This window comes from Capra hircus, chromosome 16 (assembly GCF_001704415.2).
Source record: "Capra hircus breed San Clemente chromosome 16, ASM170441v1, whole genome shotgun sequence".
NCBI classification, from domain to species: domain Eukaryota; kingdom Metazoa; phylum Chordata; class Mammalia; order Artiodactyla; family Bovidae; genus Capra; species Capra hircus.
In genome coordinates, this window is record NC_030823.1 from 72191954 (window position 1) to 72264042 (window position 72089).

At 42.3% G+C, this 72089-nt stretch overlaps 1 protein-coding gene across 2 annotated transcripts; it reads right to left on the reverse strand.

Annotated features, from left to right (window-relative positions):
* HSD11B1 (hydroxysteroid 11-beta dehydrogenase 1) lies at nt 222–40710 on the reverse strand. Of its 2 annotated transcripts, XM_005691043.3 has the most exons (6): nt 40455–40691; nt 39572–39702; nt 38764–38875; nt 38449–38634; nt 2865–3008; nt 222–834 (listed from the first exon to the last, which is right to left on the reverse strand). In XM_005691043.3, the coding sequence occupies exons 1-6, from the start codon at nt 40540–40542 to the stop codon at nt 617–619; spliced, it is 879 nt and encodes a 292-aa protein (XP_005691100.1). In that variant the 5' UTR covers nt 40543–40691; the 3' UTR covers nt 222–616. The 2 variants fall into 2 exon arrangements, with proteins under 2 accessions (XP_005691100.1, XP_017916266.1); XM_018060777.1 differs by lacking the exon at nt 2865–3008 and having other exon boundaries at nt 40455–40710.

Consider the following 72089-nt stretch of genomic DNA (forward strand, 5'->3'; position numbering starts at 1 on the left):
TTCACGGAACCACAGGAACCTCCACTTCTCTGCGTTTGCTCTGTTTATTCACGCTCAGATGGTCTCCTTTCCAGAAGAACAGTATGAAGGAATATAAAGAGCATCTGAAATATACAAAATGGTAAAGATGCTGTGTTCACTAGATGAAGTAGGATGATTTCTTCAACTCAAAAGCAGAGAAGAGGTTCATATCACAAAATAAGAAATGTACACTAAAAGTCTCACATGTATAGGTCATAGCTTTTAATGGAATCATGCTGAATGAACTGAAGTTAAAGCCAATGAGGTGTGAATTTACAAGGTTTATGTGACCTTTAGAATTAATATTGATTAAATATAGCCTGATTACCTTTGAGGTAAACTTGATGTGACTATCTTGTGATTATATCTATGGTTACTGTCAATTTCGCAGTGGCCGGTTCGTGGCATTCGTTATGATCACCTTTCCACAAGTGTTAGAGGGATTCCTTTAAATTGTGGGATGTGCTGTGCGGCTTGCAGTCCCCTGGGGGCACTCACTTATCTCTCTGGGGAGATACCTTCATGATGGAGCTCGGATAAATACCAGGCTGGATTGTTCCAAGCTCCCTTTTGTGGCCCAGCCCTCAGGAAGTGCCTAGTTGTTTATAAATCTTTCCATATTATATTTCTTCAAGGAGAGAAATTCCATGATCTTCCTTCCTGGATTTTTCAGCAGGAGAGAAGTCAAGATTGAATTGTCATAATAAACTTCATCTTGGCGCAGAGCTCCCCCTTTGATAATCTCCAGGGCACATTCTTCCTTTGGAGATGCTTCTGCATTGTATATCCCAGCAACTGCCTTCATGGCTGTGTCTGTAGAGTGAGAAGAGAAGAGTGTGGTTATCCAAGACGAGTAGAGTCTATGTGATGGAAGGCCTGCAGACACCAGCAGCTTAGCTTTTAGGGGCTGCTGGCCAGTGCTTGCTCGGGCCCTGTCGGGAATACATGGAGAAGGCTGGGTGTGTTGAGGGCCTATTGGGCAAAGAGAATCTTAGTGTTCATATGGACCTTGTCTTCCTGGATGGAAATTTGTGGGGGCAACTGGAGGTTACTAGTTGAGTGATTTGAATGACTCAGACTCCTCTCTTGGGTGTTTTGGTTGGAGTGAAGGAGTGATATCGGGGAGTAGAATGAGTATAGAAGTCATTTGATGGGAAGAGTCAATGAGCAAAACCAGAGTGAGGTGTGATAACGAGGACTGACTTGTAAAAGGAAGAGACAGACAGGAATCCAGGTCTTTGCTCCCTTGGCAACACCAACCACTTTCACTTGGAGGGAAACTATTGTTACCTGCTCTCTCCCCCTAGGATTTGTGTCTTTCTTGCCCAGCTTCTCTCTGTTTCTCCACTCCTTCTTGTTTCACTGTGTGTCTTTGTCTTTCTCTCTCTTTTGTTCTGTGACTACTACTCAGTGTATTCAAAGTTTAAAAAAAAAATTTATTTGGCTGTGCAGAGTGCAGGATCTTAGTTCCCTGATCAGGGATCGAACCCATGCCCCCTGCAGTGAAAGTGTGGAGTCTTAACCACCGGACTGCCAGGGAAGTCCCTTCAATAAAGTTTTTTAAATCAGACCTATCACATATTTTAGATAAACTTGCATTTGGACTTACAGAAAAGTTTTAAAAATTGTGCAAAGTCTTCCCTTACATCTTTCAATCAAAACATCTTACATAACCATTATACAGCTATCAACGATAGATATGATAGAATTGGAACAATATTACTAACTAAACTGCACTTTTTTTTCACTGATGTCCTTTATATGTTCCAGGATCTTATCCAGGAGTACACTTAGTAGTAATTTTTTCTTGTTTTCTCTCTGATCTCTGACAGTTCTTTACTCTTTCCTTGTCTCTCACAGCCTTGACACTTTTGAAGAGTTCTGTTCAGTGGATCTGTATGAAAGAAAGTGAAGTCGCTCAGTCATGTCCGACTCTTTGCCACCCTGTGGACTGTAGCCCCCCAGGTTCCTCTGTCCTTGGAATTTTCCAGGCAAGAATACTTGAGTGGGTTGCCATTTCCTTCTCCAGGGGATCTTCCTGACCCAGGGATAGAAGCTGGGTCTCCCGCATTGCAGGCAGACACTTTACTGTCTGAGCCACCAGGGAAGCCACCAGGATCTGTATAAACCCCTTCAATTTGTTTTTTTTCCTCTGTTGTTCTCATAATTAGAATGAGATTATGTGTTTTCAACAAGAATACCCCCCCAAATGATGCTGTGTCCGTCTCAGCATGATGCATCAAAGGATTTGTGATATCTGTGACTTATTACTGATATGTTATTAAGGAAAAGTGAAGTCACTCAGTCGTGTCTGACTCTTTGCGACCCCATGGACTGTAGCCTACCAGGCTCCTCTGCCCATGGGATTTTCCAGGCAAGAGTACTGGAGCGGGGTGCCACTGCCTTCTCCGGGATTAAGGAAAACAAACTCATATTTAATAATCTCACATAGGAAAGTAATGGCTGTTGAGTTTTCATGAGAGACATAAGGTGTTCAGAATAGGGTCAGGTGAGGAATGTGGTGTTACTCAGCACAGTTGGCAGTCAGAATGGAGAGAAGGGTCAAAGAGCAGTCAGAGGCTCAACAGGTGATAGAACACTTCATTAAAGGGGGACTAATGTTCTTGCCTGGAGAATCCAGGGACAGAGGAGCCTGGTGGGCTGCCATCTATGGGGTCACACAGAGTCGGACACGACTGAGGCAACTCAGCAGCAGCAGTAGCAGTCATTGGTTTTCAGTGCTTGACACACGATGACATCAGGGAGTTCAGCACCCTCTTTACCCACCATAGTAAGACAGAAAGTCCATCTGTAGGCCATTTATTCCAATTTCTTGACCTTACCTGTGTCGATGAGGCCAAGAATACAGAGGGTGATGGACACATTGACCTTGGTCGCCTCATATTCCGTCCTGAGAGAGGAGAAGAACCCATCCAGAGCAAACTTGCTTGCAGAATAGGCAGCAGCAAGTGGACAAGCTATTTTCCCTGAATGATACGAGAGTGGGTTAACATGGTCATCCACTGCAGCTCTGACAAAGCCGAACTGTGCTTTATCTGTAGCAGGCTTTGTAACCTCCATGAAGTGCTACTACCCTTAGTTTCTATCTCCTCCCCAAAGAGATTATCCTGCTGTGCTGAATCTCAGAAAGAACGAAACATGATGGTATCAAAGAAACTCCCCTTGACGGACTGGGATATGGTGTAGAGTGGGCTGCAGGAAAACTTTCAGTGAAGAGGGATTAGTTAGATTTTTAGTAAAGGTGGTAAATAAGGAGGATTACAAAAGAGCCATGCAATTTCACACCTGGTAACTCTTCAACATTTGACCCAAGAGCACTGGAAAGCAAGTGTTTGGCAAGAGCTGTCTATCAGCACAGAGACCTGTCACTGGTCTTGCTACGCAAGGGGAATGAAAACTCCTGTCTTTATTTTATACTCCAAATCACTTTTCTTACTTTCATCAGCCTGGTTAATTCTTAGTTAGTTCTCAGTATTTTGTAGGATATGTGGGGATATGCCCTATCAGTTCAGTTCAGTTGTACAGCCATGTCTAACTCTTTGCGACCCCATAGACTGCAGCGTGCCAGGCCTCCCTGTCCATCCCCAACTCTCGGAGTCCACCCAATCCCATATCCATTGAGTTGGTGATGCCATCCAACCATCTCATCCTCTGTCATCCCCTCTCCTCCTGCCTTCAGTCTTTCCCAGCATCAGGGTCTTTTCCAAGGAGTCAGTTCTTCACATCAGGTGGCCAAAGCACTGGAGTTTCAGCTTCAGCATCAGTTCTTCCAATAAATATTCAGGGCTGATTTCCTTTAGGATGGACTGGTTGGATCTCCTTTCAGTCCAGAGGACTCTCAGGAGTCTTCTCCAACACCACAGTTCAAAAGCACCAATTCTTTGGCACTCAGCTTTCTTTATAGTCCAACTCTCACATCCATACATGACTACTGGGAAAACCATAGCTTTGACTAGACGGACCTTTGTTGACAAAGTAATGTCTCTGCTTTTTAATATGCTGTCTAGGTTGGTCATAACTTTCCTTCCAAGGAGTAAGTGTCTTTTAATTTCATGGTTACAGTCACCATCTGCAGTGATTTTGGAGCCCCCCAAAATAAAGTCTTTTAATTTCATGGTTACAGTCACCATCTGCAGTGATTTTGGAGCCCCCCAAAATAAAGTTGGTCACTGTTTCCATTGTTTCTCCATCTATTTGCCATGAAGTGGTGGGACTGGATGCCATGATCTTAGTTTTCTGAATGTTGAACTTTAAGCCAACTTTTTCACTCTCCTCTTTCACTTTCATCAAGAGGCTCTTTAGTTCTTCTTTGATTTCTGTCTTAATTGTGGTATCATCTGCATATCTGAGGTTATTGCTATTTCTCCCAGCAGTCTTGATTCCAGTTTGTGCTTTATCCAGTCCAGCATTTCTCATGATGTACTCTGCATATAAGTTAAATAAGCAGAGTGACAATATACAGCCTTGACTCACTCCTTTTTCTATTTGGAACCAGTCTGTTGTTCCATGTCCAGTTCTAACTGCTGCTTCTTGACCTGCATACAGATTTCTCAGGAGAAAGGTCAGATGGTCTGGTATTCCCATCTCTTTAAGAATTTTTCACAGTTTGTTGTGATCCACACAGTCAAAGGCTTTGGCATGGTCAATAAAGGAGAAATAGATGTTTTCCTGGAACTGTCTTGCTTTTTCAATGATCCAACGAATGTTGGCAGTTTGATCTCTGGTTCCTCTGACTTTTCTAAAACCAGCTTGAACATCTGGAATTTCCTGGTTCACGTACTGTTGAAGACTGGCTTGGAGAATTTTGAGCATTACTTTACTAGCGTGTGAGATGAGTGCAATTGTGCGGTACTTTGAGCATTCTTTGGCATTTCCTTTCTTTGGGATTGGAATGAAAACTGACCTTTTCTAGTCCTGTGGCCACTGCTGAGTTTTCCAAATTTGCTGGCATACAGAGTGCAGCACTTTCACAGTATCATCTTTTAGGATTTGAAATAGCTCAACTGGAATTCCACCACCTCCACCAGCTTTGTTTGTAGTGATGCTTCCTAAGGCCCACTTAACTTCACATTCCAGGATGTCTGGCTCTAGGTGAGTGATCACACCATCGTGATTATCTTGGTCATGAAGATCTTTTTTGTATACTTCTTCTGTGTATTCTTGCCACTTCCTCTTAATATCTTCTGCTTCTGTTAGGTTCATAGCATTTCTGTCCTTTATCGAGCCCATATTTGCATGAAATGTTCCCTTGGTAGCTCTAATTTTCTTGAAGAGATCTCTAGTCTTTCCCATTCTGTTGTTTTCCTCTATTTCTTTGCATTGATCACTGAGGATGCTTTCTTAACTCTCCTTGCTATTCTTTGGAACTCTGCATTCAGATGGGTGTATCTTGCCTTTTCTCTTTTGCTTTTCATTTCTCTTCTTTTCACAGCTATTTGTAAGGCCTCCTCAGACAGCCATTTTGCTTTTTTGCATTTTTTTTCCATGGGGATGGTTTTGATCCCTGTCTCCTGTACAATGTCACGAACCTCCTTCCATAGCTCTTCAGGCACTCTGTCTATCAGATATAGTCCCTTAAATCTATTTGCGACTTCCACTGTATAATAGTAAGGGATTTGAATTAGGTCATACCTGAATGGTCTAGTGGTTTTCTAATTGGTTTTCTTCAATTTAAGTCTGAATTTGGCAATAAAGAGTTTATGATCTGAGCCACAGTCAGCTCCCGGTCTTGTTTTTGCTAACTGTATAGAGCTTCTCCACCTTTGGCTGCAAAGAATATAATCAATCTGATTTCGGTGTTGACCATCTGGTGATGTCCATGTGTAGAGTCTTCTCTTGTATTGTTGGAACAGGGTGTTTCCTTTGAACACACCCCCCCTTGGCAAAACTCTATTAGCCTTTGTCCTGCTTCATTCTGTACTCCAAGGCCAAATTTGCCTGTTACTCCACATGTTTCTTGACTTCCTACTTTTGCATTCCAGTCCCCTATAAGAAAAAGGACATCTTTTTGGGGTGTTAATTCTAGAAGGTCTTGTAGGTCTTCATAGAACTGTTCAACTTCAGCTTCTTCAGCATTGCTGGTCAGGGCATAGACTTGGCTTACTGTGATATTGAATGGTTTGCCTTGGAAATGAACAGAGATTATGCTGTCGTTTTTGAGATTGCATCCAAGTACTGCATTTTGGACTCTTTTGTTGACCACGATGGCTACTCCATTTCTTCTGAGGGATTCCTGCCCACAGTAGTAGATATAATGGTCATCTGAGTTAAATTCACCCATTCCAGTCCATTTTAGTTTGCTGATTCCTAGAATGTCGACGTTCACTCTTGCCATCTCCTGTTTGACCACTTCCAATTTGCCTTGATTCATGGACCTGACATTCCAGGTTCCTATGCAATATTTCTCTTTACAACATCGGACCTTGCTTCCATCACCAGTCCCATCCACGACTGGGTGTTGTTTTTGCTTTGGTTCCATCTCCTCATTCTTTCTGGAGTTATTTCTCCACTGATCTCCAGTAGCATATTGGGCACCTGCTGACCTGGGGAGTCCATCTTTCAGTGTCCTATCTTTTTGCCTTTTCATACTGTTCATGGGGTTCTCAAGGCAAGAATACTGAAGTGGTATGCCATTCCCTTCTCCAGTGGACCACATTCTGTCAGACCTCTCCACCATGACCTGTCTATCTTGGGTGGCCCTACAGGGCATGGCTCATAGTTTCATTGAGTTAGACAAGGCTGTGGCCCATGTGATCAGATTGGTTAGTTTCCTGTGATTGTGGTTTTTAGTCTGTATGCCCGATAGCATAACTAACTCATTATACCCTTTCTAAGAGGAGAGAGTAGAGGTGTCCTGAGACCCTTGAGCATTGTTATAATGAAAAGTGAAAGTGAAAGTTGTTCAGTCATGTCTGACTCTCTGCGACCCCATGGACTATGCAATCCATGTAATGTCTAGGCCAGAATACTGGAGTGTGTAGCCTTTCCCTTCTCCAGGGGATCTTCCCAACCCAGAGATCGAACCCAGGTCTCCTGCATTGCAGGCGGATTCTTTACCAGCTGAACTACAAGGGAAGCCCAAGAATACTGGAGTGGGTAGCCTACCCCTCTCCAGGGGATCTTCCCGACCCAGGAATCAACCCAGGGTCTCCTGTATTACAGATGGATTCTTTAGCAACTGAGCCATCAGGGAAGCCCATTGTTATAATAGCTACTTTAAAATCCTTGTCTGCTAATTCTAAAATCTGGGTCATTTTAGTACTGATCTCCATTGATTGCCTTTCCTCTTGAATATGGGTCACATATTGTATTCTTGTATGTGCAGTGACTTTTCATTGTATCCTTGATATTGTTAGAACCTTGGGATTCTGTCATATTCTTCCAAGGAGTATGATTTTTATTTTTTTGGTGGGCAGTTCAATTTGGCTTCCCTGGTGGCACAGATGGTGAAGAATCTGTCTGCAATGTGGGCTTGATCCCTGGGTTGGGAAGAGTCCCTGGAGAAGGGAATGGCTACCCAGTTCAATATTCTTGTCTGGAGAATTCCATGGACAGAGGAACCTGGTGGGCTACAGTCCATGGGGTCGCAAAGAGTTGGATATGACTGAGTCACTAACACTCACTTGGCTGACACTCTGGTCTCTTGCAGTAGGTGCCAAGTGAAATCCCTGTTTAATTATTTGAATCTTAACTGAGCTTCTTGATGTCTACACTGCCCTGTGAGTATTTCAGGGGATGAGCAGAGATTTGAGAAAAGTTTATATACAGGACTTGGCTCTTCTACTGTGGCTCTTTTCTTTCTGGGATGTCTTCCTTTACTTTCCACCTGCTACAGAAACCCCAAACTGTTCCTTTTGCTTCTACAAGGTAGTAAGATGGCAGATTTCTGGCCTAAAAATGGCACCAATTGGGACCTTCTCTTGAGCGTAAGCTACAAAATTGGGAACATCACCCAGTGTCATTTCACTCTTTCAAGTACCAACAGCTCTCCAGTTTCTGTCTTTTTCTCCTTCTCTTCAGTGCTCTCAATGGTTGTTTTCTATATTTTTTACAAGTTTGCTATCGGGGGAAGGTTGGTCTATTAGGTATGGCCCTGCTATTATAGTTAGAGAATTTCCCTGCAGTGCAGGAGACCTGGGTTCGATTCCTGGGTCAGGAAGATGCCTTGGAGAAGGAAATGGCAACCCACTCCAGTATTCTTGCTGGAGAAGGAAATGGCAACCCACTTCAGGATCTGCCCGGAAAATCCTATGGACAGAGGAACCTGGCAGTCTACAGATCACGGGGTTGCAAGAGTCACACACGACTTAGAGACTAAACTACCACCACTGTTATTATTGGAATTGGAACCTCTGTGTGGTTTTAAAAATAATAAAGTTGCATTCCAAATCAATAAAGATGTTGAGAAAGTTCGTTAACTAACTGGAAAAAAGATTGTCAACTCCTTGTTTCTTATCATATATCAAAAAATGATACCTGGAAAATTATGGCAAATGAGGTTGCCATGTCCATTTCCCTTTCTTTAATAAAAGAATCTAATTTTATTCAGGATAGCAATGTGTTGAGATAAAAATATTTACTTCCTCAAGATTCCCTTGCTCTTTTGGGTAGTCATGTGATCTAGACCTGGCCGGTGAGAAATCTAGCAGATGGGTCTCCAGGAAAGGTATTGATTACCTGATAAAATAGATAGATTCAAGTGGCATGTAGCTTTTATGTTTTGCCCTTTCTCCTTCTTTCTAAGTAGACTACAGATTTGATGCCTAGTTTATGAACTCGAGGAAATGCTGTATATTAATTATGTAATTAAGGATTATAGTACAAAAATGTGGAATGAGCTTAGATTTTTGAAGATCTAGTATATCCAGAAAAACAGTTCTGGACTACTTATTGCCCAAGAAAAAGGAAACCTTCAGTTCAGTTTAGTTCAGTCGCTCAGTTGTGTCCGACTCTTTGCGACCCCATGAATAGCAGCACGCCAGGCCTCCCTGTCCATCACCAACTCCTGGAGTTCACTCAGACTCACATTTAGTGTTAAGTCATTGTAAATTGAGTTGTGTTACATGTACAGCAGAATGCATATCCTGACTGATTAAAAATTTAATCATAGAAAGAGGATAAATACTTATCAGATTCTTATTTATGAAAAATCATTCTAGCATAAAAGTTAAAAAGTGTTAAGGCCAAGAATATTTGATTATAGAAAATATAAAATTTCTGTATGTCAAAATGGTAACTATAATAATTTCACTATAAAGGTAAAGGGTAAAATGATAAACTAGAAAATCATTTTCAACATATTAGGCAGACAAAAGCTTAATATCCTCAACCTTTAATGTATAACAAACTCTTAAAAATGCAAAAATACAAACAAATCTCTGTAGGGAACCACTCCATCCTCAGTCCTCAGTCATGAGCTTTGGGCTGAGATAACTGTGCAGTCAAGTTCTAGGAATGGGTGTGTGATACAGGATGTGCAAACAGTTTCTGATACCACTGGGTTACTGACTAGTCTAAGGCTGAACCAAAGCAAGACCCAAGCAGAGATTCAAGATAGGTTGTTGCCAAACCAGAGTTTAGTTTCCTTTTCTTCCTCTGTGTCAGAACCCCAGATGAATTTATGTTTCTACCTGTTGCAGAAACTGTAGTATTGTCTCCATATATCTTCTGCCCCTCTTCCTTAGTGGTGGAATCCAAGATTTATAGCTGGGCTCACAGTTATCTGGAACCAAGTCCACATTTCTCAGCTTCTCTTGGCCAGCTATTGCCAAATGACTCAGTGCTGTCCAATAATTTGTACACAGAAGCATGTCATGTGATTTCTGGGATACATCCTTAAAGGAAGAAATCAGTCTCTCCCTTCTCAATCCTTCCTCCTTCTTGATTCCTCAAGAAGGAGGTTGTGACTGTTGGCTGTGACTCCAGAACTATCATGGATCATGAAGTAGAAGCCTCATGTTGAAAATGGCAGAGCATTTAGAGAAAAGGAAGGAACCTGGTTGACCATGAGCTGCCATCCTAGCCCTATATTGCTTACCTCCAGACTTGATCTACCTTTTAAACTTGTTACATCCACTATTATTTTAGGTTTTCTGTGTCAGAGAGCTGCACTTCTCTGTTGAGAGTCCCTGTCGCTTTTATGTAGCCCATGTGCCAAAGGGAAGCCGATACTATCTCTAAATCTAGGGGTGGCTCATATGATTTATTTAATACCATCCTCCCTGCCCACAGTTGATACAGGAGTGGGCATAGGCCCCATTTTGGGCCAGTGAGGCTTGAGGGGAATTTTGTTGGAGTGTCTGGGAAAGTTCTTTGTCCTTTTAGGAGAGTTTCTTAAAGCAGAAATCCTGTTTCTCTTCTGCTGGATGTTTTTGTGTATGGCTGAAATTGCTTCAGCTATCTCATGATCAGCCTGAGGATGAAGCTGCACGTGGAAGAGAACAGAGCCAAGAGAGTCACAGGGACACTGAACTTGAGCCAAGTCAACTGTGAAGCCTGCCCTGCATCTGGACTTCCAGTCACGTCAATAATTTTCCTTATTGTTTAAGCCAAAAATAGATCCCAATTGCTTACAAGAATAGCATAATGGCTAAAAGTATGAGCTCTAGAGTGAGATGACTGGGGTGTGAAATCCCAAGCATACCATTTCTTAGCTATAATATGTGGATGATAACATTACTAAGCTGAAGTAATCCATGTATTAGATTTAGCACAAGCTGACACATAGAGAACACTTAGAAATGCCATTATTAGTAGTATTTTAAATCAGTGAGAAAAGTGTAAGCTGTTCAAAAAACCATGTGAGAATGAATAGCTAGCTACTTAAAGAAAAGAAAAATGCCATTCTAATAAACAGATTCAAATTATATTATGCAGTACTTTGTGGAAACTAAAAGAATACAGTATGGGTGAAGATATAATCTCAAGATAAGAGATACTTTTAAAGCATGAACTCAAAGGCATATACTCTAAAGGAAGAGATAAAGAGATCTGAATATATGAGATTTAAACAGTGGCAGTATACTAGAAATGCTCACCACTGCTTTCCTACACGGATCCCCTTCAAAAAGGATTTGCATTTCCATCCACAGAAGATCAGGCCGGTGGTGGTTAATGTGCACAACGGCTTGAACACACATCATGTCTCTCTCAAGGAACTGAAATAAGCAACTCTAGGATTCTAATTAGCTGCTGTGGACTTTGAACTAAAACTTTATATAAGACTGGGACTTGAGTAAACATTTACAGTCATGGAAAGGGCTAAGTAAACAGACAAAATAGGCAGCCACAGGGAGGAGACAAAGCAAATGAGCATTAAAATTGGAGCTAAATAAGAGCTAAAGTTTATCTAGCTCTTACATATAATTTAAAGTCTCAAGGCTAAGTCATTGCCTACAGTTGCAGAGTTGGAGAACTAGAATTCAAGTCAGAATTCAAATTTGATTCTAGTGGCTCACACACATATGGCATGTTTGCTCTATAGAAGTCATTGTTCTTTATATGAGTGTTTCTTAGGAGCCATGTGTCAAATCCAGCCTTTCCTGGAGTGGGTGAAGATTCTCTCTACTTGACAGTTAAGCCCACAAATAGGCAAAATTTATGAAAAGCAGAAGTATTTGCACTTTGAAGCTGACAGCTGCTGTGAAAGTGCTGCACTTAATATGCCAGCAAATTTGGAAAACTAAGCAGTGGCCACTGGACTGGAAAAGGTCAGTTTTCATTCCAGTCCCAAAGAAAGACAGTGCCAAAGAATGTTCAGATTACCACACAACTGCACTCATTTCACATGCTAGCAAAGTAATGCTCAAAATTCTCCAAGCTAGGCTTCAACAGTACATGAACAGAGAACTCCCAGATGTTCAAGCTGGCTTTAGAAAAGGCAGAGGAACCAGAGATCAAATTGCCAACATCCACTGGGTCATAGAAAAAGCAAGAGAATTCCAGAAAAACATCTACTTCTGCTTCATTGACTACGCTAAAGCCTTTGACTGTGTGGATCACAACAAACTGTGGAAAATTCTTAAAGAGAAATACCAGACCACCTTACCTGCCTCCTGAGAAACCTGTATGCAGGTCAAGAAGCAACAGTTCAAACTGGACATGGAACAACAGACTGGTTCCAAATTGGGGAAGGAGTACGTCAGGGCTGGCTGTATATCATCACCCTGCTTATTTAACTTCTATGCAGAGTACATCATGCGTATTGCCAGGCTGGATGAAGCACAAACTGGAATTAAGACTGCCAGGAGAAATAGCAATAACTTCAGATATGCAGATGACACCACCCTTCTGGCAGAAAGTGAAGAGGAATTAAAGATCCTCTTGATGAAGGTGAAAGAGGAGAGTGAAAAAGCTGGCTTGAAACTCAACATTCAAAAAATGATGAGCATGGCATCTGGTCCCATCATTTGATGCAAATAGATGGAGAAACAATGGAAACAGTGACAGACGTTATTTTCTTGGGCTCCAAAATCACTGCAGATGGTGATTGCAGCCATGAAATTAAAAGACGCTTGCTTCTTGGAAGAAAAGCTATGACAAACCTAGACAGCCTATTAAAAAGCAGAGGCATTACTTTTCTGACAAAGGTCCATATTGTCAAAGCTTTGGTTTTTCCATTAGTCATGTATGGATGTGAGAGTTGGACCATAAAGAAGGCTGAGCGCTGAAAAATTGATGCTTTTGAACTGTGGTGTTGAAGACTTTTGAGAGTCCCTTGGACTGAAAGGAGATCCAGCCTGTCATTCCTAAAGGAAATCAGCTCTGAATATTCACTGGAAGGACTGATGCTGAAATTGAAGCTCCAATACTTTGGCCACCTGATGGGAAGAACTGACTCTTTGGAAAAGACCCTGATGCTGGGAAAGATTGAAGGCAGGAGGAGAAGCGGATGACAGAGGATGAGATGGTTGGATGGCATCACTGACTTGATGGACATGAGTTTGAGCAAGCTCTGGGAGGTGGCGAAGGACAGGGAAGCCTGTTGTGCTGCAGTCAGGGGGTTGCAAAGAGTCGAACAGGACTGAGTGACCAAACAATAACAGCAAAGCTGACAGGTGAGGGCGCCCGTAAACAGACAGGGCTAGTTACTCCCGGGCTTTTTGTATTAGTTTCCCAGTACTGCCATAACAAATTTACAGAAACTTGGAGGCTGAGACAACAGTTTATTCTCTCATAGCTCTGGAGGTCAGCTGTTTAAAACCAAGGTATCAGCAGGGCCACATTGCCTCTGAAGGCTTCTGTGAAGAACCCTTTCTTGTCTCATCACGGTTCTAGGGTCTGCTCCTCACCTTTGCTGTTCCTTGGCTTGTAGGTACACACTCCAGTCTCTGCCTCCATCTTCACAAATTTGGGTATGTCTTTTGCTCATTTTATTAAGCCACTTTTCACTGGATTTAGACTCATCCGGATAATCTGGGATGACCTCATCTGAGATCCTTAATCACATCTGCAAAGATCTGTTTTTCATATAAGCTCACATTCACAGGTTCCACGTGGATAATGTTTGCGGGTGGGGGGTGGGCTTTACCTTTTGGCCCTTATACTCTTCTAGATGATAATGAAGATATTGACTGTGGCATTTCTTAATGTATCTGTCCAGGTAGCAACAGAAATGCAGAAGGAAGGGACCATGTGAACATATAGTCTGCATTCTTGTAGCAGAGATATTTGTCCCACTAATGGAGCTCAGTGTATCCCCTTTTCTAGTCTTTTTCTACAAAATTAGTTAATTAATTAGTTTTTGGCTGTGTTAGATGTTCATTGCTCTGCATGGGTTTTCTTTAGGTGGCAGCCAGTGGGGGCTACTCTTGCAGTGCCTGTCAGCAGAGCATGGGCCGGAGAGTTTAGCTCAGTAGTTGGGATGCAGAGGCTTAGTTGCTCCGCAGCGTGTGGGACCTTCCCGGACCAAGGATCAAACCTGTGTCTCCTGCATTGGCAGGGGGATTCTTAACCACTCGACCACCAGGGAAGTCCCCACTTCCTATTCTCGATTATGACTTAGGTAATGCTCAAAGTACAAAAAATGATTCTAAATTGTTTTGAAGGAGAAAGGGAGACAGATTTTATTATTATTATTATTGTTGTTGTTCCTAAAGGGAAAGAAGAAAAAAGGAGAGGGATAGGGAAGGAGCCAGATGTGGCAGAAGAGTTTTGAAAAATTCATCAAAAAGATGTATAGTTTCAAAAAACAGTTTAAGAGGTGAAGGAAAATACTGAATTGACATACAGATGACCAACAGGCATGTGAAAAATGCTCAACATTGCTAATTTTTAGAGACATGTATATCAAAAGTACAATGAGGTATCATTGCACACTGGTCAGAATGGCCATCACCAAAAAATTTAGAAACAATAAATTCTGGAGAGGGTGTGGAGAAAAGGGAGCCCTTCTACACTCCTGGTGGGAATGTAAGTTGGTCCAACCATTATGGAGAACTGTATGAAGTTCCCTTAAAAACTGAGAACAGAGTTACCATATGATCCTACAATCCTTCTTCTGAGCATATATCGAGAGAAAGCGCTAATTCGAAAAGATACACATATCCAGTGTTCTTTGCAGCACTGTTTACAATAGCCAAGACATGGAAACACCCTACATGTCCATAGACATGAATGGATAAAGAAGATATAGTATACACATACATTGGAACATTCCTCAGTCATAAAAAGAATGAAATAATACAACCTGCAGAGACATGGATAGACCTAGAGGTCATCATATTAAGTGAAGTAAGCTAGGCGAAGATAAATTTCATACAATATCGCTCATATGTGGAATCTAACAAAATATAAAAGTGAACTAATTTACAAAGCAGAAATAGACCCACAGACAGAGAAAACAAACTTATGGTTACCAAAAGGGAAAGAAAGGGAGGGATAAATTAGGAATTGGGATTAACAGATACACTACTATATATAAAATAGATAACCAACAAGGTGTTAGCACCAGGAACTAAACTGGATATTTTGTAGTAACCTATAATGGAAGAAAAGTTATGACCAACCTAGATAGTATATTCAAAAGCAGAGACATTACTTTGCCGACTAAGGTCCGTCTAGTCAAGGCTATGGTTTTTCCAGTGGTCATGTATGGATGTGAGAGTTGGACCGTGAAGAAGGCTGAGCGCCAAAGAATTGATGCTTTAGAACTGTGGTGTTGGAGAAGACTCTTGAGAGTCCCTTGGACTGCAAGAAGATCCAACCAGTCCATTCTGAAGGAGATCAGCCCTGGGATTTCTTTGGAAGGATCAATGCTAAAGCTGAAACTCCAGTACTTTGGCCACCTCATGCGAAGAGTTGACTCATTGGAAAAGACTCATGCTGTAAGGGATTGGGGGCAGGAGGAGAAGGGGACGACAGAGGATGAGATGGCTGGATGGCATCACTGACTTGATGGATGTGAGTCTGAGTGAACTCTGGGAGTTGGTGATGGACAGGGAGGCCTGGCGAGCTGTAATTCATGGAGTCGCAAAGAGTTGGACACGACTGAGTGACTGAACTGAACTGAACTGATAATGGAAAAGAATCTGAAAAAGAATAGATATGTATATATAACTGAATCACTTTGCTGTACTCCTGAAACGAACCCACACACATACATGAAGAATACTGAATTATTAGATAAGAGTCAAGATTGAACTGACTACCGAAAGATATTCATCTATATTATGAAAAATTATGCAAGAAGTACACTGTAACCTAATTACCTGTGGGAACTGTCAGTTTTTCAGAAGGCTGCAGCTGTCACTAACATTCATTACAGCCATATTTCATCTCTCAGATTTTCTGGCCTGCCATTGATCTGCCAGCCTTTAACCCAGTAGTTCTCAGATTTAATTCCCACAAGTTCTATATGGGGAGAATCTGCATATCGGAGCCCACCTCCTCCTCAGATTCTTCTAGTTGGTGTTCTGGCTTGGAGGGCTGTGCTGAAGGGGTCAGTGGGAAAGAGGGTCTCTATCCACTAACCATATCTAGGATGTTTTTAAGGGTGGTTATGGCAGAAGGAAAGCCGTGGTGACATAAGCTTACTGAACCTGATCTAAGACCTTGCAGGAGAAATGGAAGGGCAAGGTCTTTGGAAGGAGGAGCAGTCTCTCACAGTAACAGTTGGACAGGCTGTCCATAAACCATGAGTTGTTGTATCTCTTTAAGGCTCAAACTAGTACGATCAGGGAAAACACATGTCCAAAATCTACAGTGAATATTCAGGTGAAGAAAGATGTTGAGCTAGTTAGGAAACTTCAGCTGCAGGTGGTAAATTCTGAACTCTGATTTGATGAAAGAAAATTCAGGAAGAGCCAGGGTGGTGGGGGAATGGCTTGTACAAAAACTAGAGATGAGAATTGGGTTAGTTACAATGAAAAGCCAATAGAGCAGGAAAAATAATAACAAAGTTTGTTATATTTTCTCCTCTGTAAAAGTATAGGCTTCTAAGCACTTATCCAAAACCCTTGGGGCCTGATGTGTTATAGAATTATTTTTGAAATTTAGAAGATGGTGCGAAGCTTATACTGTATATGGTGGTGGTGGCAGTGATGGCAGTTTAGCCACTAAGTTGTGTCTGACTCTTTTGAAACCCCATGGACTCAGCCCGCCAGGTTCCTCTGTCCATGGCATTTCCCAGGCAAGAATACTGGAGTCGGTTGCCATTTTTTCTCCAATAATGTTTATTGGTGTATACAATATGAAAGTGAAAGTCATTCAATCGTGTCTGACTCTTTGCAACCCCATGGACTATACAGTCCATGGAATTCTCCAGGCCAGAATACTGGAGTGGGTAGCCGTTCCCTTCACCAGAGGACCTTCCCAGCCCAGGAATCGAACCCAGGTCTTCCATATTGCTAGCAGATTCTTTACCATCTGAGCCACAAGGGAAGCCCAAGAATACTGGAGTGGGTAGCCTATCCATTCTTATCCCTTCAGGATAAGCCTATCCCTTATCCCGAATTGAACCAGGGTCTCCTGCATTGTAGGCAGATTCTTTACCAGCTGAGTTACCAGGGAATCCCATATACAATATACAGTATTGTATACACTGTGTATAACACTTCTAGTAGGACCTGGGGATGCATCCTGTAAGGAAACACATAATTTCTGCACTGAGATATTTGAAAGTTCACACTGAAATAAAGGCTTTAAGTAGCCTCACTTCAGTTCAAGTTAAATTAATTTTATATAATTAATTATTTTTAAAAAGTTCTTGCTTTTCAGAGCCTTTTTCTTTGCCCCTCCCCAGGGATGGCGGAGCCTGGTGGGCTGCCGTCTATGGGGTCGCACAGAGTCAGACACGACTGAAGTGTCTTAGCAGCAGCAGCAGCAGCAGCAGCAGCAGCCCTGCCGCCAGTTTTTGCATTTTGAAACTGCAGATAAAGGGTTGTAAAACAGTGGAGGCTCACTAAAGGAAAGCAGAGATGTATCAAAAATAGAATAAAGAGGAAAAAGCCTCCTAGGTTCTCACTGTTCTAAAAGAATCTGGGATGCAAAAATCCTCAACAAAATTCTAGCAATCAGAATCCAACAACACATTAAAAAGATCATACACCATGACCAAGTGGGCTTTATCCCAGGGATGCAAGGATTCTTCAATATCTGCAAATCAATCAATGTAATTCACCACATTAACAAATTGAAAAATAAAAACCATATGATTATCTCAATAGATGCAGAGAAGGCCTTTGACAAAATTCAACATCCATTTATGATAAAAACTCTCCAGAAAGCAGGAATAGAAGGAACATACCTCAACATAATAAAAGCTATCTATGACAAACCCACAGCAAACATTATCCTCAATGGTGAAAAATTGAAAGCATTTCCCCTAAAGTCAGGAACAAGACAAGGGTGTCCACTTTCACCGCTACTATTCAACATAGTTCTGGAAGTTTTGGCCACAGCAATTAGAGCAGAAAAAGAAATAAAAGGAATCCAAATTGGAAAAGAAGAAGTAAAACTCTCACTGTTTGCAGATGACATGATCCTCTACATGGAAAACCCTAAAGACTCCACCAGAAAATTACTAGAGCTAATCAATGAATATAGTAAAGTTGCAGGATATAAAATCAACACACAGAAATCCCTTGCATTCCTATACACGAATAATGAGAAAGTAGAAAAAGAAATTAAGGAAACAATTCCATTCACCATTGCAACGAAAAGAATAAAATACTTAGGAATATATCTACCTAAAGAAACTAAAGACCTATATATAGAAAACTATAAAACACTGATGAAAGAAATCAAAGAGGACACTAATAGGTGGAGAAATATACCATGTTCATGGATTGGAAGAATCAATATAGTGAAAATGAGTATACTACCCAAAGCAATTTACAAATTCAATGCAATCCCTATCAAGCTACCAGCCACATTTTTCACAGAACTAGAACAAATAATTTCAAGATTTGTATGGAAATACAAAAAACCTCGAATAGCCAAAGCAATCTTGAGAAAGAAGAATGGAACTGGAGGAATCAACTTGCCTGACTTCAGGCTCTACTACAAAGCCACAGTCATCAAGACAGTATGGTACTGGCACAAAGACAGACATATAGATCAATGGAACAAAATAGAAAGCCCAGAGATAAATCCACACACATATGGACACCTTATCTTTGACAAAGGAGGCAAGAATATACAATGGAGTAAAGACAATCTCTTTAACAAGTGGTGCTGGGAAAACTGGTCAACCACTTGTAAAAGAATGAAACTAGATCACTTTCTAACACCCCACACAAAAATAAACTCAAAATGGATTAAAGATCTAAATGTAAGACCAGAAACTATAAAACTCCTAGAGGAGAACATAGGCAAAACACTCTCAGACATAAATCACAGCAGGATCCTCTATGATCCACCTCCCAGAATTCTGGAAATAAAAGCAAAAATAAACAAATGGGATCTAATTAAAATTAAAAGCTTCTGCACAACAAAGGAAAATATAAGCAAGGTGAAAAGACAGCCTTCTGAATGGGAGAAAATAATAGCAAATGAAGCAACTGACAAACAACTAATCTCAAAAATATACAAACAATTTCTGCAGCTCAATTCCAGAAAAATAAACGACCCAATCAAAAAATGGGCCAAAGAACTAAATAGACGTTTCTCCAAAGAAGACATACGGATGGCTAACAAACACATGAAAAGATGCTCAACATCACTCATTATTAGAGAAATGCAAATCAAAACCACAATGAGGTACCACTTCACACCAGTCAGAATGGCTGCGATCCAAAAATCTGCAAGCAATAAATGCTGGAGAGGGTGTGGAGAAAAGGGAACCCTCCTACACTGTTGGTGGGAATGCAAACTAGTACAGCCACTATGGAGAACAGTGTGGAGATTCCTTAAAAAATTGCAAATAGAACTACCTTATGACCCAGCAATCCCACTTCTGGGCATACACACCAAGGAAACCAGAATTGAAAGAGACACATGTACCCCAATGTTCATCGCAGCACTGTTTATAATAGCTAGGACATGGAAACAACCTAGATGTCCATCAGCAGATGAATGGATAAGAAAGCTGTGGTACATATACACAATGGAGTATTACTCAGCCATAAAAAAGAATTCATTTGAATCAGTTCTGATGAGATGGATGAAACTGGAGCCGATTATACAGAGTGAAGTAAGCCAGAAAGAAAAACACCAATACAGTATACTAACACATATATATGGAATTTAGGAAGATGGCAATGACGACCCTGTATGCAAGACAGGGAAAGAGACACAGATGTGTATAATGGACTTTTGGACTCAGAGGGAGAGGGAGAGGGTGGGATGATTTGGGAGAATGGCATTCTAACATGTATACTATCATGTAAGAATTGAATCGCCAGTCTATGTCTGATGCAGGATACAGCATGCTTGGAGCTGGTGCATGGGGATGACCCAGAGAGTTGTTATGGGGAGGGAGGTGGGAGGGGGGTTCATGTTTGGGAACGCATGTAAGAATTAAAGATTTTAAAATTTAAAAAATAAAAAAGAAAATAAAATTAAAAAAGAAAAAAAAGAATCTGGGTGCATTTCACTAAAGTCTGTTTTCTCCTCAAAGCACTCTTCTCACTCACTTCCCCACACAATGCCACTTAGCTGTGTGAGGAGACCTTTGCATTCGAAGTTTCAGAGAGCTGAAAAGGGCAGAGTCCCTTTTAAAATACACAGACTTCTGTTTTTCAGAAAGGATCTTTGAGCTAAGGGGAACTGGTTAAAGTAGAATAAATAATAACGTAAGAGGATGTTAAAATTTGACTTTTCCTGCTTTAGTTTCAGCTGAGGTTCAAAGATTGAGAATGTAGTAAACTTCAAAGGACTCCTCTTCTGAAGGAAAGTTCCAGGCTACCTGTGCAACTTATTTAGGATGTGGCAATATGAACAACACCCCCCCTCCCCCCCACCCCACAAACCCTAACATACAAAATCAAGTTTGCAACACGTAGACCCTTAACCATCCCGAGGGAATAAGAAGGGCCGAAGGTGAAGAGGTCAGAGAGGACAGGTATTAGGGTGAAGAAATGAACAGTGTCTCGCTAAGCTTCCTAGAAGAAGGGGTTGATCCTTATGAGAGAGCTTCAAGGGCATCTCATGGAGACCTTGTCCACAGAAGTTTGGGGGGCACTCAGGGCTGGAGTCTGACCCAGCCTGGGAGGCACTGGTTACGGGCAAGGCCCCTGCAGAGCTAGTACAAACTGTCATACAAAAGGGCACTCTCCCTATGGGGGCCTGAAATCCTGCCCACACTCTGCTCACCTCCCTGTGGGCCTTGACCCAGGCCTCATCCCTTTTCCCCTGGAGTCATTTCCAGTTCCTGCCCAAAAGGACAGCAGTATGTGGAGAGTGTGTCTGCCTGCGCTCCCACTGTGTTCTCAGAGTCTGAGGGGAATGGCACAAGCAACTGCTGTCCAGCTCACTGGAAGAATTCAATATCCCAGCAGGGACCTCCAGAGAACATGCACGAACCTCCAAAAACCCACAAAAGCACCCAGTGCCCGAGGCAGGTGTGGTCACCCTCCAGTCCAGAGAACACGAGATTTCGACATGGACCAAAGTGTCCAGAGGACACCGGGGCTGTAAGCTGGGCGCCAGCCAAGGAACTCTGTACCCTGCATCCTCCCTTTGCTTTTCCAGGAGCGGCCAGAGGGAGCCTGGTGCATAGGAGGAGGCTGGGAGCAGGAGGACAGGCTGAACACATCTCTCTTCTATCCCGGATTTCCTAAGACAACAGGTTCAAGCTTAATGAGGAGGGAAGCTTTTTTTCCCCCTTTAGAATAAAACATTATTCATTTATTTCGTCTGTGCTGGGTCTTAGTTGAAGCACTCGAGATTTTTAGCTGCAGCTTGCACACTCTTAGTTGCAGCATGTGGGGTCTAGTTCCATAACCGGAGGCCCCCTGCATTGGGAATGCAGAGTCTTAACCCCTGGACCACCGGGGAAGTCCTGGGAGACGCTTTGCTTAGAGTTAAATTACAAACAGGTGGATGTTTTAATTAATTACCGAAGTGAGGCCTTTCCTAAAACTGGAAGCAGCCGAAAGATCCTTTATTATTCTAGAGTGTTGCCATCTACCCTTCATCGTGTCCAGGTTCAGAGAAGAACTCACCCATAGAACAGGTCTGAAGGAAAAAATAAATTTGTTTTCTGATTGCACCCTACAAGATCCACTTGGTCAACTGTTGTTCATGAAAAATAGACTGGAATATGAAACTAGTTACATCAAATGGATAAATAAATAAATTACTGTCCTAATATGGGCTTCCCAGGTGGTTCAGTGGTAAAGAACCTGCCTGCCAAGCTGGAGATATGGGTTTGACCCCTGGGTGGGGAAGATCCCCTGGAGAAGGAAATGGCAACCCACTCTAGTATTCTTGCCTGGAGAATCCCACGGACAGAGGAGCCTGGTGGGCTGCAGTCCATGTTGCAAAGGAGTCAGACATGGTTTAGTGCCTAATGACTCAGCTGGTAAAGAATCCGCTTGCAATGCTGGAGACCTGGGTTCAATCCCTGGATTGGGAAGATACCTTGGAGAAGGCGAAAGGCTACCCACTCCAGTGTTCTGGCCTGGAAAATTCCATGGACGATATAGTCCATGGGGTCACAAAGAGTCAGACATGACTGAGCAACTGTCACTTCTTTCAATAGAATATGAAATGATGAAAGACATCCAAGACGAAAAAACCACCACCACCACTGTTCTAATATGCACTAAGCAGTCAGAAAGTGAAGGGATTAGAAGTCTAAGTGCTTCTGCTCAGGGTTAAGTTTCGGTTTATGTAGGGAGAATGGAGCCAGCAGTTAGATTTATCTTCTGGGAAGTTTTAGACCACAAAGAAACAGAACTATGGTGACCATATTTTCTAAAGCAAAATATAGGACATGGAGTCTGACAAGTAAGGGTGCAGACTTGGTGATAAATGGGCCAGACTGTTTGCAATTAGCTCTGTCCCAGAAACGCAGGGACTCAGCCACTGTAGAAACAGCAAGAGCCAGGGAACTGGCGGCCTAGCTGTGTGCTGGAGCTTGTTAGCTGAGCAGAAGAGGTCAAAAGCAGGCCTCTGTGCTTGATTTCAGACTCTTGGTCTTCAGAACTGTGAGAAAATACATTTCTGTTGACCTCAGATCCAGCTTATGTATTACAGCAGGTGTAAGGAACCAATAAACTGCATTCCTCACTTGTATGGTTATGTAGGAGAATGTCCTTACTTGTAGGAAATGCATGCTGACATATTCAGGAATGATGGGATATCAGGTCAGCAACTACCTCAATTAAAATAGCAATTACTTTCAAATAATTCAGTTACAGGGTGATGGGGAAGTCATTTGTCCTATTCTTGCAACTCCTCCATAGGTCTGAAATTATTTCAAGAGACCAAAAAAAAAAAAAAAAAAAAAATCCCTATCTTAGGGTTCTAGTGACCTGGAGGAAGTGATAGTGGATTTTGTGGGGCTTTTTATGGGTTCCTCAGAGGTCCGCAGAGACTCCCTTGGCATGAGCAATGGTTCCTCTAGCTCACTTCACTCAGTGCCCTCCTCATTCCAGGGCTCTAGTCAGTCCAGCCTTCCTGACCCAGTCCATCCACCATCTCTGAGCAGGTGACCCCAGGCCAGTTCCCCTTCACCCCTCCCAGGCCTCTGGGAAGCCTGCTATGTGTAGATATATTTGATCCAATGATGCACGCAGCTTCACTCTCAAGTGAAAACAGTTTCAGCCCTGCCTCTTGCCTTTAGACTTGCAAGTATGAGTCAAATACCAATCCCCAAACTCCAGGGACACTTGTAAAGGTCTCCAAATAATCCTCTTGAAGCCCCTCTCATGTGACATAAAGTGAAGGCGATGCAAATGCCTCCCCTGAAACCTTCGTGGATGAACCTGACCCCTGGTGGATGAACACATGTGTGTACTTAGTCGCTCAGTCATGTCTGACTCTTCCTGACCCCATGGACTGTAGCCTACCAGGCTCCTCTGTCGATGGGGATTCTCCAGGCCGGAATACTGAAGTGGGTAGCCATTCCCTTCTGCAGCAGATCTTTCTGACCCAGGGCTCAAACCTGGGTCTCCCGCATCACAGGGAGACTCTTTATGGTTTGAGCCAACGGGGAAGTCCACGAATACTGCAGTGGGTAGCCTATCCCTTTTACCGGGGGATCTTCCCGACCCAGGAACCAAACTGGGTCTCCTGCATTGCAAGCGGATTCTTTACCAGCTGAGTTACTAGGGAAGCCCTGGATGAACACACAGGACACTGACGAGTCTCTCTAGGCACAACTATTTAGGCTGCATGTGGGAGATTTGGTGATGTTGGTGGAATTGGTTTGGGTCTACCCTTCAACTGTGGAGATTCTTAAAATCTCTTTTTTTATTCTTGTTGTGGGAGAAGTGCTGAGGCTCTAAGGCAATCAGAGAAGCTACATTTCCCAGGCCCTCCTGTACTTGCACAGAAATGCTCTTGCCAAAGTCACCTCGTGAAATTAAGCAACAGGCTTTATCTTATCGTCAAAGGATTTAGGGCTGATTCCACACCATACACTGCCTGTCTTCAGCCAAAACCCTTCCCTGGGTTTCCTCCAGCTACTCTGACTGCCGGTTTCAGTTCTCTCTTACTGGTTTCAGCCAGTCCTTCCAATGAATATTCAGGACTAATTTCCTTTAAGATGGACTGGTTGGATCTCCTTGCAGTCCAAGGGACTCTCACGAGTCTTCTCCAACACCACAGTTCAAAAGCATCAGTTCTTTGGTGCTCAGCTTTCTTTATAGTCCAACTCTCACATCCATACATGACTACTGGAAAAACCACAGCTTTGACTAGATGGACCTTTGTTGACAAAGTAATGTCTCTGCTTTTTAATATGCTGTCTAGGTTGGTCATAGCTTTTCTTCCAAGGACCAAGCATCTTTTAATTTCATGACTACTCCATTTCATCTAAGGGATTCTTGTCCAGAATAGTAGATATAATGGTCATCTGAGTTAAATTCACCCATTCTAGTCCACTTTAGTTCGCTGATTCCTAAAATGTTGATGTTCACTCTTGCCAGCTCCTTGGAAGAAAAATTATGACCAATCTAGACAGCATATTAAAAAGCAGAGACATTACTTTGTCAACAAAGATCTGTCTAGTCAAGGCTATGGTTTTTCCAGTGGTCATGTATGGATGTGAGAGTTGGACTATAAAGAAAGCTGAGTGTCAAAGAATTGATGCTTTTGAACTGTGGTGTTGGAGAAGACTCGTGAGAGTCTCTTGGACTGCAAGGAGATCCAACCAGTCCATCCTAAAGGAAATCAGTCCTGACTATTCATTGGAAGGACTGATGCTGAAGCTGAAACTCCAATACTTTGGCCACCTGATGGAAGAACTGACTTATTGGAAAAGACCCTGATGCTGGGAAAGATTGAAGGTGGGAGGAGAAGGGGACGACAGAGGATGAGACGGTTGGATGGCATCACCGACTCAATGGATATGAGTTTGAGTAAATTCCAGTGGTTGGTGATGGACAGGGAAGCCTGGCATGCTGCAGTCCATGAGGTCACAAAGAGCTGGACACAACTGAGCAACTGAACTGAACCTGAAAACTGTCACTGGGTTTAGGTCTCACCCAGGTAATCTTGGATGATATACTGAAAGATGCTTAACTTAATCACAACTGAAAAGACCTTTTTTTTTCCCCCCCAAATAAGGTCAGCTACACAGGTTCAAGGAGTTTGGATGTAGATAGATGTGTGTTCTGAGGGCCACTATTCAACCTCCTCCATCAACACTGATTTATCCCTTTCATCTAATCCACAGGTGCCATTCAAGTTTGTCCCAGTGATATTCTTGACAGCAAAGGATTCAGTCAGGGATCATATTTTGCATTTTAGTTGTTATAACTCTTTAGCTTTCTTTAGGCTCAACATTCTCTAATTTTTCCTTGACTTTCATGACTTAGACATTATCAAAGAGTACCGCCAGTCATTTTGTACCAGAGCTGGCTTATCCTGGATGATGAGTGCTGGTTGTGCAGTGATCATGAATTTTGCAAGCAGGTTGATCTCCTGTTGATACGGCTATCAGGAGATTATTTATACCATGGAAATGCTACAAATCAGAGTTCTTTTTTTTTTTTTTAAGGGCTCCCGCGGCCGCCCCATCCCTGCGGCTCGCCCGGGAAGGAGAGCGGGGAGGGCGGCGCGCGGCGGGCTCGTTCCGGCAGCCTGTGCAGCGGCGGCGGCGGCAAGCCCTGCGCGCTCCGGCGCCGCTTCCTCCGGGCCCTCCTTCTCCGGAGAGTTCCTCTGTGCATTGCTCCAAATCAGAGTTCTTAACGTTCCCTTTCCAGAGAGCTAGTTGGTAACCATTTACCAGCACACTGCTGATGAATGTTCCTTAGTTTGGATTTCTGTTTCCTTATGATTTGATTCAGGTATATATTTTTGACAGGATCATTACAAATTAACTTCTCCCCTTCACACTGTAGCCCATCGGATGATGCATGATTTCAGTTTATCCCAGAACCTGGGATATTAAGTAACTTGGATCATTTGGTTCAGGTGGTGTCTGTCAGGTCTCTCCACTGTAAAATTACTCATTTCATACCTGCCCCTCCGTAATCAATAAACATATTTTGAAGGGTCATACTTTTTGTTTCATTTTTTCACTTTCTCATTTTTTCAAATGATCTTAACCATTTTAAAGCCTATGGTTCAGTGGTACTAAGTATTAATGCATTCATGGTGTTGTGCAACGATCACCATCTTTTATCTCCAAAACTCTTTGCATCTTGCAAACCGGAAACTCTGTGCCTATTAAACACTAACTCCCTCTTCCCCCTCCTCTGAGTCTCTGGCAGCCACCATTTTACTTTTCTATGCGATCTTGACTACTCTCTGTACCTCATATAAATTTGATTACACAGTATTTGTGCTTTTGTGACTGACTTACTTCACTTAGAATAATATTCTTGAGGTTTATTCATGTTGTAGCATAGAAGCACAAGCTGGAATCAAGATTGCCGGGAGAAATAACAATAACCTCAGATATGCAGATGACACCACCCTTATGGCAGAAAGTGAAGAGGAACTAAAAAGCCTCTTGAAGAAAGTGAAAGAGGAGAGTGAAAAGGTTGGCTTAAAGCTCAACATTCAGAAAACGAAGATCATGGCATCTGGTCCCATCACTTCGTGGGAAATAGATGGGGAACGGTGGAAATAAATAAAGTGTCAGACTTTATTTTTTTGGGCTCCAAAATCACTGCAGATGGTGACTGCAGCCATGAAATTAAAAGATGCTTACTTCTTGGAAGGAAAGTTATGACCAACCTAGATAGCATATTGAAAAGCAGAGACATTACTTTGCCAACAAAGGTCCATCTAGTAAAGGCTATGATTTTTCCTGTGGTCATGTATGGATGTGAGAGCTGGACTGTGAAGAAGGCTGAGCGCCAAAGAATTGATGCTTTTGAACTGTGGTGTTGGAGAAGACTCTTGAGAGTCCCTTGGACTGCAAGAAGATCCAACCAGTCCATTCTGAAGGAGATCAGCCCTGGGATTTCTTTGGAAGGATTGATGCTAAAGCTGAAACTCCAGTACTTTGGCCACCTCATGCGAAGAGTTGACTCATTGGAAAAGACTTTGAAGCTGGGAGGGATTGGGGGCAGGAGGAGAAGGGGCGACAGAGGATGAGATGGTTGGATGGCATCACTGACTCGATGGATGTGAGTCCGAGTGAACTCCGGGAGATGGTGATGGACAGGGAGGCCTGGCGTGCTGTGATTCATGGGGTCGCAAAGAGTTGGACACGACTGAGCGACTGAACTGAACTGAACCGAACTGAGCATATATCAAAATTTCCTTTCTTTTACAGACTGAATTGTATGTATGTCATAGCTCCATAATTCAGTTTGCTTATGTGTTATCTGTCCATGGACATTTGGATGGCTTCCGTGTTTTAGCTATTGTGAATAATGCTTCCATGAGGGTACAGATATCCCTTCAAGACTCTGCTTTCTAAAAATACTGAATCACTGTGTTGTACACCTGAAACTAATATAACATTGTAAGTCAACTATACTTCAATTTAGAAAAGGAAGGAAAGAAAAGAAAGACTCTGCGTTCAGTTCTTTTGATATATAACCAGGAGTGGACTTTCTGCATCATGTAGTAATGCTGCTTTTGACTTTTGAAGGAACCTCCATCTATTTTCCCCAGTAGCTGTACCTTGCTGCATTCTCACCCACAGGGCACAAGAGTTCTGATTTCTTCACATCCTGTCAACAGTTGTTATTTTTTGTTTCTGTTTTTGATTTCGGCCATCCTAACAGTTGTGAGGTGACATCTGATGGTTTCAGTTTGCATTTCTCTGGTAATTAGTGATGTTGAGCAGTTATTATGTAACTCTTGGCTATTTGTATGTCGTCTCCAGGGAAGTGTCTATTAAAGTCCTTGCCAATTTTTGAATCAGGCTGGTTTTTTTGTTGTTGTTTTTGTTGAATAGGGTAATATTTTGAGACTACATAAATACTGTATTTCTTATTAAATTTTACCCACTAGGTTTAGCATTGATTGATACTTCTTGGATAAATGACTACTGTGATGGTTGCCAAATGGTTGCCTAATTTCATTATTCCTTCTGTATTTATCACTTGGTTTTTTATTGTATGGGAAAACCTTATTCTCTCCCTGCTTATTTACTCCTGTGTTTATTTATATCATTATGAATTCTTATTGTCTGTAATAGCTTATAATCTGTTTTTATCATTACTATTTATTTGAAAGTCCCAATGGTCCCAGATGGTCCTAGATTTGTTTCATGGGAGCCCTTGAAAAGTTTCTGTGTTCTAATAACATGTCATTATTCTTTGAGCAGTTTTTTCTTTATAGGCACAACACCATTTCTTCAAGAAATCTTGGTTTCTTTTAGTACAGAATGATATTTAGAAACTAAGCTCTGGGTGCTAAGTGTGCTCCCAAGGCCTGTCAGATGACAGAGCTAGAGAATATATGCACACGCATATAGACACATGTATCTATATTTCTATATCTATCTATGTAGATTAAAAGATTGATTCATACCAACACCTCCAGTTCCAATTGAACATCACATGATTCATTCTAATTTTCTTCCTTTTCATATTTATAACTCCAGAAATGAGAACCTAGCTTTTGTTATCCTCAGCATATACCACTTATTTGATTAAGGTGGTTAATCTGCAGTTGCTTCTGTGCCCTTTACTTGGATGTCCTTTCCAGTATACCTGGGCTCCGACACCCCATGCCAGGACACAAGGATGCCCTCTGCAGTCTATGTTGGGTTGCCCCATTGCAGCCCCCTTGCACATACCTTCTCTGCCTCTCTCAGTTCTGAAGCCCTGTGCCAGGTGCCGTATGGACACCCTCTGCTGCCCACTTGAGCTCTGAAACTTTACACCAGACCACCACTGCTGCCCCAGTGTGGACACCCTCCTTATCTCAGTCTCAGTATCTGAAGTTAGGCAACCACTGCTTCTCGACAGAAGCAGTATTTAAGGAAAATCATGCAAAGGCTAACTTCCTAGGTCGCAGTTATAAAGAATCTGCCTGCCAATGCAGGAGACACAAGAGATGTGAATTTGATTCCTGGGTTGGGAAGATCCTTTGAAGTAGGAAATGGCAACCTGCTCCATGCCTGGAAAATTCCAGGGACAGAGGAGCCTGATGGGCTACAGTTTATGGGGTTGCAAAGAGTTGGACACTACTGAGCACCCACACTGCACGCACACCCAAAGGCTGTTCAGGGAGCTCAGACATGCCTATAGCATTGCCTACCTTGCTGCTAGTCTAGCTCTGTCTGCCCTCAGCGTGGCCTCACTGATTTGACCTGAGTCAATGACTGTACTTCTCTAGGCTGGTCATCATAAGTGATCTGGGGGCTTGACTTATAAAATTCAGCTGAACCAGTTAGATATCTCTTCTTTGGAGGGAGTTTAGAGTTGGAATATGGAGAGACCAAGAGAATAGGCAATGGGGCTGAAGTCAAGGGTACACTGAGGGCTGAGAAAGGACTGTGATGGCCAGACTGAGTCTGTCCCAAGTGAAGCAGAGCTTAACAGGGAGAGCGGGAGGAGGAGCAGGTGCACTGAAGGAAGCAGGTATGGCCTAACCATGCTAGCTCTGGGAGAGCCTAGCCGCAGTTCCTTCAAGGCCAGCTATCTCCTCAGGGGAGGACTGAGACAGAGGTGTGCCCAGTGAGGGCCAGTGATTTGGCGCCTCTTCAAAATAATATTCTTTAAACATCATTCATAACATTTAATTATTTAGTGAGTGCTGGAAAAGACTAGTTTTCTAATGCTAGAAATAAAGGATTTATGATATGCACTTATTACATGGAAGTTCCTGAACAAGATCATGGGAAAATGTTAAATGATTTAAAACCCGTATAATACACTCAGCTCAGTCATATGTTAATTGGAATCTGACTTCAGGCACATGCCCATTGGCTGTTTTTAGGTAGGTGTTGGTAGTTTTGCTTATAGGTATATAGACAGGTTGAAAAAAATTCTACAAAAAATGTTTTTGTTTATATATCTATGATTGGATTGATGATTATTCCTTGATAGATTCTTAGCATTGTATTTGTTAGGTGAATTTGGGACCCACCAGAACCCTGCAGGCTCCCCCTACCCCAGATACAAAATCCCCTCTATGTCCCCCACCTCTTGTTTTTAGAAAAGTTGAAGTCTCCCAGGACTCCCAGAGTTATGGAAGAGCAGGCTCAAGCAGTTAATGATTAGGAGAGTAGAGTCCTAATAGTCTCGGTGTCTGATGCATATCCCTGAGCTGTGTTTCAGACGCTATAACAGCCACAAGGGGACATGACATAAGCTGTTCCATCGTGAGCAGCACTGAATCTGACTAATACAATTCTAAGAACTGGTCTCAAGAGAATTACATTATTACTCATAATGATCTATATCTTTCTGGGCATCAAAATAATTATAGCTTGCTCTGCCCGTATTCATGTAAGCAGACATTTAAAATTGTCAGCAAAGAGACGCTACAGACCCATCTTGAACTCAGAAAATATGCAGTCCTTTGTCAGCGTAAAGAAATTAGAGAAGACAGACCTTCGCTCCCAAACCTGTAGAAATGGAATGACGTTTGACAGTGAGGAATTGAAATGGCTCTTTTGCTCCTTTCCTGTTTGCCCGTTTCTGTTCCCCTCTAGCCTCAAAAGAATCTAACTATAGGAATGAGGTCACTAGGCAATTTAAACTAGCTTCTGAGCTATGTTTTCCTGAATGCATACTTGTTGATTTTTTCCCCTAGATTAAAAGAAGAATGAAGAATTATGTATTTGAAGAGTAACTAGCTTTGTACCCCCAGTAGTCCCCTCAGCTGTCCTGCAGGCAGATTACAGGGGCAAGATAACCTCTGAAGAGAGAGAATCAGCCAGTCTGCATACAGTGGAGAAGGATGCAGAACTCAGCCTCCTGCCTTGATGATTCACTCAGATTCTTTCCCTCCTTTTCCCTTCAAAAACTGTCAAGGCTGAGCAGAATCTCTGGAGTTGGTCTCAGGACATGGGTCCACTTTCCCCCAAGATTGCTGGCTTTTCTGATGGAAGTAACTTCCCTTTCTACTGACACTTGCTTCTTTTGAGCCAAAATTATTGGCTTTTGAGCAGCAAGCTAGCCAAACCCGAGCTCATTAACAAAATGATGAGAAAATTCGAGGCTACATACTGACTATAGAATGTTCATATTCTACATATAGAATACACATTGCCAAATTGCTTTAGGTACAATGAAAACTGAAGGACAAGACTTTTAAAGATCAATAGTGAAAACCAGTAACAGTGCCCATCTCATACCCACTTTGTAGAGTTAAATATAGTCTGCAACAGTTGAGAGTGTTGTAGGCAAACAAAAACCCAGCTAAACAAGAAAGACACCTCCACTTCTTCATGGGATTTGGTGTTTCAGTAGTTTCAGTCATTTGAATTTATTTGTTTACTTGTGAGATTGAGCACAATCTCTGTTCTCCTAAAGTTCGCCATCCTCAGAGGTGAAACATTTCGCTTTTGCTTGTTGTACGGAATCCTCTCCCTTACTTTTCTTAAAAAAAAATTATTCTAACAAAATTCATACCCAGCTTGTACAATAAGCAGCTCCAAAGTGAATCAAGTGAAAGCCCCTTTCTTTAAGCGCAGGGCAACTCACACGACATATACTGTTTCGTGAACATATGATTCTTATAGTCAATACTCATAAAAATTTACATGCTATTTCTCTTCCATTTAGGAACCGGGCCCTAGTGGTGGGTATTCAGGTTTCTTTTGGATGAAGAATGCAGTGAGGATCGCTTGCACCGGGATGTGGGCTTCCGGTCGTAGGTGCCTTGCCTTCCTCTCTTGCTCATGGCTGCAGCATCTGCAGCTATGCCTGGCTCAGCGTGGGCCCACCATTCATATTCTTTGATAACTGAATCGACACGCTTGGGAAGCATTTATGCAAGTTTACCTGTAGCGTACATTTCTCAGGTGTAGCGTTAATCTCTCTCTCCTCAGCCATTCCTCATTTTGAAATATCTTTGAGTAGATTTCTTCTTTTTAAAATCAAAGCTTTTTTCAAGAAGAAACCTCCCTGGGTCAAGCTCAACCATCTAAAGCTATCTAATGTCACCAGGTCAAATTCACTTTTCACTTTATAACATTAAAGTTGTTTCAGCGATATCTTTGTCAGACTTGGCAGCATGAAGCTGCATGCGACATTGATTCACTGTATTTACTGTTAGAAAAGTTTTGTTAAGATCTTAATAGGCAATGACATGGAAAACCAGCTTACAGAATAGAAAACATAGATGACCTATAAACACATGAACATGAAATTCAGTCATTAATTACCTGACTTTTATGAAATATCCACCACAGGCCAGGTGCTGTTGTAGGAAATAAGGAAATAAGTATAACCAAAAATAGAATGCTACTGCTCTCAAGGGGACAGGGACCTCACATTCCATTCCATAAGTAAACAAAGAAATTCAAATTGTAACCACTGAATGCCTTGTTCCTTTACTTACAGAACTGTCAGTTGCTGAAAACTTGGTTAACTCTCCAAAGCAGGTGTGAGATGAACACTCATATATGTATTCAAGGTGGGAATGGAACGTGATGTTCATATTCATTTAAATGGGTTTTCATTTTTGTGTATTTAAAAAGTCAGGTCTTTTATTTTTCACTTTTGTATAAAGCAATTTGGAAATATATACCAATAGCCCTAGAACAGTTCCATCATTTCACCCAGTAAATCTAGTACTAAAAATTTATCAAGGAAATACTCAACCAAGTCATAGATTTATGTGCAAGATTCTTGTTTTAGGGTTTTAAAAATACATTGAGAGTAACTACATCCAAGTCCTCCTAAAACAGAGTTCCCCTGCTGAGCTTATGATTAACCTTTCTATTCAAAACTTTATTCCCTTTCTTGTCCCACCATAGTTTCCCTCAGGATTGAGGAGTATCAAAGAAAAGGGGAGATTGAAACCAAGTAGGACCCTGTGGGGCATTCCTGGGTTCTATGGGCCTTCCATGTCCTCTATTTCTTTCTGTAGAAAAAAAGGCTTTTGTCTCTTAGGCCTTCTCCAAGTTTCAAAGAACAAACTCGAGTAGCTAATGATTAGGACAAGAGTCACAGGACTCCTATATCCTCCTAAAGGGATATAAATTATAATCTGATGCTTATCTTTGATTTGTTCTACAGAAACTATGCCCCCCCACCGCCCTCCCCCACTCAGGTAGAGGATGATGACTACATGCTGATCACAAGCACATAGACCCAGACTGTTGAAACTAGAAGGGTGATGATTGAGATCCCAGAAACATCACCCTGTTACCCCACCATCAACCAGTCAGAAGAAGGTCCTCAAGCTAATCCTATGACAGTGTCTGCAACACTGTCTTAAAAAACCCTTGTCTAAAAGTCAATGAAGAGTCTGAGTCTTTTGAGCATGGGCTGCAAGTTCTTTTTGCTTGGTGCCCTGCAATAAACGCTGTACATTCCTTCACCATAACCTGGTGTCCACAGATTGGCTTTGCTGCGAAACAGGGAGAGACTGAGTTTGTTGTTGCTGTTGTTCAGTCGCTTACTCATGTCTGACTCTTTGCGAGCCCATGGACTGCAGCACGCCAGGCTTCCCTTCCTTCACCGTCTCCTGGAACTTGCTCAGATTCATGTCCATTGAATTGGTGTTGCCATCCAACCATCTTGTCCTCTGTCATCCCCTTCTTCTCCTGCCTTCAATCTCTCCCAACATCAGGGTCTTTTACAATGAGTCAGCTCTTTGAATCAGGTGGCCAAAGTATTGGAGCTTCAGCTTCAGCATCAGTCCTTCCAATGAATATTCAGGGTTGATTTCCTTTTGGATTGATTGGTTTGATCTCCTACCTGCGTTTGGTTCCATAAGAATAATTGTTCTGTATTTATATGTATCTAGAAGTAAATTCTTCAAAATATGGAGGAGTTTTATTCTCAGCTTTGTGCTTCTCTTCATTTTTTCCAATTTTCATACTCTGTGTGTATGTATGTGCAGCTTTTATAATCACAGAAACATTTTTAAAAAGTATTAGGGCCATTATTAGTTCCATTATTTTGTGCCTTTAATTTGTAATCTTTTATGAGAGTTTTATTTCAGAATTTGCTTCCTATGATGCTTCCTTCTTTTGAATATAATCTTGTCTATCATTGATTCTGTTTTATTCCTTTTTTTGTCAAGAAACCCAAGAGTCAATTTAGAAACTTAAGCACAGCATCTATGTTGAGTCTAATTTTGGCATTTTTATATTCTTCTCTTAAAACCTCATTTTTTACTTGGGTATTTCCAAATAAAGTGTATTTGTTATAAGCCTTTCCAAACTCTTTGGTGAATGGACATAAAGGCATGGATGATGGTAGAACTCTGCTATTTTCGTCAGGAACAGTACTTGAATGAAAATAATGGTCTAGCAGGGTTAAGGAGCCATGACTACTTAACTTTTTCCAACCCACCCCTTTCAAGGGAGTAACCAAGGAGTAATGGTCACATAAATAGCATTATGTTTTCAACCTGCACTAATAGCATTGTTTCCAACCTACACTAAGTTGTCGCGGTCACAGCAGCAAGTCTTCTCCGCCACTTTAAAGTCTCCCCTCACCGCTCTCGGGCAGCAGACGTGACACTGAGCTCCAGTTCCAGTGTGCCAAGCTGTTTGAGTCCTCCGGATGCTGTCTGAGCACAGTCTCTTGGATTTAGGCAGTAATGACTCCTGCAGTTTTTATGTGCAGGTGGTTGGTTCTTCCTCTGAACTCCTTTAGGTCTTCTCCCAGGCCCTGTAGAGGACAAACCTACACACACACACACACACACACACACACACACACACACACACACACACACACACACACACGCCTCCCTTCCTGGTGTTTTCCCTACGCCCCTCAACACTGTTCAGACCTGCAGCATTCCCCTCATCACGTAAATACCTACATCTCTATGTAGAAATATATCCACTCACCTTGGCAATTGTGCACCCTGAAAATTATTTCTGCGGTAATCAGATTTAAGGGTAAAGATTCATCTTTCTTAGAAGAACTAAGGCAATTGGGCGAGGGATAAATTACCTCATTTTACTGTATTTGCTAGGCTCCTTTGCATCCTAGATCTTGGTTGCCACCCTCCTTGCTTCCCCTCAAGTCATATCCGTACATTAAAAATGAGCCTATATTTCAGGAACAAATGGATGTCACAGCTGAAGGCTCTAAGATTAACAGCTGTACATTCTTGTCTTTATGAAAAGCGGAATTTCGCGTAATCCAAATCCTGTTAGCTGATCAGTTGAGAAACCTGTTTCTTTTTCTTCTTTTAATGTAGAATTCTTTAAATAGGTTTAGAACACACAGCCAGTCCACAACTGACAAATGGGTTAAAGTCCAACAAATGACTTCATGCACTGGTTTGAGTTTTCCCAGGAAAGCATTGTCTTACAGGCTATTTGCTTCTGGCTAGTCAGCTATAATGTGATCGAAATACTACACATGGCTGATAAGCTTTCTCCAGATGTTTTCAAATGTTCTCTGCCTAATTCAGTGATTTTTTTCCCCCAGTCATATTGGAGTATTAATCTCCCTGTCTCAGTTTGTTTCACAAATACCATCCAGGTATTTTCTTTCATTCTTTATCCTACCCCACTGCTTCACTGCCTGATCTTTTTGACTTCATGATGGATCTTGGATGTGATAGAGATTGGGTCCCAGAATGTGTGTGTATGGTGTGAGGTACACATGTGGGGTGTCCTAGAGGGAACACCACCTCTAGTCTTATATGGATGGGTGATGTAGGGGAGACTGTTGTTTGCCAACATCAGTGTCTTATAGAAATAGAACCCCTGATTTTCAGCTGGACACAAGTCCATCCTGAATAAAGACCATAACTGCAATTAGCTATAGCAAAAGTGTGTGACATTCAAGTTCTTCTTCCTTGAAAGCGTTCTTCTTTCTTCATTTTCTCTAGCTAGAATTCTGACATGATAAATGAGCCATTTTGGACACATAGGTGAGGATAATAATGCCCAGGGATGCTGGTTTTTGGATAGAAAGTTCCCAGATGAGTCCACGGATAGAGCTTCTCTTGCAGCTCTAAATTCTTCCCCAGGCCGTTCCATGATAGAAAAAATAAATTTAGATATGTTTAAGCCATTGTAAATTTGGGTGTTTATGACACTTGTTTGACATATACTCAAACTAGCACGTGGTGAAAAGTGAAAGACTAGGCAATGTAACTAGATGTTACACATACACAGAAACTTGAGCAGTACGTGCCAGAAATGGTGTTGAGTGGTAGATAGATGTGGACAGTAAAGACCTTCCCAGAGGCAACAGTACTGTCTCTGATGATGCTAAAGAAGTAGCCAGCATTTTAGAGAACATATCAAAAGTGTAGGATTTCTATGTAATGCAATACATGAAAATGCACTGGGGAGAAAAACAATTGCTGATTACTGCAATTCAATAAGCCACTTAATGCAGTCCCTGGAAAGAATGATTAAAAAGCCATCCCAATGCTCTTTGGCTGACCTTAGGTTTAATCTGAGGTTTTGCATCGCCCTGTTTGTGGGATTCAGATTTTAAGGAGGAAGGATTAAGGAACACATTTGCTGACTCTCTGAAAGAACATAGCCTATGCAAATCAACAAAACTTCCATTAAAAAAAAAAAAGAATATAGTCTAGAGCAGAGAAGTTCTTCAATTAGGGTGCGAAAGGAAAGTGCTTGCACTTTGCAGATTCAGACATTCTTCAAAACAAACAGGCTGGATTCTTGGCTATACAAACAACAGACATGAAGGACAGCAGTCCAGCTAGGTTTCTGCTTCCGAGTCCACAGAGACGACGAGGTGACATTTAGTCGTCGGAGAAGATGTGCAGAAACAGAGGTTATCAGAATTTCATCATGTCCCCAGTCTGCTGTGCTAATTCTGTTCCTTCCGAGACTATTTCGGCTGCGTGCATCTTACACAGAGTTAAACTCACCAGATAAAGCACACCCTATGCTCAGAGTGGCTGTATCAATCAACCGAGATCATAAAAGCCACCTACACCATGACCGACCCGCGGGTTTTGGCCGATGCCCGAGGAGGGGTTGGGGATGTGCCCAGCACCCTCTCACTCAGTATGCATCCAGATGCTCTCCCTTCCTTTCAGCGCAGAGAGAGGCTGTGTCTGGGGAGGGGTGGGGGAGTCTGTGTTGTCCAGGAAGCACAGGGATGCATATCAATCACTCTGTTTGGCGGGTAGCACAGACACACTGCCCTTTTATCCTATCACTATGCAGGCCTTTCCCATCCGTCCAGGAAGTGGGACTGTTTACAATATAGATGGTGTTCTGAGTCACAATAATAACGCATGTTTGTGAGCTACTCAAGAAATTACAAAGCTTCTAGGTGATTTGTTTTCACATTGCTAGGAGCCACATGCAGATGGCTAATTTTGATCCTGGTGTTTGCGTCTTCCAGCCACGTCCCTCTCACTGACTAATCAACAAATATGTGCGGCAATTCTCTACTGGACCCATAATGAAATGGGTCTAGGAAACCCCAAAGTTGGAAACTCTGGCTTTTCCCTGGTGATCCCTTCAAATGCTGTCACCATCAAAAGCACAGGGGGCCTCTCTTGATTTTGCAGCATTCTCTTTCTAAATATTTCTCTGAACACACTTGTTCTCTACCCTGTTTGTGGATTAAAAAGAACTTTTGATGTAGCAAGTTCAGATTTTGGAGAACACCCCCGGTATGGGCAGGTCTGTTATAATATGGTCTATTTGTTTTCATTGTTCATTTTGCCTTGGCTTAACCCATTTACCAGTCAACTGTGTGTTAAAATATTTCACCTCTCAGTTCTCCCTTTGTACCAACTAACTTCACCAACCTATAGCTCTGGGTCATGGAAGAAGCAAAATCTTCTTTATGATGACCAAGTCTCTCTCTGAGACTCAGGACAGGCGGCAGCCTTTCGATGACCCTTTGGACTCCAGCTTGTTGATCACAAACCAGCTGGCGAGTGCAGGGAAGCCCTCTGAACTGCTGCGCTCTGTTACTTCCAGGAACTCAGTAGTCTACCCACTCTGAACAAGTCCTCATCTCTCTCATCTCCCTTGTTCCAAACACTGTCTCTGTTTCTCAGCATGCACTCTCCTCAGTGAGTTTCCTTACCCAAGGCTCTTATTCACATATCTGCCCGTCCACACATATGGGCGAGCTGTTAATCAGCTTTTGTTTAGTATCAGCTTATGCATTTCAACTTCTGGTTTCTGTTGTGTTCCTTCTTGGCATGCAAATGGGCAAAATGCATGTTCACGGCAGAGCCCTCAACGCCACCATCCCTGGCACTCGGGCCGCTCCTGCCCTGCGCACCAGCCCCTGACACACTCACCGGCTACGGAGGAGACGACCACAATACTCCCGTTGGTCTGCTTCAGCATGGGCAAGGCAGCCGTGCTCAGGACCACGTAACTCAGGAGGTTGACCTCTAGGCTTCTGCGCAAGAGATGAATGTCATTGCTAAACACCCTCAAAGGCGTATAGTTGATGTGGTTGAGAATGAGCATGTCAAGTCCCCCTGCAAGAGACAGCTGTGGTGAGAGAAACCATCTGAGGTTGATAACCCACCCCCCTGCCCCTGTCTCAAAAGCTCCCTGGTGACCCGTAGGACAAAGTCCAGAAGAGGAGAGAGGAGACGCTGTCTCACCCACGAGCTCTCCAGCTTTGGCAACAAATTGTTCTGCGAAGGTCATGTTCTCCATGGTGCCTGCCACGTAGTGCGCTGAGGCCGCCCCCAGCTCCAGGCAGCGGGATACCACCTGCAGGGGCACAGTGGCAACTGGCGTCGGTCTTGGCTGCAGACCTTTGGGGCGGGCAGTCTCTGGCATAATGGGGGCTTAAATGAGAGGTTGCTCACAGCCCTGAAAAGTGTGTGTACATGTGTGTCATTAAAGGCAACGGACGCGGCATTTGTCCTCTGAAATACTGTCTGGAGCAAGGTTGGGTTACAGATGGATAAATCGCGGTGCTGGAGTTTAAGTCCACGGTTTGTGCTTATGAGACTCTGTGAACAGATGGTTCTGAACACATGATTGATATGGGTGCTAGTTTCCATGTGGGTAGCCTTAGGTTTGTGCATATTTGTGTATCCTTGGGTTTGTGAGTCTGAGTATATAAGAGGGCATGTGTCTGCATGGTGACCAGAATGTGAATTCTTGAGTAGGTACTGGAATGTTGGTATCTGAGTACATGGCTATATGTCTGTAACTCCATGTGTCAATGTGTGTGAATGGGCGTGTCTGTGAGCATACAGAGCCCAAGAACTTTGTGTCTAGATATGTATGCATGAGAAGGAACACTTACAAGCATACTTTGGTATTCCTGCGGGTGTTTGAATCCTCTGTGTATCTGTGTCTGAGTGTGCCAGTTCTATGCGTTGGCATGTATATGCAAGCATATAAAGGAATACATCTGGGCACATGAGGTACATACGGCTGTGGGCACAGGACCCTCACCTTCTTTAGACTTTCTTCTGACCTCGCTGTCACTACCACGTGAGCTCCCATCCTTGCCAGGTGATAGGCCATTTCTCTTCCGATTCCCTTGCTGGCCCCCGTGACAATCACTCTCTTTCCTCGAAGCATCTCTGGGAAACCCCAAAAGGAAGTGAGGACCAAACATGGCAGCAACATTCCTCCTCCCACTCTAGAGGTGGAGAGCTTTATCTCAGTGTCTGAAGGTTATGAGCCCATATCAACTCATCCCAAGCTGCATAAATCAGTGAAGGGACAGACCCGTCTTTCGTAAACATTTTCTGAAATGGGAATTTGCTTTGGTGGCTCAAAAGCAAGTCTCCCTGCTGCCCTTTTTGAAAACCCCTATGGACAGAGAGTTTAGCTAAAACACTGGAGTTCCAGACGTTTCTGGACTCATCCGATTGCTCAACTGAAATAAAATTCAAAAAGTCATCAAAACACATGTGCTCATAGAGATTCCAGGGATTTTCTCTCACTTGTATTTAGTCATCAACTCCAGAATTCCTTCTTATTTCCCACTTATCCACCCCTTCACAGAGCTCAATTATCTGGTGAAGTTGTGAATTTTGGAATTACCCTCATTTTCTTTTTCTTTTTTTTTTGCAGGAGATCTGAAATTGCTTTCAATTTAATGTGCCAAATAAAACATGGATTATTTAGCAATCTTTTAACCTCCTCACAGCCCATAAACAGAAGCACAGTCTTACCTCAGGGTCCCGTCTTGTCCAGCAACTCTGGGGATCAAGAACTCCTTCTGATCCTCAGAAACATTCCAGCCATCCCTGGGTGTTAAAATTGATTCCTCCAGCCATCCCTGGGTTTTAAAATCTTTTCCTCCAAAATTAAACACATTGGTACTTACCTGGTCTGAATTCCTCATTCGCAGAATAGTAGTAGTAGGCCAAGAAGATCCCCAGAATGGGGAGGAGGTATTTTTTCATAAAAGCCATCAGACAGGGATCTGGCGCGAGGAGCCCTGTGGGACACACAGAGAGAACCTACAGAGCTTTCTACAACCTCCTAGGCAGGCAGCAGCCTCTGAATTGTGACATCAGGGACGGGGGAGGCTGGAGTAGTCTCAGGCAGTGCTAGCCAATTTCCCTGTCAGAGCCGCGATTGGCTTTGGGTGGGATCCCATTCGTCCCTGGCAGCCTGCGTGGTAGATTTCATAATGGACAATGTTTACTCCATTTCATTGAGCAAGAAGAGACTTCCAGATGGCCAGGCTCATGACTGTACAGAACTGGATTCCTGAGCATCCCTACCCCGAGCCCATCTTCCTCGGAACGCCATTTACGCCAGGAATCAACGGCCTTTCAAAAGTGATATATCAAAAGCTAGAGAGAAAGCGTGTGTGGGGCTTCTGAGGGAAGTGTGACTAATAGCGAAGAGAGCCAGAGTCAAGCCAATCTCACTCTCAGCCCCACCTCCCAGTCGGAAGCAATTAAAAATAACAGCACAAAACAGAAAAATAAGCTTAAGAAAAAAAAAAGGTGCACATCTTGGAGGGGGAAAAAAAAAGCAAACAAGCCTTATAAACCTCACATTCAAGTTCAATGAACAATATTACAACATCAAAGGAGAATGCAAGCCAGCTAGAACCCAGATGGCGGGAAACCCATGACCGGTCAAGACTCTCAGGCAAGTGCAACGGAATGTGCACTTATTACTTTAACAGCAAATAAAGAAGAAATGATGAGTGTCAAGGAAATAAAAGCTATTAAAGTAGGTCTTTTAAACACCATAGAGAACCAAAAAAAACATGGAGAGGATAATAGGAAGAGGGGAACCTGATGTAGAAGAAAAAAGAATGAGCATTGTTGAAGCAAAGCTAGCCTGAGAAGCCCACATCCAGTTAAAAATTGATCTGTTAAAAATTGATCCAGTTAACAATTAAAGGACTAGGGGGAGAAATCCCTAGTAATTTAGAATTTATCACAGAAATATAGAAATAGCCATGTTGGTATGTCTGTCACAAGGATCAATCCTCAAAGAATTTAGGCTATTGTAATTGTTAAGTTTTTCAATTTAAAACCCGCCATTGAAACCATACCCACTACCCTATCACAGAGAAAATCCAGAATTTTGCAAGTTGCCAATGGAGCCAAGGAAACCAATTTAATATGGCAGTAAGGGTACCAGTGCTTTGGAGGAGGAGTGTAGGTTGAGGGTGAAGGATTCACATAAGATTAAGAGAAACTGAATTATGACTCCCAAGTATAGTATCTGGAAACACTCACTGAATTTTCACTTCAGAGCAAGGAAAAATAATTTAAGACCCAGAGGAGATGAAATAATTTGTCAACAAAGGCCCACACCTGCTTTCCAGGAAACAGCTCAGATCTAAGAACAGTTGAGGGTCAGATAGTTCATGGAGAACAAAAGAGAAGAAATATTTTAAAAATTCAACTGCAAAATTATATTACATAGTGTCAGAACTATAAGATACACACACATATGTATATATTATATATATAATACATATATATATACACACATATATATACATATACATATACACATTTCTTTTCTTGGTCACAGCCCATGGCATGTGGAATCTTAGTTCCCTGACCAAGGATGGAACCAATGAAGTGTGGAATCTTAACCTCTGGACTGCCAGGGAAGTCCCTGATGAGGTAATTTCTCATCAGTAAAATGCATTGATGAGAATGAGGATGCTACATAATGGTTGATGATTTTAAATCTTAGCAGTTTTTAAAAGTTTTGGTCTAAGGATCTTTTTTTTTTTTTAATTGGAGTACAGTTGCTTTAAATATTGTGTTAGTTTACACTGTACAATGAAGTGAATCGACTATATGTACACATATGTCCTCTCCCTCTTGGACCTCCCTCCCACCACCTCCGCTGCACTGCTCTAGGTCATCCCAGAGCACTGAGCTGAGCTCCCTGAGCAATACCGCAGGTTCCCACTAGCTATCTCTTTTACATATGGTAGTGTATCTATGTCAAGCCTAATCTCCCAGTACATCTCACCCTCCCCTTCTCCCTCTGCATGCACATGTACATTCTCAGTGCTTGCATCTCTGTTCCTGCCCTGGAACGAGGTTCATCTGTACTTTTTTTCTAGATTCCACATACATGGATTAATATTCGTTTGTTTTTGTTTCTCTGACTTGCTTCACTCTGTATGACAGACCCTATGTCCATCCACACCTCTACAAGTAACCCAGTTTTGTTCCTTTTTATGATAGAGTAATATTCCACAGTGTGTTTGTACCACATCCACTTTATCCATTCCTCTGTGGATGGACACTTACATTATTTCCATGTCCTGGCTATTGTAAATAGTGCTTCTATGAACACTGGGGTATATGTGTCTTTTTGAATTATGATTTTCTCAGGGTATATGCCCAGTAATGGTATTGCTGGGTCATATGGTAGTTGTATTTTTAGTTTTTTAAGGAACCTCCATTCCATTCTCCATAGTGGCAATATCAGTTTACATTCCTACCAATAGTATAAGAGAGTTTCTTTTCTCCACACCCTCTCCAGCATTTATTGTTTGTACATCTTTTGATAGTGGCCATTCTGACTGGTGTGAGGTGGTACCTCATTGTAGTTTTGGTTTGTATTTCTCTAATAATTCGTGACATTGAGCATCTTTCATGTGCCTCTTGGCCATCTGTATGTCTTCTTTGGAGAAATATCTATTTAGATCATCCCCCCATTTGTCGATTGGATTGTTTGTTTTTTTGATATCGAACTGCTTGAGTTGTTTGTATATTTTGGAGATTAATCCTTTATCTGTTGATTCATTTGCAAATATTTTCTCCCATTCTGAGGGTTGTCTTTTCATCTTGTTTATGGTTTCCTTTGCTGTGCAAAAGCTTTTCAATTTAATTAGGTCCCATTTGTTTATTTTTGTTTTTATTTTCATTACTCTAGGAGGTGGATCAAAAAAAGATCTTGCTGTGGTTTATGTCAAAGAGTGTTCTGCCCATGTTTCCTCCAAGAGTTTTATAGTGTCCAGCTTTATATTTGGGTCTTTAATCCATTTTGAGTTTATTTTTGTGTATGGTGTTAAGGGGCGTTCTAATTTCATTCTTTTACATTTAGTTGTCCACTTTTCCCAGCACCACTTATTGAAGAGAGTGTCTTTTCTCTGCTGTATATTCTTGCTTCCTTTGTCCTAGATTAGGTGACCAGAGGTGTGTGGGTTTAATCTCTTGGATTTCTATTCTGTCTCATTGATCTATATTTCTGTTTTTGTGCCAATACCATACTGTCTTGATGACTGTAGCTTTGTAGTATAGTCTGAATTTTGGTATCCTGATGCCTCCAACTCCGTTTTTATTTCTCAAGGTTGCTTGGGCAATTTGGGATCTTTTGTATTTCCATATAAATTGTAAAAATTTTTGTTGTGATTCTGTGAAAAATGCCATTGGTAATTTGATAAAGATTGCATTGAGTCTGTAGATTGCTTTGGGTAGTATTGTCATTTTGACAATACTGATTCTTCCCATCCAAGAACTTGGTATATCTCCCCATCAGTTTGTGTCATCTTTGATTTCTTTCATCAGTGTTTTATAGTTTTATGAGTACAGGTCTTTTGCCTCCTTAAGTAGGGTAATTCCTAGGTATTTTATTCTTTTTGTTGAGATGGTAAATGGTATTGTTTCCTTAATTTCTCTTTCTGATTTTCATTGTTTTAGTGTATAAGAATGCAAGACATTTCTGTGCATTAATTTTGTATCCTGCAACTTTACTAAATTCTTTAACTAACTTTAGTTGTTTTCTGGTGGAATCTTTAAGATTGTTATGTATAGAATCATATCATCTGCAAACAGTGATAGTTTTACTTCTTTTCCAGTTTGGATTTCTTCTATTCTTTTTCTTCTCTGATCACCATGGCTAGGACTTCTAAAACTTTGTTGAAAAATAGTGGTGAGAGTGGCCTTTGTTGTCTTGTTCCTGATCTTAGAGAAAATGCTTTCAGTTTCTCACCATTGAGAATTATGTTTGCTGTGGGTTTGTCATGTATGATCTTTATTATGTTGAAGTAGTTTCTCTCTGTGCCTACTTTCTGGAGAGCTTTTTGTTTCTTTTAAATTATAAATGGGCGCTGAATTTTGTCAAAAGCTTTTTCTGCATCTATTGAGATGATCATATGGTCTTTATTCTTCAATTTGTTAATATGGTGTATCACATTGATTGATCTGCATATATTGAAAAATCCTTGCATCCATGGGATAAATCCCACTTGATCATGATGTATGATTCTCCTAATGTATTATTGGATTAGGATTGCTAATATTTTGTTGGGGAATATTTTGTTGGGGAATTTTACATCTATATTCATCAGTGATATTGATCTATATTCAATAGATCAATATCACTGATATTGATATCTTTGTGTGATATCTTTGTCTGGTTTTAGTATCATAGTGATAGTGGCCTTGTAGAACCAGTTTGGGAGTGTTCCTCCCTCTGCAATTTTTTGGAAGAGTTTGAAAAGGATAGGTGTTACTGTTCTCTAAATGTTTGATAGAATTCACCTGGGAAGCCATCTGGTCCTGGACTTTTGTTTGTTGGAAGATTTTAAATTACTGTTTGCTGGGGTCCAGCCCCGGTGGATCTAGGGTGATTCAAAGGTGGGGACAGAGTCGGCGTCCTTGGAAAAATACATATTTAATTACAGATATATAGAGAGATTAGAAATGGATAGTGTAGTAGGAAAATTAGTGGTGAAAAAGATGGGTGAATAACTTGGTTTACGTGGAATAGCATCCATGCTCCAGATGGGAATTCAGCCAGAAAAACAGGGAGCAAGAAAGAAATGACATGGGGGAATCAGTGTTTCTGGAAACTGATCCGATTTCTTTATTTTTGGGTTTGCTTATATACCTTTTGTTACACATAGGGGTGAATACAGAGTCACGCAGGGGTCAGCAGTCCTGACCTTTATCAAAATCAGGTGCTTCACATAAAAAGGTCTTAGGGATTTTACATCATCTTCTGGCCATGAGACCTGCTGACAATTTATGATCCTTTCTTTCTGATAACCAAAAAACTTATTTCTTCCAAGAGTGTTTTTTCTTAAACCAGGCACCACCCTCCAAATAAAGTTGCATTCCTATAGGGTGAGGGTGTAGTGAGTTACAATCAAGAAAGGAATTTATTTAACCCAAGGTTAACATGATTAATCTTAAAGGTTAATACTTATTTCTCCTATATGTTATATTCATTATAAGGACAGGGAATATGGAGATTTAGCAGCAAACATCAGCCCAACAAATGAAAATCCTTTCACTAATGCTCCCCTTAAGATCTATTTAGTCTTAAGATAGTGATAAAGTTACATTTTTACATAGCAAGGACACAGTGATTTATAACAAAGTACAGTGATCTATTACAAAAGAGAAAATTCATTAACTCAAAAAGTCTAGTATTGCTAACCTTAAAAACTACTGTATTTCCTTTTCTATATTCCAAATACATTGATTAATATATTCCCAGATGCCTAAGGATATGGAGGCCTGGCGGCAATCATTGACTCAACAATGAGAAAAGCCCTATGCTAATTAAGACTTTCAAAATATTCCAAAACTCTCTGTGCTGTTTATGGTTGAGAGGTAGTAAACAATCATGTGCGTAGTGGCAGGAGTATGGATAATCCTGTCACACAAGCTAGTCTATCAGCTGAGAGGTTTGACCTGAGACACCCTTGTCCCACCCAGGGCGGGGAATTAGCAGCAATTATTGGCACAACAAATGAAAAAACCCTTCACCAATATAATTTCTAACCAACCCACTATACTGACAATTTCCCCAAATAATTTGCCTTTAGTAAGTCTAAAACATCTCATGCCTCTCAGGTTGGGAGGCTGTAAACAATCACATGTAGCCGGACAAACCTATACAGGTGGGCTAGATAACCTTCAGAGGAGTCCGTAAGCTGAAACACTCTTGTCATGCCCAGGAATTTTTATTGACTTGGAGCTGCACGTTAACTTCTTCTCCAAGAGAAATGGTGATGGGGGAGAGCTCCCCGTAAAGTCAGAGGTGTAAGTCAGAGTATAAAACAGACTCTGATTTTGGCGGTAGATGCTCGGGAACAGGGGGTTACCTGAGGCTTGATCACGCCTTTGTGTATTCCAAGCCTCCTTCCTCATGACCTTTGCCATGGGCGGAGTTCCTCATGCTGGCCCCCAGCAACTGTTTTAATTTCATCACTTGTGATTCATCTGTTTATATTTTCTAATTCTTCCTGGTTCAGTCTTTGAAAGTTGTAGCTTTCCAAGAATTTGTCTATTTTTTCCAGATTGTCCATTTTATTATCATATAGTTGCTTATTATAGTCTATGATCTTTTTTATTTCTCCAGTGTCAGTTGTAATTTCTCGTTTTTCATTTATAATTTTATTGATTTGAGTTCTCTCTCTTTTTTTCTTGATGATTCTGGTTAAGGCTTATCAATTTTGTTTCTCTTCTTAAGAGAACCAACTTTTTTAGTTTTATTGATCTTTGCTATTGTTTTATTTATTTCTATCTCATTTATTTCCTCTCTGATCTTTATGATTTCTTCTACTGACTTTGGATTTTGGCTTTTCTTCTTTTTCTAGTTGCTTTATGTGTAAGGTTAGATTGTGTATGTGAGAGTTTTCTTTGTTTCTTGAGGTGTAATTGAATTGCTATTATACGTACCTGCTATAACTGCTTTTTCTGTGTCTCATAGGTTTTGGATCATTGTATTTTTGTTGTCATTTATTTCTGTGTATTTTTTAAAAATCCCTTTTGATTTCTTCAATGATCTCTTGATTATTCATCAGTGCACTGTTTAGCTTCCATGTGTTTGTGGTTTTTTTACAGTTTCTCCCCCCTGTGATTGCTTTCTAATCTAATAGCATTGTGGCTGGAAAAGATGCTTGTTATTATTTCAATTTTAAAATGTTTTCCAAGGTTTGATTTGTGACCCAGGATGTGATCTATCCTGGAAAATTTTCTGTGTGTACTTCAGAAGAAAGTGTATTCTTCTGCTTTCAGGTGAAATGTCTTTATCAATTAAATCTGGCTGGTCTACTGTGTCCTTTAAAGCTTGGGTTTCCGTATTTATTTCTGTCTGGATGATCTGTCCATTAGTGCAAGTGTGGTGTTAAAGTGCACTTTTAATACACTATCACTGTGTTAGTGTTGATTTCCCCTTTTATAGCTGTTAATATTCACCTTATGTATTGAGGTGCTCCTATGTGAGTGCTTAAATATTTATAATTGTTCATTTCTTCTTGGATGTGTCAACTACAAGTTGGCACTTGCCATCTACCTCTATACAAGCTGCTTCAGCTGAACACCTGATTTTCAACACCTCCTGAAAAGAGTTCAGGTTGGGGAGCAGAAACAGGTACTCCAATTCTTGTATCTCCTCATTATCTAGAAAAGCTCTGAAATCCTTCATGGTGATATCTGCTTCTTGTGACTAGCAGTGACCTTCATGAGATTGCATGTACTCCCCCTTCCTCAAAATCACATATATACTCACCTTTCCCCCTAATTTTTTGGAGCAGTTTCTCAGAGCTATCTGAGGTGCTATCTCCTGGGTTATTGTCCTCATTTTGCCCCAGAGAAAACTTGACTCACAGCTCTCAAATTGTGCGTTTATTTAAAAAGTCAACGATGAATACCTTGATCATTATGTAGTGTCTTTCCATACCTCTTGTAGCAATCTTTATTTTGAAGTCTGTTTTATTTGATATGAGTATTGCTACTCCAGTTTGCTTTTGATTTCTATTTGCATGGAGTATCTTTCTATCCTCTCACATCCAGCTCACTTATCTGTTCTTCTGCTTCAGTTACTTGGCTATTGATTACTTTTAGTGTATTTTTAAATTTCAGTTACTGTGTTATTCATCATTGTTTGTTCTTTAGATCTTCTAGGTCCTTGTTAAATATTTCTTGTATTTTCTTGGTCAGTGCCTCCATTCTGAGATTTTGAATCATCTTTACTATCATTACTCTAAATTCTTTTTCAGGTATGTTGCCTATTTCCTCTTCATTTACTTGGTCTTGTAGGTTTTTACCTTGCTTCTTTGTCTGTAACATAGATTTTTGTCATCTCATTTCTTTGATGGGTGGGACAGGGTGTTCCTGTCGTACTGGTTGTTTGGTTTGAGGCATCCAGCGCTGGAGTTTGCACTCAGTTGGACTGAGCCAGGTCTTGGTGCCGAGATGAATACTTCCGGGATAATTCATGCTGATTAATCCCTGGGGTCTGAGGTTCCCTGTTAGTCTAACAGTTTGGACTTGGCACTCCCACCATAGGAGATCAGGCCTGGTCACTGGCCTGGGAACCAAGATTCTGCAAGCTGCTCAGCATTGCAGAAAAAACAAACAACACATACATAATAACAAAGAATAAAAAATAAAATTAGAAAAATTAAAAAATACATCCTTTAGAGAAAAATAAAAATATAAATGAAACAACAATAAGGTGAACTACCACCACCACCACAACTATAAAAATTAAAAACAAAAATACCCCAAAGGAAAAGGTCTTGGCTATGGGGGTTGGGGGAGTGAGTCTTAGGTGGGGGTGGGTCTTAGGTAGGGTGGGGGCTAGGTTTAGGACCAGTGCTGCTAGGAAAGGTCCTGGGGTGGCAGGGGCGGGGTTTAGGCTCAGCACTACTGGAGGGGGCCTTGGAGAGCAGCAGTTCAGGCTGGGACCCCAGTGAGCTCCTTGGGGCCCAAGGAGGCAGGGGAAATGCTGGCCAAGTTTCTGTCTGATCCTCCCACCCTGTGAAGGTCCTTTCCCTGCCCCCGCTGATGCCCTTGCGGTCAGTGGGCCACTCCAATTATGGGAACCTCTCACCTCCCTCCGCCACTCCTCAGAGGGCTCGGTCCCGTCCACTTCTATTTCTTTTCCTCCCAACCCCTCACATCCCACTAGTTCACATAGGGGTTCCTCCCATCCCCTTAGGTGTCCGAGCTCCCTGGCCAGTGCCTAGTAGGTGCCCCAGTTGTGAGGAGGCACAGACTCTGCATCCTTCTATTTCATCATCTTGACTCTATCTTCTAAGGATCCTCTTAACAATCTTAAAAATCATCAAGGCTCTCAAAGAATTTTTACATATGTGGTTTTACCTATTGATATAGATGTATTAGAAATTGAAGCTGAGAATTTCTTGTTTTAACTCAAGAATACAGAAGCATCCATGTGTTAAGCTTTGTATTATCATACATCTCGTAGGCTAGGGAAACTCAACAGAGAAGGAGAAGGAAAGAGGGTGAATAATGTTTTAATATGATTATGAAAACAGTTTTGACCTTTCAAACTTCCAAGAGGGTCTCAGGGACCCAGGGGACCACCCTTGGATCCCATTACTTGGATCCACTGTGTGTTTATAGTTACACGGCTGGTCCTCTCATTGGCTTGTTAACTCCCGGAGGCCATGGATTATGTCTTTTTCATCTTTGTCTCTCTTCATCTCCTTCTAACTTTGCTCCAAAATAGGCATTCAGTGAAATTTTGCTGTTTTAGTGTTTGCAAGGCACTGCAGCAAAGAGAGCATTGCTATTTTTCTGGAGCCTGATTTAATCTAGGGAAGTCACTGAGATTTAGCATTTTGTCCAGAACTGATCAACCCCCTGTCCCCTAATCCTCTTCTGTGGTGCTCAACAATTTGAAAACTAACAAATATTAATAATAAAAAAGACAAAAGGAAATATGAATGTTTCACCTAGCACTTGTTCGGATTATATTTTCACAAATCAAGTAAAGTTTCTTTCACTGCCATAGCAACGAACCTGAACTGTTCATTCCTTCATGCTGCTCCTCCTTTGTAAGGCATTGACCACCTACATTTCAGAGCAGGCTTTCAGTGAAATGCCCTCAGCATGACCCGCGCATGGTCAAAACCCCACATAGAATGAGTCACTTTCAGCTGAAGGTGCATGGCTGAGCCCAGCCAGGAATTCTCTCTGACTTGACTACCCCCATCTAAATGAATGAGGTCAAGAAAAACACGGAGGGGAAAAGAGGTCAGGAGCAGCCACAGGGCAATTCCTGAGCACTTGGTATAACATGAAGATCACAAATGGAGCACCTGTCATTTCTGAGGCAGCCTCGGCTGGAGTGCTCTTTGGAACTTTTGATAGCTTTGTTAAGGAAGCAGTCTCTTCCCTCTGAAAACTCATCCTGCCAGTGGAACCGTTGAGTGGGCAGACCTTGGAGTAAAAGGTGGGTGAACCCTATCTATTTGGAGGTTCTGCCTTCCCTGGGAAAATAACAGGTTAAGACAGGAAAGGATCTTAGCATAATGTTGTAGGATGCATAAACGTCTCCCCTTCCCTCGGTCCTCCCACCCTGCTCCCCACCCCGATCTTGTTCCTCAGGTCTGATTTTTTTTTTTTTTCCATTAAGAACTGCTAGGTCTGTGCCGTCAGGAAAGGGCAACCCCACTCCAGTATGCTTGCCTGAGAAATCCCATGGACAGAGGAGCCTGGCAGGCTCTAGTCCATGGGGTCACAAGAGTCGGACATGACTGAAGCAACAGCACAGCAAGTCTGTGCCATGGCTACCAAAATCTGCTCCTAGCCAGGGAGACAGCTGAGAAATAAAATTCATCTTTCATGGCAAGATGAGAAAAATTTAAACAAAAAAAATCTTCTCCATCCTTTGGCCTCCCCTTTCCTCCCACTAGGCATCGTATATCTGCACTGCACATCGACCAAAACGCCCCCATCGACAGACATACCTGCTCAGCTGCAAACAGCCATAGACTCCCAGCGTCAGTCGGGCAATTCCTTAAAGACAACATTTCTTCATGGCGCTTAGATCTGGCTTATGTAAACTGTCCATAGTGCATCATTCATTGGGCATCAATATAATGCCTCTCTCTCAGAAAACTTACATAACTGTACCTTGAATTCTAACAGGTGGAACAATTCTCAGAGCTTTCCGAGATGCTATTTCCAGTTTATAATCCTCAGATTTGGCTCAAATAAAATTTTCCTTTTCTTTCTTAGGCTAGCTGATTATTTTTTTTTGTCGACACAACTGTCATTTTACATCATTTTGTCTGATAACGGGGACTTCCTGCCCTCCCCACCCCCAACCCCCTTCTTTTCCCTCTCCAGTCTGCCTAACAAGAGGGAAAGTTCTGTTTCTCAACCCTTCTGCATGACACTATTCCTAACAGACGGATTTACTCATATTATCCAACTAATGGAAGCTCAGATGCAGGAAAATGAACTAGAGATGGGATAACCTGCCCTGCACGTGCTGCCTTGACCCTGCTGGTCACGCGTAGTTGGGTGGCAGGGGACTGGTGAGGCAGACTAGCTGGTGTCTGTTTGCCTAGGAGAGCTGAGAGCCTCTTGGGAAAGAAGGCCCGGAGTCTGGCTTGATCCCCTCCCCTCAGTGGGGCGGGCAGAGACAATTCTGACCAAGCCTTGTGCTTCTGCACGTTTTCCGCTGGCCCGTGGCATGCGAACGTGCACTGGAGCTCTCAGGAGCCTCACACGTAACCGTAAAAATCACTCCCCAGGAAGTCTGGGGAGACTTGGTAGCAATCAGGCACCGTGAGAGAGGCCCACACAGCGGAGGGGACTGACCAGCAAAGCCGCGGCACAGCTTCAGCCCCCCGGTGTTTCCTCTTGGTTGTTCAGCCTGGTTTTCAGGAAGCACGTCAGGTGGGCATAGGAGCCCCTGCTAAGCGGGTTGCTTAGGGTGCCAGTGACTGCAGTGTTAGAGGGAGGCCACTTCCCTCTGGGGAGAAGTAGGGTTGCCACATTTAGCAAATAGAAAGTCAGGCCAGCCAGTCAAATTTGAATTGCAGATAGGCAACACATCCTATTTTAGGATCTGTATAATCTCAACTATTCCACGGATTATATTTATGCTAAAACATTATTCATGGTTTATCTGAGAGTCAGATTTAACTGGGTGTTCCGTGCTTTTTCCTGGCAGTCTTAGAAGTGGCCAGAACCTTGGGGACATTGGGAGATTGTACCTCACGTTATGGACAAAGTATCCTTGATTGTAGTAGCTACTGAGAGCAGAGGTGAGAACACCGTATGTACCTTCATCACAGGCAGACCCGGCCACCCAGCCGCAGACAGCCCCCAACGGGGCCACTAGCAAAGGAGAAGGGTACATGCCGCATGGCGGCTGACTGATTTAACCTACTAATATTTATTTAGGGCGTTCCGGATTTCTTTGGAAGGGATGATGCTAAAGCTGAAACTCCAGTACTTTGGCCACTTCACGCGAAGAGTTGACTCATTGGAAAAGACTCTGATGCTGGGAGGGATTGAGGGCAGGAGGAGAAGGGGACGACAGAGGATGAGATGTCTGGATGGCATCACTGACTCGACGGATGTGAGTCTGAGTGACCTCCGGGAGTTGATGATGGACAGGGAGGCCTGGCGTGCTGCGATTCATGGGATCGCAGAGTCGGACCCAACTGAGCGACTCAACTGAACTGAACTGAACTGAACAGATCAGGTCCTGTGACCTATGAAAAAGCAAAATGCTTTCCAAGCCTTAAGAAGAAGACAGACATGGTAATCAATGAAATGGGATGCAGAGGGAGCTGTGTGAGAAAAGAGAAGGAGGTGTGGAAGAGAAGGGAGTGTTTGGGAAACTGCAAACAATTCCACGCGGAGGGATCACTGAGTTGTAAGAAGTACGTTACATGGGGAGAAGCCGGCAGGAACCACACCCCTGAAGGCCATCCACCCGAACCGCCGGAATCGGTGGTTCTGGCATTTACGCAAAGCCTCTGCACCCTCGTTACATCCTAGAACGCTTCCTGTTCACTGGCCTTTTGTACCCCTCCCAGCCTTAGGCTGAGCGTTCTGGTTCACCTGCCCACCTCAGGCTCAGCAATCCAGCCTCACTCTCTCCATCAACACTTCCTTCTCCCGGTGCTGGGGTGCTGGGTCTGGCTGTGTCCCCGGGCGGCTTGCAGCTCCGGAGATTTGCACCTGCTCGCAAGCCTCTTCTCCCCTGGGATTCTGTCCATGTATAGCCTCTAGGCTTTCTTCCTTCCTCTCTAACTGCTTCCTCTACCGGGAGCCGCCCTTTAGAGGTCTGGATCCCTTGAATTTTGGGGTTAGTCTTGCTTCTCTCCTCATTCTGTCCTCTGTCTTCTCTGGGCATTTCCCCTCATTCTTGTGGTTCCGGTCACTTTCTTTAAGCTAATGTGTATTAAAAATCTCTCTCTCCTGTACTGCCTTGTATCCTAAGCTTCAGGTCGCATAACCACCTGTTTACTCAACCTCTCTCTTCATGCCTCCTAAACACCTCAAGCTCAACATGCCCAAACTGACCTGATTATTATTATTTTTAAACAGCTTTTGGGAAGCACCATTTATAGACCAGAAAAGCATCTCATGATAAGTGTACAATTCAATGGTTTTTTTTAAAAACAAGTTTGCAGAGTTGGGAAACTATCAAAACAATCCAATTTTAAAACATTTCCATCACCCCCCAAAGATTCCTCTTGCCCATTTACAGTTACTTCCTGTCCCTCTGCCCAGGTGTGGCCGACCAGTAGTCTAGTTTCCGTCTCTCATATTAGTGGAGTCAGATAATACGTGATCCTCTGTGCCTGGCTGCTTTGGCTCATGGTTTTGAGGTGCATCCTTGCATCCTTGTCGTAACATGTATCGGTACTTTGTTCCTTTTATTGCCGAGTCATTTCTCATTGTAGGGATATACTACATTTTGTTTACCCATTCACTGATTCACAGACATTTAGAGTTTCCACTCTTTGGCCACGATGAATAGTGTTCTAGGAACACTGGCGTCAAAGTCTTTGTGTGGCATTGCTGGGTCATGTGGTAAATTTATATTTAACTTTCAAAGAAACTGCCAAACTGTTCTCTAGTGACTTTGTGATGTGTTTCAGTCAAGGGCTTCACCATCTTCCCAGTTAATGCTTCAGAACCTTGGAAATCCTTCTTTACTCCTCTCTCTCCATCTTTCCACATTCCATTTCTCACCAAGCCCAGTCGATTCTATCTCCCAGATATCTCTAGTACCATTTCCCCATCCTCACCCTCGCTATGACTCTCCTAACTTGGGCCACTGCTACTTCCTGCTTTAGCAGCCTCCTCACTCTTCTCTCTGCCTACCCCACCTTCTCCAATCCATTGATATATTAAAAAAAAAAAGGCTTGTGAAACATTTGATATGCACAAAAGAATAGAAGAAGCCATAAATAACTTATGGGGCAATAATAAAGCAAAAGCCTTATTGGCCTGCCATCCAAATGGAGACCTGTTGCCAAAACTGTAGAAGTGCCCCGTGGGCTTTAATGCACCCAGTTCTTCTTCACGGGCTCCTTATTGTTCTTAAAGTTCAAACTCATTAGCTGTGCAAGCTCTTTAGAAACTTTGAAATCCTTTCCCAGGAATCTCTCACCATTCCTACCCCTATCCTTCCTACCATTCAGGTTCTTCAGTCACCCTCTCTTGGACATGTAAGATGCTCCCCAAGCACTGGGTGTTTCTCTTATCACAGCTCCCAGTACTTTGTAGTCACAGTTGCTCTTTTTTTTTTCCCCAATTACACACAGGTCTGAGAGGCCAGTGTATCTCCCATGCTTAGCACAGTGCTTGCATATGTTAGATGCTAGAAAGCATTTTCTGAGTGTTTAATGGAAATTGACTCATACACACAGATGAAGATGCTTGTTAGATATTTGAAGGTCAAGAGAAATGTCTAGGCTAGATATATTGCTTTGGGAGAATGAAATCATATAAACTAAAGTTTAAACCGTAGTAGATGACACCCCATCTAGAGGGCGAAGGGTACAGTGGGATGTTACAGGAGAGGCGAACAGGTAGAAAGGGGCAAGGAGATGCAGGGAGCAGGGGGACCTGAGTCAACAGGGAGGTGGGCTGGGGTGGGCAGAGGGTAGTCTCTATGAGGTGCCAGAGGTCACAGTGTGGAAGCTTCTGAGAGGTCAAGGAGGATGAGGAGTGACAAAAATACATTGGGTCTGGATATAGGAATCGCTGACCAACCTAGACAGCATATTAAAAAGCAGAGACATTACTTTGTCAACAAAGGTCCATCTAGTCAAAGCTATGGTTTTTCCACTAGTCATGTATGGATGTGAGAGTTGGACTATCAAGAAAGCTGAGTGCCGAAGAATTGATGCTTTTGAACTGTGGTGTTGGAGAAGACTCTTGAGAGTCCCTTGGACTGCAAGGAGATCCAACCAGTCCATCCTAAAGGAAATCATTCCTGACTATTCATTGGAAAGACTGATGCTGAAGCTGAAACTCCAGTGCTTTGGCCACCTGATGCGAAGAACTGACTCATTGGAAAAGACCCTGATGCTGGGAAAGATTGAAGGTGGGAAGAGAAGGGGACGACAGAGGATGAGATGGTTGGATGGCATCCCTGACTCAATGGACATGAGTTTGAGCTAGCTCTGGGAGTTGGTGATGGACAGGGAAGCCTGGCATGCTGCAGTCTGTGGGGTCCTAAAGAGTTGGACATGACTGAGCGACTGAACTGAGCTGAGCTGGAGGCCTGTCAGGGCTCTGAAGGCGCTGAGGCCGGAATGCTATGGGTTGAGGAGGGATGTATTTGAGGAAAGAACGTTTTTAGTGTGAGTGTCGGGGAGAGGAGCTTTTGAGGAGGTTGGGTTGCTGGATGTGCAGATCTGAAGGAGGGTTCTGATCTTTAGGACAGCAGTGAGCTAAGGTTTCATTTAAATGGTTTTGAGTATTTTCTCTGTCCCAGACACAGCGCTGGGGTGAGCGTGTTTTCAGCTTGTGGGAAAGATCCGACAGAGTCCCTGACTAGGGAATCACTGGAGCGGCAAGATTTACAGGGTCCGAGGACTGGGCATGCGGAGACTCAAGGAAATAAGGTGAGGGTGGATATCGAACTCTTGCGGTCTCCTTCTAAATTCAGCGAGTTTTTAGCCTAATGTGTTTCCTTCCTTCGATTTTTGGTTTTTGAGAGGCACATGGATCTGACTTCTCCATCTGTCCATTTCTGTTGGAGGGCGGGAGGGGAAGAAGGTGGGAAGTTGAATCGCTTAAGGCCCCCTTTCCCTCACGTTTAGCCACAGTATGTAGGTTTTATTCTCATTTCCGCCTCCTCCTGCTGTTCCTGGTCTGTGTACAGTCACACCTGTAAAGCAGGAGATGTCTTTCCCAGGTTGGTTGAATTTTTCCTTTTCTGTCTGATGAGAGGTACATGAAGTTTGAAGTCTTGGAAATAGCCTGGGAAACAGCTTTATAGCAAGGGAGGGGCAATGTCTAGGTTTAGGATGTTAAGAGTTTTGACAGGTGTTTGCCAGCAGAGGGAGCCCCAGGGCTGGGCGAGAAAGCTCAGACTGCGTGTGTACACGCGTGCTGACTCCATGGACCATAGCCCAGGCTCATCTGTCCATGGGGTTCCCCAGGCAAGAATAATGCAGTGGGTTGCCATTTCCTACTACAAGGTATCTTCCCCATTCAGGTATCGAACCCGAGTCTCCTGCACTGGCAGGTGGCTTCTTTACCATTGTGCCACCTGGGAAGCACAGACTCCTGGGGTTTAAAAATCTCAGTCCAGAGGGTTTTTGGGTTTATGGGTTAAGATAAGAGAAGATGAAAGAGGGAAGGAGGGAGGAAGAAGACGGGCTCACAATACACCAACATATACACAGAAACAGTCACACAAAAATCACATAACCCCACCCCCCACCCCTCCCTCCACGTGCTCACAGTTTCTGCTTCAGTCCAGTGATTCCTAAAACTTGCTGTGCAGTTAAATCATCTGGGGGAGCTAAGGGCAGATTCCCAGGCCCTTGAATGGGAGCCATCAAGGTTGGGACCCAGGAATCTGTATTTTTGCAAAGTGCCCAGGAGATTCTGAAGTAGTCTTTAGACAAACAAACTGGCAAACACCTCTGGGTAGTTAGGTAAATATTTCAAGTAGAGCTTGTTTGAGACTGAATTTAATGGCTCCAGCCATCAACATGTTGAGTGGTAAAAGAATGTAATCCATGGATGCTGTTGTGACTGAGTCATTTCCTTTCTCTCTTTCCTTCTTTTTCTCCCCTCTCTCTTCTTTCCTTTCCAAGTAATTTTTGTATTCATTAATATAATACAAAGTCACATGATATCAAAAGGCTTATAATGCTAACAGCAACCCTTGCTTCTCCCTTCCCCATGCCCAGGTCCCTTTCAAGGGCAACCACATTTTAAAATCCTATTTCTTTTCTCTGATTAACTCCATATTTTAAAACATTTACTGCCGTTCTTGATTTTGTAACATTAGAAATTATTTATTGATTTCCCACTAAGGACTATTAGGACTTGCCATTTTATTTTACAACACACACAGATGCTCATTCCCTTCCAGCTAGGTTCCTAACACTATTAAATCACAATTTTAATTAAATCATTAGTCAGTGTTCATATTATGATGACTGATTTTTTTTGCAGCTCTACCGTTTGCTGTACTGTGATTGCGTTTCTTTGTTTTCCTCTATGCCGCCTCCCCCCACCAAGAGTTAATAATCGTCTCATTTTTGTTTGTTTGCTCACTCAGTTGTCATGTTCTCCAAATCCTCTGGTAAAAGCAATACAGCTCAAATAAATGGGTCCAATTAATTGGATAATCTATATTTTTTTTCCCTCGGAGACATTTGTTTTGGAGCCCCGGGTCCTCCTGTTCCAATCCAGACTAGGAGCTTGATAGGCTGGTAACTGGGACCTCCTTTACCATCCACCTGACCACCCCAGCTCTTTCTGGCTTACTTCCTCATGAATAACAGGGAACTGAACGTGGGGTGCTGTTTCACACTGAACACTTGTGCATGGACTTGGATCCACCAGACCCTGGTCACGTACAGGCCAGGATGTCAGCTCTGCCAGCGTCCTTACTTTACCCTCGTCCTGATTCATTGTTTGGCTGAGGAAGGATTATTTTCTTCTGAAACTGGAAGACGTTGCTGTATTGCCTTTCAGTTTCTAGCTTCCAGTGTGGATACTGAGAAGTTCAATTTCTGTTTGGACTCCTGATCTGGCTTTGTGAGCTGTTTTTCTTCTCTCTAGAACTTTTGGGATCCTTTCCCCCCTCCACCCCCTGGTGTTGTAACATTCCTAATTATGTGCTTTGAGGAGACAGTTTTGTGTTTTGTTTTGGTTCATTGTGTTGAACACCCACTGGGTCCTTTCAATATGGAAATTCAAATCTTTCATTATAGGAAATTTTGGAGAAATTATCTTTCTGGTTAATATATTCCCCTCCATTTTCTCTGTGTTCTCTTTTTGGACTTATTAGAAGATGTCAGAGCTTTGGATGGATTGGATCTTGTAAACTTCTTATTTTTTTGGTCCTAACTTTCATCTCTTAACCTTTCTGTCCTACTTTCTGTGAGATTTTGTCAATTTTATCTTCCCTGTGTTTCATTTTAATTTTTAAATTTCCTGTTATGTTTTTATTTTACAAAGCTCCTGTCTGTGCGTGACTACTTTTTTTTTTTTTTAAACAAAACACTGACTGCTTGATCTTCATTGATGGACACACTGCCTTCTTTTATCTCTGAGGGGCTATCAATGTTGTCAAGGGCTATTGTTAGTAATTTCTTCTGACCCTCAAATATCAGTATGTATAATCTTTTTTCCCTTTGGTTGTATAGTTTCTCCAAGGAGGAATGGTTCATTCCTCTGCCTACAGTGGGCTGGAGTAAGGAGAACGAAGAGGCGTATAAGTTGGGCTGTGTGTGTTTTGGGAACTAAGTCAGGATAAGGGGCTGGACAAGTCATCTTTCAGTGTGGAGGCTTCCTCTCATCCTGTTTCCAGCTCTATGCCTGAACCACCTTTTGCTGTGGCTGATGTCCCCGAGCCTGGCACCTCTTTAGCCAATTTCTGCAGAAAACAAACTTTCCTCCTTCTTGGAGGGCCCATCTCTTCCTCTGCCTGAAGGTTTCTGGTGCCCTGATCCTTGAGATTCTCCTGGGCTCTGTGGCTTCTCATTGCCCTCCTACCAGGGGCTGTTGGGGTTCAATAGTCTCCAGTTGGCTAAGTCGCTTATCCCTCATCTGTTCACTTTCCATCTTCTGAAAGGGCGTTGACATTTCTCATCTATTGTTTCCATGCTCGTTCTCTTTTGTTCTTGTCCCTTATAGCATGCACATTATTCTACTGGGATCGGTGTACTTTGTAAGGGAGTAGAAATAGATGTTTGTTCCACTGGAATGTTTAACCCTAGGAAGCTCTTTTGCGTAGCCTGACAGGCTTTTTTGAGAAGCCTATAGTAGTGCCATCTTCTGTTCCTCCCAAGATACCCAAAAATCAAGACTGTGGGAGGGAGACTTTTTATTAAGTCATTTGAATGGAAGAAAAGAAGGGGGAATCTTTCATTTGTTCACTCATCCTTTTTCCCCAGATATTTATTGAGCCCTAGTAAATGTCCAATGTGCTTGGTGCCAGGAATGTACAAGCTGAGCAATGTCTGGTGTCTTCCTTCAAGGAGATGGTAGTTAAGTATAAGGAGGGTAGGCAAGGAAGTCAAAGCTCAGAGTAGCATAATAATAGCTGTAGTATAGTAGTAAATCTAAGGTCACAATTGTGTAATAACAATGTGTATAGGGTGCTAACGGGGAAAGAGTAGGGTAGCCAAGTCAGCCCAAGGCAGTGGGAAAGCTTTCTGGGAGGAAGGGATCCTGGGGCTAAGTTTTGAAGAATGAGTACAAGTTACGGAGATGAAGAAATTGGGGGAAGGCTGTACCCAGCAGAGGGAACTGTCTGTGATTAGATAAGGAGTCTAGAGATAGCTTGAGATTTCAGAGCGACCTCAAGTAGATTGAAGTGGCTGGAGCAGGGGTCCATTTGGGGAGAGGCCTGAGTCACTGAACTATAAATATTCACATTAGCATGATGCTGGGACGAGTAATGAAAGCTGCAAAAACCGTAATATCTTCTTCTCTCCGTGAATTTGAGCAAATTAAAAGAAATTATTTGTATTAATAAAAGGAGGATACCGTGTGATTATATAAAGAGATAAGATATGTAAAGTGCTGGCTCAATAGTAGGATTGTAAAGTATTCCAGCTCTTTCTTGACAAACCTGCCTTAAACCCTTCTACTCGCTCCAGTTTCCTAACAGTTGTAAAACAGATTCTAGAAAAGCTTAACTGTTAAAATCTTTTCCCTCTTTCTGTTTCTGCCAGATAAGGATTACTTAAGCATCTTTTAACTGAATATTTTATTTTGTTTAATCAGAAGATGCCGTGATGATAAGTTCTTGGGTGTTTGGGGCACTTTTGTATAAAGTTTCTTGCAAGGCTCCTGGGTGGAACCAAGATAATTGAGTTCCAGTCTCCCTCTCCTCCACTGACATATATGTGACCTTGGACAAGGCCCTGCCCGTCTTGGCTTCAGTTCCCTCACCTGGCAAACAAGAGGAATTAGATTACATTTAAGATTTGTTCCAGCTCGGAAATTGGATGCATGGAGCTTTTTAGCTCTACTGAAATTAGTATCAAGAAAGAGCTAGGATTTTTGGATTTTATTTTCATATCATACATAAGAGGGAAAGGCAATTCCTTTCAAAATTTGGCAAGCAAGCAGAAGTGAGATTCTTCCATCTTTCCTCACTTCTCCCGCGCTTCTTTCAGCTTCTGACCGTGATTTACTCACACAGAACCCAAAGAAAAATACTGGCACTAAAAGAAAAAAAAAATTCAAGTGTGTCTCTTTGAATTGGTAAGCTCTGTTGGAAAATTTGGGGGAGCAGGACTCTTCAAAGTCAACTGTTGTGAAAACACACCAGCGTCGTCTACAAGCAGTTTCCAAAGCGTAGGTTTAGCAGTTTTTAGTCCCCTCAACTGACTGAACCCTTCTGGGTGGTACTGTCTGTTGATGGCAAGGGAGGATTTGGGTAAATGGGGGTGTGGAGGGTCTCTAATGGACCTGAGACCAGGGTGTTTGGATTCTGTCTGATCAGATGCTTTTAAGGCTCAGAAGTTCAGTATCCTGAGCAGCAGGCTGGACTGGGATTAAGGAATAGACGAACAGCACAGAAAGAATTTTGATAGATCACTTTTAGGCCTCCCTTAGTCCTTTGAACAAGACTCCTTGAGATAAAACATGCCTTCTTCAAAGCTCTGGATCTCAATATTAAAAATATTAAACTAGCTGATAACTGGACACAAAAAGCAGGTATCACCACTGTTAGCAATTCCCACGATACAGCTGAGTGTTTGTGCTCTGTCCTCGCTTTAAAGCCAGTTTATAAAAACACAACCTGCAATCTTTGTATGATTTCAACAGACCATGCAGACAGTTTTAAAACTATTTTTGCAACTTTTAGTTCCAACTTGGCTTTCTGTCCCAAAATGATCAGAATGTGCTCAGTGCCAGTAACAGACCTCTGGTCCCATCTGTGTTTTATGGCATCTTTCCTCCTTGCACAGCGCAAAGCTCATAGGGCATTTCTCTTGGGTTTTTAGTTATCTGTTTTTGACTAGCATTTGACATTGAAGTCTCTTTCAGCCCAGCCCTCCAGTTTATCCCAAATAGATGCATTATTTCAACAGCAGTTTTTCTGAGGACCTACTATGGACTAGGCCCTGACACAAATGGTGATGCTATTGTATATTATTGTGATTTAAAAAAAGTCTTACCTTGGGATTTCAACCAAATTTGACTTCTTTTTATTGATCTCGTTTTTCTTTTTGCTTCTTTCTCTCCCTCTCCCTCCTCCTCTGCCTTCCCTTCTGCTTCATCTCTCTCTCTTCCTCTGTGGTTTCCCACTCTGGGGAGGGGCAGGATTTCCTGCTCAGAAGTTGGTTGGTTTCTGGGAGGAGCCAGAAGACCTGAATCAGGACTGCCACCTGATACAAGAAGGTGAAACGCGGGCCAAGAAGGCCCTTATGCTAGGACTGAGCTTGCAGCCAGGAGGCGCCAGGAGTCAAACCCCAAAGGTGAGCCAGAAGGGGCCAGTCCTGGGCATTGGGCATCAGGGCTCCCCAAAGGACAGAGGACCCCTGCGGCCGCCCATGGTGGGAATGCTTGGAAGTGGTCCTGGCAGTGGTCGCCCTGGAGACCTGTCCGTTACTACTGCTAGCTCTAAACGTGCCAGAGGCACGCCAGACAGAACCCCTGTCCCACCTTTAGCAAGTGCTCACTCTCAGATTCCTGGCTTTGCCTCAAGGGAAAGTATCAAAACAAGAACTGGGTTTGGGCAGATTTTCCTTTCTCACCATGGGAGACCAGCAATCGAATGTGCTCTGAGAGGGCTGTGTGCCTACGTTTCTTAACTATCAACTCCTTAGGAATCATCGAGATGACTCATAGACCACTATGGTGCTCACATCAGAGGAAGTGTGACGTGGACAGCAGAGGGCAGACAGGGCACATGTGGGCTGGGCTGGGGATTCCACAAGCAGGGGCAGTGATTCCAGCCTGATTCCCACCATCTAGCGATGGAGAGTCGTACCCCAGTTCAGAGGTCTTCATTCTTTCAGACTAAGGCACGGGCAAAAAAATGTACTTTCTTCATCCATGTATGTAATCTCTATTCAACAAATATTTAATGAGCACCTGCCTATATCCAGACAGTGGGTTGGAAACTGGTTGTGACCTGAACTGCCCTGGTGGGGAGTATAATTGACATGGGTTGTTGCACTCTGATGTCTCTGTGACTTGGGGACATCCGTTAGGAAGGACTGGAATTGTTGGGCTCTAATGTCTTCCTTGTAGTAGCATCACTGGGCAGATTTTGGATAGTCATCTGTTTCTTAGCCAAATAGGAACATTGGTCCTTCTGGACACCCGTCTACACATATCATTATCTACGGGCTCCCAGTTCTTACAGGATGAGGACTTTTAAGGCTTATTTTTCTTTCAGGAGCCAGTTGTTTTATCTGGAGAACCATTAAGTTCTATTGCTGTCTAACTTGCTTGCCTTCTAAGCCTCTCTGAAACTGTCTGGTCACATACTGGGTATTTTCTAAACTGCCAGGTTTGGATTTCAGGTTTTTTTTCCTCATTAAATTTCCTAATTCATATTTGATCTCATAAAAAAAAAAAAAAACCTATGAAAAAGACAAGTCTCCTTTTATTTCAACTGTTGGGTCTACTCCAGAATGCTCTTTGAAAATCTCCTGAAGTCTGTTTTCATTTTTAATTTATTATTTAAAAATTTTGTCCACTATATCTTTAAAAGAAAGGCTTTTGGAATTTTTTTGTGTGCTATGTTTTCTATTTTTTTCTTGCCTTCTTAAGGCACTTTCTTTTTTCATTTTACACCGTTGAGTTATTTAAATTTTTCCTTTCTTAGCCCTGCTATTTTAATATATTTTTCTCCAGCTGAAGGATTAACAATTTACTGAACTAGTTGGTAAAGATCTAGTCCAGAACAACAATTACCCAATAAAATCCTAAGTTATATAAAAAATTTTTATGTGATTTTCTAAGATTTAGGAAAATCCTTAATTTTAACTCTTAATATGGCTCCAGACCTGGGTTTTAAATTTTAAGTTCTTGAAGCCTGCCTTTGGCTTAGCACATTTACAATATAATTGTTTCTTTTTCAAATAAAACTCTGACAAAAGGGCTCCTATAGAAGGTCAGGAAAAGGTGAGTGGAAGAGAGAGAAATGAAATAAGGTTGCTTTCAGAAAATACTAGAGTCTTTGAAAGAGACCATGCTGGATTGGAATTTTTTGTTTTTTTGTCCTCAGCATACTGATCAAAGCAAATTACTGATTCTTTAAATTCCTGGAGTTCCTCTTAAATGTAATAGTTCCTCTAAAATGAATTATTTATTTTGATATGTCAAAAGTACCATGCTGACTGTTGTTATTCTGTACTCAAACTTTTTGCCTTTCATCAAAGTAAATACAAGAGTAGGAATTATAGTGCAACAAGAAAGCAGGAATTCTTCCAAGAGAAGTTTGCAGATTTGATGTAGAAGAACCCAGGAAAAGCTATTTAGTAAGGATGTGTGCCTCTGAATGGGTATCTTGGATTCCCTTTCTAAGCAAAAGTTAGGAGAGGGCCACGCATGCCACCTGACAATTTTACACCCAGAATATAGACGAGAAAATGACTTTCTTTCACACCTTGGTGAGCAAGGAGTGCTCCCATGAAAGTTTTGAAGGGAACCCCAAGCCAAGTTTGATCATTTACCTTTTCCTCAATTGGTCACTAGGCTAATGGAGCTCCAACTATTGTCCCCAAGGATCAGCTTGGATTGAATGGTGACTTATTGGGCCATTCCATATGGAACACTTCTTTACTTGTATATCAGAAACAAGGCATTTCAAGTACAAAGCAAAAACATGTAAAATAAATTTGACAATATTGATAAACAAAAGCAAAAGCAAAGTAGTAGTTTGAGGAACAGTAGTTTCATAGCAAATACAGTTATCAAAAGGTATGCCTCTGAAAAAAAAAAAAGAGTCTAATGAACTTATACAAGACTGATGTCTGATTACTTAATAGTAAAGTCCATGGACAGAGAAGCCTGGCAGGCTACATGGGATCACAAAGAGTCAGACACGACTGAGCAACTGAGGATACACACACCACATACCTTTCAGATAAAATGTCTAATGACCTTACACAAAGGCCCTGGTATAATTATTTACCAAAACGTGCACCTGTAAACTAGTATTTCTAATCCCTTTATACAAAGACTGAGATCTAATGGCTTTATACAAAGACATACTTGATTAGAAATTATAGAAGCAGTGAGACCTCAGTGCAACCAGTCAGATTGAGATTATTGTTGAGACTGACTTACCTAGAAGCAGATCTGAAGGACAAGTAGAGTTTGGACACGAGGAAGCCAGTAAGTGTATCTTTTGGCTTTTGAGAAAGCTTGAAGTTCAGAGTTTGGTGTACTTTCCCAGACATAAGTGGGCTGACCTCATCTGTAGCAGCATATTTATTTGTTGGCACTCTGAAATATATTTATGGAGTGAGTCAGTTCGTGGTTGAATGACTGTCAGAAGTGAGGGACTGTTACTGATTGGTTGGCTTGAAAAAGCTTGTTACCTGAGGGGAGTTGTGACTTATGGAGCCAGTGGATTTAATACTTGGTTCTGTTTACTATAATTAAACAACAAATTATCCCTAAGAAAGTGTGAAACTTTTAACTATTTGCGCAGTTATTATTTGCTATTTGTTTTCACCAGAACATAGTACAAGTTCCCATTAGATATTAGCACAAAATTCTGTATATATATTTATTTATATTAATAGCACAAACCTCTGTTATGTTGTGTTGTGTTTTGTAAAGAGCAAGGTGGCTAATAACTGTTTCTCTAGGACTAACTGTGAGGAAAATTAGATTCAACTGTGAGGTTAAGGTATTTTCTAAGAGAAAAGAGCTTTAGTTAAGTAAACTTAATCGGGAAATAGTATATTTTTAAATTAAATAAACAATCAGGAAATCATTTATTTTTAACTAAATTCATTACTTTTAATAGTCATCCAGTCGGAGAAGGCAATGGCAACCCACTCCAGTACTCTTGCCTGGAAAATCCCATAGATGGAGGAGCCTGGTAGGCTGTAGTCCAGGGGGTCGCTAAGAGTTGAACATGACTGAGTGACTTCACTTTCACTTTTCGCTTTCATGCATTGGAGAAGGAAACGGCAACCCACTTCAGTGTTCTTGCCTGGAGAATCCCAGGGACGGGGGAGCCTGGTGGGCTGCCCTCTATGGGGTCGCACAGAGTCGGACATGACTGAAGTGACTTAGCAGCAGCAGTAAGAAAGAAGGTATCTGTCAACATGCTAAGAAAAAGAACAAAGAAGCTTTGAAAACATAGAAGGAGAGTGGTTTCTAGTGAAGCAGGCTGGGATGGGAAATATAGTCCCTATTTTGTGGTTATATCAAACAGAATCCTAGCATCATATAACTGGATGGGACCTCAGAAATCAGATAACTAACCTCCCTCCAAGTTTAGAAATCTCCTGTGCAGTTTGTACCATCCCTTGCATCCTTTGCTTGGGCGTTTTTAGTAAAGGGGAGCTTAATACGTATCACAAGGCAACTCATGTTTTGAATTACTCCGATTTCCTAATGACTTATGCTCTTCTCCCTTGTACACCTACTTGCTAGTTTTGGTTCTGCATTTTTCAAGCCATATAAAATAAGTGTATTTTACTGGACTTTGTTGGACCAATATGGCAGCCTTTCAAATATTTGAAAGTGATTTTTATGTGACACGACTGCATTTTATTTTATCTACATCCATTCAATTATTCTGTGTGTGACAGGGCTTCTAGACTTTCATCTGCCCAAATTACTCTGATCTAAGCAGGTTTTTCCCCTTCATGGATACCACCTTACCTGTCTCCTGAGAAACCTGTATGTGGAGTTGAGAAGCAACAGTTAGACCCAGACATGGAACAACTGACTGGTTCAAAGTTGGGAAAGGAGTATGATAAGACTGTATATTGTCACCCTGTTTATTTAATTTATATGCAGAGTTCATCATGTGAAATGCCAGGCTGGATTCCAGTTTCAAGCTGGAATCAAGATTGCTGGGAGAAATATCAACAACCTCAGATATGCAGATAATAGCACTCTAATGGCAGAAAGTGAAGAGGAACTAAAGAGACTCTTGATGAGGGTGATGGAGGAGAGTGAAAAAGCTGATTTAAAACTCAACATTCAAAAAGCTAAGATCATGACATCCGGTCCCATTACTTCATGGCAAATAGATGGGGAAGAAGTGGAAACAGTGACAGATTTTATTTTGGGGGCTCCAAAAATCACTGCAGCTAGTGACTGTATCCATAAAATTAAAAGACGCTTGCTTCTTGGAAGGAAAGCTATAACAAACTTAGCGTATTAAAAAGCAAAGACAGCACTTTGCCGATGAAGGTCAGTATAGTTAAAGCTATGATTTTTCCAGTAGTCATGTGCAGATGTGAGAATTGGACCATAAAGAAGGCTTAATGCCGAAGAATTGATGCTTTCAAATTGTGGTGCTGGAGAAGACTCTTGAGAGTCCCTTGGACAGTAAGGAGATTAAACCAGTCAGTCCTAAGGGAAATCAACCCTGAATACTCATTGGAAGGACTGATTCTGAAGCTGAAGCTCCAATACTTTGGCTACCTGATGCGAAGAGCCAACTCATTTGGAGAAGACCCTCACGCTGGGAAAGATTGAAGGCAAAAAGAGAAGAGGTGACAGAGAATGAGATGGGGTACAATGGCATCACAGATTCAATGGGCATGAACTTGGGCAAACTCCTGGAGATTGTGAGGGACAGGAAGGCCTGGTGTACTGCAGTCCATGCGGGCACAAAGAATTGGATATGACTTAGCGACTGAATAACAACAAGAACAAGGAGCCAAAAGACCTGTACTCATAAAACTATAAAATACTGATGAAAGAAATCAAAGATGACACAAACAGATGGAGAGATATACCATATTCTTGGATGGGTAGAATCAGTATTATCAAAATGATTATACTACCCAAAGCAATCTACAGGTTCAATGCAATCCTTATCAAATTGCCAATGGTGTTTTTCACGGACTTAAAACAAAAATGTTGACAATTTGTAAGAAAATACAAAATATCCCCAATAGCCAAAGAATCTTGAGAAAGAAAAATGGAGCTGGAGGCATGAGGCTCCCTAACTTTAGCCTGTACTACAGATCTATAGTGACCAGGGCAGCATGGTTCTGGCAGAAATCAGAAACAGAGCTCAGTGGTATAGAATAGAATGCCCAGAGATACACCCATGCACCTACGGTCACCTAATCCCTAACAAAGGAGGCAAGAACATGCAATGGAGAAAAGACACTCTCTTCAATAAGTGGTGCTGGGAAAACTGGACAACTAAATGTAGAAGAATGAACTTAGAACGCTCCTTAACGCCAGACACAAAAATACATTCAAAATGGTTTAAAGACTTAAATGGAAGGTTGGACACTATGAAACTCTTAGAGGAAAACATAGGCAAAATACTCTTTGACATAAATTGCAGGAAGATCTTTTTTGATCCACCTCCTAGAGTAATGACAATAAAAATGAAAATAAACAAATGGTAACCTAGTTAAAACCTTTTTCACAGTGAAGGAAATCACAGACAAGATGAAAAGACAGCCCTCAGAATGGGAGAAAATATTTGCAAATGAAGAAACTTGCAAGGGTTTAGTTTCCAAAACAGACAAACAACTCATGCAGTCAATACCAAAAAAAAAAAAAAAAAAAAAAGAAAGCAATGAAAAAAATGAGCAGAAGACCTAAATAGACATTTCTCTAATGAAGGCATACAGATGGCCAAGAGGCACATGAAAAGATGCTCCCTAGTTATTAGAGAAATGCAAATCAAAACTAGAATGAGGTAACACTTCACACTGGCTGGAAAGGCCATCACCAAAAGCTCTACAAACAGTAAATGCTGGAGAGGATGTGGAGAAAAGGGAACCTTTCCACACTGTTGGTGAGAATGCAAATTGGTACAGTCACTATGGAGAACAGTATCAAGGCGCCTTAAAAAACTAAAAATAAAACTACCGTATGACCCAGCAGTCCCACTCCCACCACAATTCCAAAAGATACATACACCCCAATGTTCATTGCAGCACTATTTACAAGAACCAGGACATGGAAGCAACCTAAATGTTCATTGACAGAGGAATGGATAAAGAAGATGTGATACCTATATACAGTGGAATATTACTCAGTGGAATATACAGTGGAATATTACTCAGCCATAAAAAGGAATGAAATTGTGCCATTTGCAGAGATGTGAATGAACCAAGAGACAGTCAAGCACAGTGAAGTAAGTCAGAAAGCGAGAAACAAATACTGTATGTTAATGCATGTATGTGGAATCTAGAATAATGTACAGTTAAACCTAATTGCAAAGCAGATATAGAGACATAGATGTAGAGAACAAACATATGGGCACCAAGAGGGGAAAAGAGGGGTGAGATAAATGCAAAGATTGAAATTGACATATATACACTGCTAGGCACAAAACAGATAGCTAGTGAGAACCTACTGAGTAGTACAGGGGATAAAAGGTACACTCTGTAGGACATATATTAACCTTAAAAGTGTATTCCAGTACATATATATAAGTGAAGTAAGTGAAGTCGCTCAGTCGTGTCCGACTCTTTGCAACCTTTACCATCTGAGGCACCAGGGAAGTCTCATATATATATATATATATATATATATATATATATATATATATATATAAGGTGCAGACAAATAACATTTGACTCCACTTTACACGAGGTACTTAGAATAGCCAAATTCATAGCGTCAGAAAGTCCATTGGTAGGTGCCAGGGGTTGGGTGGGGTTGGGGTGGGGAGAAGGAATGGGGAGTTCGTGTTTAATGGGGACAGAGTTTCAGTTTAGGAAGGTGAGAAATTTGAAAGATGGATGATGGTTGGGAGTTATACAACAATGTGAATATGCTGAGTGCTACTGAACTCTACAGTGAAATATGGTTAAGAGAGCATGTTTTATATTATGTGACTTTAAGTAAGTGAAGTCGCTCAGTTGTGTCCGACTCTTTGCGACCCCATGGACTGTAGCCTACCAGGCTCCTCTGTCCATGGGATTTTCCAGGCAAGAGTACTGGAATGGATTGCCATTTCCTTCTCCAGCGGATCTTCCCGACCCAGGGGTCGAACCTGGGTCTACCGCATTGTAGACAGACGCTTTACCATCTGAGCCGCCAGGGAAGTCCTCATCAAGTGGCATGTCTGTGTCTATGTGACTTTAACCACACACACACAAAAACCCTTTAAAAATGTGAAAGTCACAAAGAAGACTGAGAGAGATGACCACCCCTGTAAAACAACAGGGACTACAGAGTCGATTACTGTGTGATCCACTGTGAAACCCAGACTGAATGAACTCAGAGGAGTGACAAGGTCAGTGAGGACAGAGAAGATTTTGGTGGCTTGGATTTAACTGGGTTGGGTAGTTTGTCCATGTATAGACATGAGGCACAACCTTCAAAGCTAAAACTACACCAGCATTTCCTGTATATTTAGGGACACATGTAAAATCTATGTAGTTTTATGTATAGGCAAACAAAAATGATTGGCATTGCCTTCTAAACCAAAATCCGGAATACGCTGAGTATAGTTTGACAAGAAGCGCAATATTTTCAACTATCCCTCTCTTGGGGAACCTGAGGTTTATGGTTGCAAAAGGTGTGGGGACTGTGGGTGGGCATAGGAAGAGGAACGTGTGCAAAGGCGCGAAACCAGAAGGGACGAGGAGGGTCCTGGGGGTTCACGCAGGGCATCAGGTGGGAGGGCTGAGATCTGAGCAGATCATGGAGACACTGGAAAACCTGGACGGGAGCTTAGGCTCTCACGCCTTTGATGGAGGAGCAGCAGGATGAAGGAAGGGTGAAACCCCGGTCCCGCAGTGAGTGTTTTGAGGTGAATATACTAGAGACTGCGGGAGGCGGTTTGAGATGTCAACAGCTGGACCAAGGAGCGGCTGCATCAGTGGAACAATAATAGAGTAAGAGAGGTGCTTGGGAAGGAAAACGGGAAGAATAAAATGGGGGGAACTGAGACCTTTTCTGAACATTTAAGACGAAGTTGCTGCTGTCAACTCTGTGCGACCCCATAGATGGCAGCCCACCAGGCTCCCCAGTCCCTGGGATTCTCCAGGCAAGAACGCTGGGGTGGGTTGCCATTTCCTTCTCCAATGCAGGAAAGCGAAAAGTGAAAGTGAAGTCGCTCTGTCGTGTCCGACTCTCAGCGACCCCATGGACTGCAGCCCACCAGGCTCCTCTATCCACGGGATTTTTCAGGCAAGAGTACTGGAGTGGGGTGCCATATGTCTCCTTAATACAGGACCAAGTTTCCCATTTTGAAAACTGGGAGAACAGTGGTTTCGTTGCTATTCTTTCACTTTAAATCCATGTCTTTTCTCTTGATTAATCTCACTGCTCTTTTGTTTGGAGTGATAAAGATAGATTTCAGGCAGACATGCCACTTGATGAGGGGTAGGATGTGAGCTGGCAGAAATAAAGTGAAAGGGTGTGTGTGTTGGTGGGGGGAGGTGCGGGGGAATAGAAGAGGGTGGTGGTGGAGGGACAGTCTGGTCAGAGGCAATGGCAGGATCCTTGCTACGTTTGGCAAAAATCCACAGCCATGGATGGTGAGAGTGAAATGTCCGTACCTGGTGAGGGCAGGTGGAGAGTGGCTTCAGGCTCCTGCCCCTAGCTACTTCTTTAAGAGCCACTGTTTATCACTTTTTATGCTGATATGCTGAGCCCTACAGAGCCACGGAGACTAGTTATTAGCACAAAGGAACCTCTGTCCCTGGAGGAAGGGGACTCAAGCCTGTGATAACCAGTCTTTCCCCCTCTTAAATGAGAGCTTCCCACTGTGATTCAGTTTGTGAGGAGGAAGCCTGGGTAGAGCTAGACATTCAATGAAATGTTCTTGGGAGATCGCCTTCCCTCTTCTCCTGGCAGCTAGCTAGTTTTCCTCCCTGCCCACCGCCCCGCCCCGCCCCGCCCCCGCCCCCACCCCGCCCCCACCCCGCCACCCCAAATACAATTAGGAAGGA

What these genes read in the sequence shown, in the direction of transcription:
- HSD11B1 (XM_005691043.3), bottom strand. Translation starts at nt 40,542, where the DNA reads ATGGCTTTTATGAAAAAATACCTCCTCCCCATTCTGGGGATCTTCTTG. An exon ending in CAGAAGAAAGTCTAAAGAAG is followed by an intron (nt 38,876 to 39,571) that starts GTGAGGGTCCTG and finishes GTGCCCCTGCAG; the next exon opens with GTGGTATCCCGCTGCCTGGA. An exon ending in CAAAGCTGGAGAGCTCGTGG is followed by an intron (nt 38,635 to 38,763) that starts GTGAGACAGCGT and finishes TGTCTCTTGCAG; the next exon opens with GGGGACTTGACATGCTCATT.